General features: G+C 44.5%; 1 protein-coding gene across 1 annotated transcript in view; it reads left to right on the top strand.

Annotated features, from left to right (window-relative positions):
• The first annotated feature begins 70,005 nt into the window (after positions 1-70,005).
• The window catches only part of SFRP2 (secreted frizzled related protein 2), a 3,735-nt gene continuing 1,651 nt past the window's right edge, over positions 70,006-72,089 (top strand). Inside the window, exons 1-2 of the mRNA XM_068403909.1 lie at positions 70,006-70,598; positions 71,247-71,327. Of these exons, the coding sequence (XP_068260010.1) occupies positions 70,106-70,598; positions 71,247-71,327 (574 nt within the window). The 5' untranslated portion in view covers positions 70,006-70,105. The remainder of the gene's footprint in view (positions 70,599-71,246; positions 71,328-72,089) is intronic.

Below are 72,089 nucleotides of genomic sequence, written 5' to 3' on the forward strand. Positions count from 1 at the left end.
GTCAATGCAATGGGAGATGAGATTTAAATAATCTGCATCAGGAATACTGCTTACAAATTTCAGCTTGTAATAAATGATCAATGTGCAGGCTAAAATATTCACACTCTGAGGATTTTTTTTTAAAGATTGAAATTTTTCTTTCTTCTGTAAATGCCACCCAGTCATTCGTAGCCTGGGAATCAGCACTTTCTGATATTTCTCTATGCCTTTTCAGGCTGCATGTTACTGTACTCTGTCCTTTCTTCCACACTCCTCACACTTTTTGGCACTGACATCTCAAAATAATTCTTCCTGCTACACAGGGTCTCACCTCTGCACAATGAAATAGTAGCACAAAGCAATTGGCAATGTGCATTCTGCACACTTTTCGCTAAAAAATACCCCAAACACCCAGCCCTCGGCCCCTCTGCCACCACCGGGCAGAGCAGCATCAGCCTCAAGGGCAGGCGTGGAGAAGCCATGCAAGGGGGGCTGACTGCCCCTTGCAGCAAAGACCACAGGTCGCACGATCCCAGATGGGGCAAACGGCCCCCAGCAGCAGAGGGAGACAGTGAGGAAAGCAGCCAAGAGTCTTGGGAGCGCACTGGGGAGCGGGAGCAGCTGTGGGCAGGGACGAAGAGAGGCAGCCACAGCTCTGGGGATGGCAATCCTTCCTTCTCCAGGCCTGGGGAAGAACCCACAGGAGGGCAGCCCGGCGTGGGGACGGGGACAGCGGGAAGGCAAAACGTTATCCTGAGGATATGGTGGCTCCTCGCAGGCAGAACATCCGAACGGAGCATATAAACATCCCATGCTTCCCAGCATGTCTTTAAATTAAAATAAACCCATTCTGTAACACTGCCAGAGAATGGCTGACTGAGAAATTTATAGTCTGAAGTATCCAGGAATTCACTCTCTATTACTCTGTGAACATTTATTAAAAATATAAAAATGAAATTAAAATGGCCTTATTAGGAAGATTTGATACCCTTTATGGACACATATCTTTTATTTTCAGGACAAAGTTGCTTTTCTTCCAAGAAGTCTGATGAATTCAGAGATGGGAACTTGCTAAAATCATCCACAACGGTATTGTATAGCACTGCCTTTGCTCGCTGTTAAGTGATAATCTGTAGCTCCTCTGTTACCTGGAAAGGCTGAGTTGACTGGCCTGGGTTAAGCCAAAAAGCCAAAAATAGAAATAGAAACCCACAAAATATTGTAACAGATATTCAAAATCATAAATCTGTAATCAGCAAAGCAGAGAACCTCTGTTAACATCTTCACGTAAAACAAGCATTTGTTGAGGCATGCAAATAAAAAGAGCTAATGAGACCAATTTAAAAAGTAGCTTTTGCAAGCCCAAGAGTTTTGGATTACCTGTATAAATATCCAGATTGCTGAAAGCTGGACTGTGCTCAGGAATCCCTTAACCTTTTGACGTCTCTATGCCACGCATTTACATCCCTATGAGCTGCGTTGGTCCTGCCTGGGAGAGGCAGCCTTCCCGAGGGACCGGTCATGCATTTTCCATGAGTGAGCCCCTGGAAAAAAAGCAGTGCTAATCCCAGAATGGGGCACCGCAGGCCGCCAAACACGGAGCCGGTCTGGGAGCCGGCTGTGCCATGCCAGGCTGGTGAGGACCCACACCCGAGGTGGGCAGCACACCCAGAAAATGCTGGGGAGCAGGGAGCTCCCCTCCAGCGCAGGGAGAGGGCACAGGTGCTACAGCTGCCACGGAGACTCGGACACATGTGCCTTGTCCTGTCTTTCTGGCAAGCAGCAAAGCAGCTGAAAGGGGCACTGGGATTCACTTCGGCCACGGGGTTGTAGCACAGTTTTGCACTGCGCTTGTAACCAGATCAATAAAATAAATTGGCTGCACTGATGTCAAAAACTTCGTGTGCTTCTTTTTTTCTGAGAAATTCAACTGCTCGCTAAAAACGGATGACAGGAGAAAAGCTTTACCATGTGCATTGCCTTGTATGAAAAACCATCCATGTTTGGTCTTGGTTTAGATTGTTTCTTAATACTGCCCACAAGATGTTATCACCTTGATTTTTTTTTTTTTTATTATTACTACTTTCATTTCTAAGCTGGTGTATCTTTCAGCTACTCCTAGGCATGTCCTGTGCTCTTGCCCTAGGGTACAAGATGTCACCTCTTTCCTGGTCTTTTAGGGACTCTCAATGAATATATAGTAACTATGAAATAATTAACCTGTAGATCAATCTCTTCTTGCAAATGTGTGACCAAGTAAGCTGGTAAACTCAGAAAGATAAATAAAAAAATCTCAAAAGATAAATGTCTTTCTGTGTGACATATATTGACAAATACCCAGCACGTCTGAAAAAAATGACTTTCTAGATGCTTCTGTACGAATCCAAATGTTTACCTTTAGACTCCAGTTTTTCAGTTTGCTGCAACACATACATTCACCTTGAGAGTTACACACCACCTAACACCACCACAGTCTTGGCAGAAAAATCCATGTTGATACTTACATTGTAAAATCCACTCACGCTGAGTGAATTAATTACTTACTAAGCTGACAGTTTTTAAGACAGCACAAGATAAAATCAACAAAAAAAGCCAAACATAAAAATCCAAATATAATCACAATGTCTGTTGAAATGTTAAAATAAGAATGGGATAATGTTTGCAGTGTTGAACCTTGGCCCTTGCATGAGTTTCTTACTATCAGATTTCAAAACGCATTGGCTCCTACAGACTCATACAGGTTTCTTGCAGTGCTTTTCAACATGCATATCAGCCAGTCCCAATAGTCTAAAACCTCTCAGACCAACTCTGGAAACTATTTAGCACCTGAATCTCATTTATTTCCACATAAATGTCTGTTCCTTAACTATAATTGGGAAAACTGTACTTCTCTGCCTCTCAGGAATTATCTGATAAATTCTACATAAGACTTCTAAGTCCTTTAGATATGATGGCAAGGGGAGAGCCCAGAGATATCCTGGACAGATCAAAGTGAAACGAGGAATTAAGTGAGGAAGATTGTCAGTGACAAGATGAGCTTTGCTTTGGCTCCTGGAGATAGATAGACAGACAGACAGGCAGACAGACAGCAAGCATGTAAACACACTATTAAAAGCCTCGAATTACAATCCGTAATTTGTAAAACCCAGCTAACAGCATTTTCAGTATGCATACTGAAACAGACTTGAAATTATTCCTAATTCATGACACTGAAATTTTCCTCAGTGCCACTTATGAGATATCGAGTTATTTCCTTTATTCACTGGAACAGATAAATAGGAAAACTCATAAATTCATACCAGAAGTTATATTTATGGAAATACTGTACAATTTTTGGAGAAAACACTTTGTATCAGGTCATCAGTTCAAGACAGACGGCCTCATAAACCTCTCAGCAATGTATAAAACCCAAGGTTATATTTGACGGGTTCCAGGAACTGCATTTCACACAGATGACTGAGTGCTGCAGCAGAGAAGCAGAGGCCATTTACTGCCTCATAACGGGATGTGAGCCGAATACATCCATCACCTGCACACGATGCAGGGTGAGAGCGAAACGGAGAGTGACCGAGAGCTGCTGTCCCCACCGGTGTGCCACACCATGGCACGCTGCCAATGATGACCTGCAGATCTGTGAACTCCTAGACTTCTTAAATAATTTTTCTGCCATTTGCTCATCTACAAGGACTGAGTGGTGATGCTGAAACGAAAGCCCAGGGAAGCAGCATGCTTCATGGCACACTATGCAGCAGAGCCTGAATTTATATACCTGGCCCTGTCTGGCTCTTCGAACATTTGTAGGCATCCCTTCTCTATTATTAACGTACACGGTAAGAGCATCACACTTCACATGACATATACGCATTTACTGGCATTTTACAAGGGAACGCTGTTTACTTAAGTTGACATATCTACAGCTGAAATATTCATTCATATCTAAGAGATAGATGAGCTACACAATATTAAAAGTTTATCAGTCTTTTCCAGCTTCATACTATTCTGGACATATCAATAAACAAGCGACCACCCCTGGTGCCTCCACTCATAAAAGTGTAGCAGAAGGCATGGTACAAATACATACGGCTACCATATGGCACGTCGCTTTTACCATTGCGAAGCAGGCACCGATTTGGAAACCTCTCCATTATTTAACAACGCCTGGTGTGCACTGGTTTTGCACATAAAAAATAATCTCACATTATGAGACACCACTCTAAATTTTAAAAAAGAAAGTGCATATATATGTGAGAGGGAGGGAGAGAGATCTTTCCACATGTGAACAAATTACCGCAAACAGGGCTATGAGGGGTACACTGTAATTTGGGACTGGGAAGTGTGTGAGGGTTTTGCTAATATTTCACTCGTGTAAGTGATTCTACTGTTTTAAAGGACAAAAATTATGTAGCTGGAGTTCACAACTCGTTTACTTATCGGTTTAGAAATTTCCTGGTGTTGATATAGATCAGCTGCCACTGGAAAGCATTGATGATGTTACTCTTTCCTTCTTTAAATAAACATAAAACTAGTTTGTACACCTGTCCAACTGGTACTGCTCAACCACTTTTTTTCCCCTTTTTTTAAATATATACAACTTGAATCCAGCGATCTTTCTAATGATCTCTCCATTTAGCTATAGAATAATTCTTTAAAGTAACTTTTTTGCTGAAAATGTTTCTCAACATTCAGTTACAGCTTCACCAATACTAAGTCCCACCTATAGGTGGGATTGGTGGCACTGCCCATTACTGACTTCATTTGACTCTTCCTCGTATTCCCTGCCTTTAGACATTTAGAACTGCCCGGGCTGAAATCTCCCATGTTACAAATCCACCTGAGGTTTAATTACTCAAAAAATGCCTGGAAAACCTCTGAAAAAGCACAGCCTGCAGATGCTGTGGGATGTCCTGCCCCAGGTTCACCTTGTGCTTGCTCAGCGATGCTTCCTACGCTGGGCATAGTCAGCACTCAACAAGACCATGCACCTGTGCTGGCACCCAGAAGCCTGGTCTCCTTTGCCCTTCTGGTGCTTCTTGCTGGATTCCAGTACTGAGGAGGAGAAATCCACCAGGCTCCAAAGCAGAGGGGCACAGCTAGAAGGGGTAAGTCCAGGAGCAAACCTTTCTGGACAAGTAGCCTGCGGGAAGAGGGTAGCAGGGAAGTAAAGACAGGAAATTAAGCACAGAAGTCTCTGTTCAAAACACATTACCAAGGTTTTCCCCAAAACACTGCTGAGGAAACCCAGAATTAAAATCATCCATGCTATTTAATTTTAGCCTTTGCAAGTAAATCTTCCAGGGACATGGGGGCCCTGAATGCCATTACCACACAGTACATTTTTCTCTGTCTCAATGCACAGGGCTCTTGGCACTACCTAATGAGCAGCGATAGCAAAATGTCTTGATCTTCACTGTCTACAGCACTGCCAGGCTCCTGTACCTGAGCAAGGAGAAGCAAGCAGAGGTCTGACCAGGCTGACAGAGCTCTCCGGGGACAGGCTAATTGCCAGTGATCTCCCCCAGCATTTGTTGGCAGCAGAGAAATAGTGAACTCAGAAATCTCAATGTTTTGCAGATCCTCAGGGCAGTTATGGGCCTTTCTCCCAGCCCTGACTCAATCCACTGTTCTTCAGCTCATTTTCATCCAGGTCTGCCTCTTCCACCTCCTGGGCCAGGCCCCTCAGGCCACCCCAAGCCAGCAGTGCCCACCTGCTGGGTGCAGACCTAAGGGTCCTGGGGGGGCATGGGCATGGCTCCCAACCCAGCCTGAGCTGGACACCCAATCCACCCTCCCGCATCTGCTCCCTGTCCAGCCTACCCTTCCTCACACCCTCTCTGCCAAAGCACTCCTGGTCTCACCCACCTCCGGTTTAGTCCTTGTTCTCCTGGGTCACCTCCTCACACAAGAGTTTCCAGCTCCCACATACACCAGTGGTGGGTGGGTGCCTGTCTGCAGAACACAGAAAGGAGAAGAAACATCAGGACATGTATTTCTATCAAAGTAATGAGTATATGAGATACATAGAGACTATGTTTTGCTATTGCTTTGGTGGCCGTAGGATATACATGCCAAGTTTTGCTCTTCCAGATGGTCCCCAAGTACATTTTTCTTCATCTGGGAGATGCTGTCTTATTGATGGCCACATGAAAGATGGCAGACAACTAGACAACTGGGTGGAAATCCAGTGTGGGATCCCAGGGACACTCCAGATGGCTTTGTGAGTTCAGAGTTGTCAATGCCATAAATGCTAACACAAGTGGTCCACCAACATGTATTCAAAGTAGTCACAAAAATGATTTCCCCACGGTGCCTTGTGATTCGTTCCCTAGCCATAGCCATGCGAGGCAGAAGAGTGCTCTTGCAAGGCTGTACAAGCCTTGGTAGGAGTGTCATTTTTTGGATGAAATTGCCAGGAGTCCCTAGCTTAAAAGGGTACCACCATCCTTCGCCTTTTTTTACCTATTATTTTCCCCATTGCCTGTTTCTTTGTGCACTGGACACTGTCACATGCATACACTTCCATCTGCTGATTTTTAAGCGCTCTTGGCTTTGAGACATCTTTTTTCTGTTTTAAGCAGTAGACACTTTACCAGATATAATTATCACCTGAAACCGCTATGTGCCTGCTAACATAGTTTGAAAAGGAACTTGAGTATCTGTAGTGTGGGGGGGTTTGGTTTTAGCTCACTCTCCTCTCAGTGATTATCAGGCTATTTCACATTTGTGCACAATTCCACAAAAATACTTGTAAATGCCCCTCCTCATCCATGAACTGCTTTGCCTTGCCTAGTTTTAACTCATCATGGCTTTTAACTCTCATTTTTTCCTGCTAGCAGTAACTTAGAGAATGTTCTTGCGTAGCTGCCACCTCTGTTTTCCATTTCCAGAACAGTTCGTTTGTTAACCTCAGATTTTTTGAGCAGTCCCTTGTGAAGCCACATTGGCTTTTTTACTTCTTTGCATATCTTCTTTTTTTCAGAGGAATTTTAATCTGTTGCACCCTAAATTCAGATTTCTTATTAGAATTCTCCAGCTTGTTTTCACACCCTTGGATCTGAGGTACTTCTTCTCATTGTATCCAGCCCACGAAGTCCCTGATTTAACTAAGCAGTTAAGGATGTGCTTAATTTAAAGAATGTGTATAATCCTATCCCTGTTCAACAGAACACATATATCAACGGCTGTTCCAATGGGATAAAAACACATGCTGAAAGTTACTGTAAATTTGTAAAAACTTCTATTCTTGAAATCTAATCCTCCAGTACTACTGCAGCACCTTATGGCTTCCAAACAGTTTTTCTCAATTAAACAAAAGGACATTTGCAATACTCCATTGTTTTCATCCTCTCATTTTCATAGTACTTGTTACCTTCTGGGTTTTTAGGTCACTGCAGTGACCTTTTTACATCCTCTAGAGAGAAGTAAGAGCATGTTTTACCATATTGGGATGACAAGCCATCACGCTCTTAACAAGCAAAAGACTCCTTATTCAGAGTAATCAAAATAAAGCAGACTTTTTAGACCTCCAATTTCTGACTGGTAGGATTTGCATTTGTGGAGGAATCTGCAGAAACCAGCTGTGAAGGCTCAAACTTACATATCTCCTTCCAGGGCTCAGGCTGAGAAGCTGCACAGAGCCCATATGCTCTCAGGCCAGGCTTTAGATCATCTCTCTAGTTAGGGGACTTTTTACCTTCTTGCAGAAGGCAACACCTACCATGCACGCAGAAGCATGTTTCCATAAGACAAAGGAGTGGGGAGAAGCCACACATGCCACAAAGCCAAGGTTTCCCACTTCCATGCTCCCTGGGGAAATTTGTCCCTTTCTCGTCCTGAGAGTCAAATCAACCACCCTGGAAGAGCAACGTTGTGATTCAGTAGTATAGTACTGTCCTGGTAAACTTTTGTTTTCACCCCAAGCTTCTAAAAATAGTCATTTTTGCTCTAGTAGCCAAATGTAAATTGAAAAGAAATGGAAAGGAAGTGACATGACCGAGAAGCAAATCTTTTTACCAGTCAGCTTTGCATTATAAATTAAAGCTGACAAAGTAAAGATAATGCTTAAAAACTTTGCACCTTGAGGCAATCAAGTAACTCAGCATCCCCACAGTCAATTAGATGCAGTACTTACAGCTTCACTCACTGTCTCCTAGGAAATATGTTGTTTTGCTTCTTGGCTAAACTGTTGACTTGGGGTGGAACATGATTTGCAGGCAAAAGGCAGAACTGAGCACAGACCTGTTTGATTCCTGGCTTGGTGTCCTATCATTGGCTTAAACAAAGTTTCAGTTTAAATTATTTTGGATTGTCTTTTTTTTTTTCTATTTTTTTTTTTCTATTTTTTTTTTTTTGGTAGGTTTGCCTTATGTTTCAGTATTATCTGTTAAAAATACTGTGCAGCTTGATGCTATCACCCACACCCCAACAGCACTTTATTAGTGCTAACACTTTATCACTTACTCCTTTTCAAGCAGAAGAGGAATTTTTCTTGGTGTTAATGGAAGTGCAGTCAAGGGCTGTGCGGGAACCATCTGAGAAGAGAAGCACATATCATGCACTGAGGTTAGTTTAAATCAGGTTTAGGGCCTTTTTTTAAACACAAGAATAAAAGAATTTATTAACATAGGAAATTATTCAGAAGAATCTGCAGGCTACAAAGCAGGGTAATATCCCTCAGATAGAACAATTACCCAGACAACTGGAAAAACCTGCAATTATACAAATAAGGTATAGCATTGCAAAGCTGATAGCAATGTAGGAAGTTATAGAAAGGTATTGCTCTTCTAGGGAATAAAGGGGGAGCACGTTGCAATCAGCACTCAGACTTGGATAACATGATATCTAACATATTAAATAAAGATGTTTAAGGTTTTTTCATAACAAAGTAGAGGAGTCATAAATCACAAAGTACTGATTCCTTTGGGTACCACAATTCTACAAGTTTGAAGACAAAGACTATATCAAGTTTCATTCTCATTCTCATTATAATCTCCACATAGTAACCTTGAGGTCGGAGAGAGAGGCAAGGGCCTACGGAGGTATGCCTTCAATGAGGGAGAAGTGATTTTGCTTTGGATTGCTTGGATTTCTTAAAAGAAGAATTTGCTGCCTGAGTAATTGGGAGCGTTTTGCCTCATAGGGCTGAAATAACAGAAAAATTGGTAATACATTAAGTAATCTGGAGATTATTTTGTAACCGAGACTGCCCTTTAAATTTATCCACTTTCCCTATCAAATGCTCCCTTCCAAGAACTAATTACTGAGTCATTGTCTTCCGTGTCATGTAAGTACTGTTTCTTTCCATTTTAAGGGGTTTCGTGTTTGCACAAACTATTCCTGTTTCTCCACGCTAGCACACTTCAGCTACTAAAAAAAACCCCAAAACATAGAAGGGACAATTGAAAGTGACCAGACATCTTGCATCAAAACAGAATGAGCAAACTCTAATAACAGTCTGGGCATTTATTTGCTATCATTTACCTGATCATTTCAAAGTACTTTTAAGCCATTAAAGCTTTACAACATCCCATGAGGTTGGTGATTTTAACCTTCTTTCACAGACAGTAAAAATGATACAGAAATAACTTAGCCCCTGTGCTGTAAGTCATATGGGCAGTAATAGAGAGGGGCCATAAACAAGCTGACAAGGCTATAATGTTCCAGCCATTAGACAACACCACCTCCTTCTGGAATGAAAAGTCAGTAACACGGCTGTCTGATGCAGGGGAGGGAAAAAAAATCACTGCAACTTCTTGAAAATTATTACAAGGCAGCCTTCCCTAAAAACTGGAGAGCAAAAGGTAAATTATTAAATTCACCTTATGAATCACAGTGTCTATTTCTGCAATAAAATAAAAACAATCAGGTGTTCAGATAGTGTTCTAAACAATAGAGAGGGACACATGAAAGAAGTGCCTGAGCCTTGGTATCTGCATCTCCCAGGAACCGTGCGGGTACAAAGAGCCCATGTTTGCAGCAGGATCAGTGGGAGCACCAAGGCACTGGGTGGGAAGGCTGCATTGTGTAGGCACATGAGCAAGCTTCCACGGGCTGCTCCTTATCGGGTCCACAGAGAAGCTGTGTGCAGCACTGGCTCGTTTACCTGCTTGCTGGTTGGGTTTTGCAGCCCGCAAGGCTGCCTCCAGTAGCCAGGCTGGGCAGTTCAGGGGTAGGTATGCTGCTGTACATATGCTATAGGTACAGCCACCCCGTCCATGTGGTCAAGTGCCATGCAGGGTGTTTTCTGACCATACAACTCAGAGACTGCTTCTGAAGTTTCAGCCCTATGGGGAGAAATCTATCTGACCAGATTGCATCCAGCACCCGGGATGTATGGAGCTGAGATCATTACAGTGCCGTTACGACCACAGCAAATGCTGAAAGGAGTCCAGGCTGTCATTGCATAAGACTTGAGCGCTTTCCTGGCAGTGACTGTGAAGAATATGAAAATGTTGAAACTGAATTTATTCTCAGTTTCAACATCATCTCTCAGAAAGAGTCAACTGGCAATGGAATTTCAAGGGGGAAAAGCTCCTATAAAACTAATGGCTTTTTACTCTCTCTCTGTCAGCAGATGATTAATTCCTGGTGCCGGAGGTGCAACTAAGCGACTGAGAACAGAGTTCTGGAAGTCATGAAGAAGCAAGAGAGGTTTCGACCATGGCTTAATCATTTTATTCTCAGCCCTTGCTCTGTCAAAAGCTCCACTGATTAGAAGCCAGCAAGAATTTTTCCTTGAAAAAGGCAAAGGAAAATGTCAAGATAATCTTGGTTTGCAACTTGGGATCTCACATTAACAAGAAACTAAAGCAAGACAGATTAAAAGTAATATTAATTTTTTTCAAAGTCAGATGCCTGACGTTCAGCACCTAAATCTGTTTTTTGAAACTTGTGTATCTACTCCCAAAGCTGGGGCCTCTGAAATGTATGCCGCATAGGCTGACACATTAATTTGGAATCGTAAGTTTAATTAGAGTGATCCAAGTTTTAAAACTTTCTCTAAGTGACTCACCAGTGATTACAGAAAAAACAAGTCCTACATCTCCTCTCTCCCTGTTGCTATGTTCTGAACACAAGAACATGCAAACCTATACCCCCCCCAACCTCTCAAGTCACAGCAAACGCCACAATTTCTGGAAAGACATTCCTCAGCCTAACACTAACTTGTGGTAGTCACTGCAAAATAGCTCTTGACAATCTAAAGCAGAACAACAGAAAAAGAAGCTGATTTGAAAATACTTCCTGAGCAACCATTTATAACAAGTACCTTCTAAAAACCTCCTGTGCTAGAGCTGAGAATACAGAGGTGAAAACATATAATACTTTATTATCATTCTCTATAGCTTTAAAAAGTGTTAAGTACACAATATAGATCCAGCATGTATGCATATAGATTAGATTTTTGTATTTTTTTATATTTAAATATTTTTACTATTTTTTATTAAGCTCCCCTCCAAACATCTGGAAATTTTAATTTAAAAAAAAAAATCAGTCTTTTTAGCAAGTGGTAGAACAGCCAAAGGTTTCTTGCCAATCAAAACATTCCCAAATACTGATTTCATTTTTTCCAAAATTTCATAAATATTTTTGAAAAATCCTCATGATCTTTTCTTTTTCTTCCCCCTGAAATGGAAGAGTTTGGTTCAAGCAGCACTGCCATTACAGACAGAGAATGAAAGTCCTGTCCCTGAGGGAGATATCCAACGGTCTTCATATGCATTAACCATTCTCCTTCTGCATTGCCCTTCATCCAGTCCATATTTTTGACTTCTGCAGTAGAAAAAGCAGGTGTCCCCCAGAACAAATTGCCTGATTCACCTCTGGAGAAGCTCTAGCTAACATAAAGCCTTTACATGGAACTTGGTTGACATGCTATGGAAAAAATAGCTTGGGATCACCTAATTAAAGACCATTTAATAATGCAAGCAACCTCTACTCAGCGTAGGAGGTTACATTAGGATGGGTCATCAAAGAAATTTGTACTGAAGTCTTCATTTCTTTCACCTTGCCCTTTGTGTTGCTATATTTTGTCCCATCTCTGCCACACCATCCAGAAGGTCCATCCGTTTTCCCCAGGATGATATTTCAGTCCTTCCCTAGGCAGACAACGACTCCCAGCTGGTTTCCTCAACCTATGCTTTCAGCATGCTGTGACTTCTGGTGACAAAGTTATCAATGGAACGATTAAATGGGAACACTTTCCAGATGGCGCAGGAGGAATGCTATGGCTCTCTTCCTCCAGCTCAACCCTTGCCCTTTCAGGCAGCAGCTCTGTGGCCTCTTCTTTAACCTGTTCCTTACCATTTGACAGTCTGCCTACAGATCCCCATCTCCCTCAGGTTATTTCAGTCTCCCTCACAGCTCTGTGGCACTGAAGCCCTGCTAGATTAAATTGCTACATTTCACTTCCTTTGAAGAGGAATGATCTTGTCAAAGAGAAATATCAGTTAACCTGGTACAATTCACCTTTTAAAAACTGCTGTTGCTTTTATTTTTCCCATTTTCTACTTGCTTTTCTATCTCTGTTCTCTATTGTTTCAAATCCTTCCATGCTACTGAGGTGACACTAATGAGCTGCCCAGATTATTTTTCCCTTCATTCAACAGAGGGTGTAACAGGCATTATACCCCAAATCATACAGTGCTACCTTTGAGTTCATAGATTATTAAAAATCCTTTCTATCAGACTTGCAATTTCCTCTCCCACATCTTGGACTATTATGAGACGGACATTATCCAGCTACTCTTCCATTGCAAACGCATTCATTTGCACTGCTACAGTTACTCCTGAATACCTGTGTCCCCATAGTCTACCTTACAAAATATAGCCTCATTATAAAACAAAACCAAACCGTTCTTTGGTTTGAGGTCATACTTGGACTATCTTTATCTTTATTCCCTCTTTATTTGACTGAGGGGAAGAGGGGATTCTTTTTGACCCTGCTTCTAACCAGGGTGAAAATTATATTAATTTTGGAAATGGTCTTGTCTCCAGTGACAGATCTCAACATATGCCTTTAAAGGGTTCAGATAAGCTATTGATGGCATTGTGTTATCTGGCAGGAAGGCCCTAACACTTACAAATACTCAAATTTGAAGCTGCTTTGCCCTGGAATTGCACTGGCCAATATAGCGATAATAATCTAAAAACAACATTTGGTCCAAAAGAGAAAGGAAAACCATTCCAACATTGATTTCAGCTTCCAATATACTTGTCATTTTGAGTACTTCTGTCAGCAAAGACTGACCAGAAACTGTGTTAATGACTACCTTACCTTATGTGCTGCAGTGTCCCCAGCAGATCTCCATCCAAATAGAATAGCCTCATCTGGGACTGATGTGCCTGGGCCAAACCTGGTGTTTCTGCAGAGCATTCCCTCGCCTTCCAGCTCACCTGGAACACACCCTACGCTTTCTGCAACCAATATAGTCCAAGTCCACCCATCACCCAAAACAAGTGGACACAGCAAATATACGAAAAGTAGCGAGAGTTTAATGATTATTTTATGTTCCTCACAGGGAGAGCCACAGGCGGCTATTCATTAAATCCCCAAAACCCTCTTCCAAGTCCTTCTGACATGAATGTATAAGGAAGATCCTCCCTTCTCTGTCTCAAGCTCCTTCCATCTTCACCATGCCAAAACCCCAGATCAAGCCTCATATAAGCAATATGGAAGGAGCTATTTCAATCCACTTAATATGTGTAATCAAATAGCTCACCGCTCAATATATTCCACAGTTTGGGAATGCTTATGAAGCTGCCACAAAGCTTTCAGTGCACTGCAGAGCTCTGCTTTGAACTGCCAAACAAACTGGAGGTTCTTGCCATAAAATTGAGGTCCAGTGTGTTACAGAGAGCACATTGTTTTGTCTAATTTGAACCTGGAAACAATTTCTATGCTTTTTTCACAACTGGTGAGTAACCACTGAGCGACCAGATTAATGTCTCCATGTTAGTACTGAAAGAGATTTTCACAGTGGGTTTGGCCTTCTAAGAACCATCCGCCCATGATGCCATCTCCTCTCCTAATTTCCACGTATTAAATTTCATTAAAGAACAGCTGAAATGCACGATGCTTTTTCCTCACATCACCTCTCTAAGGAAACCATTGTTTTTAGCTTCCATAAGGATTATATGAAAGACTGAGACAGCAAGATGTCCCCATGACAACCTCTGTAATACATTGGTCAAAATGATATCTTTTAGCCAGTGTCCACAATGTTGTATATTTAAACTAAACAGTATGTCTGTGAACTACACTCCCAGAAGAGCTGCCTAACCTGGCAGTGGCATGATGGTGTTCCCAGGTGCTACACTCTGGAGCAGAGCTGGCAGCAGACCTTTGCATCAAGGGATGTACTTGGCACAAGGCATGCAGGAGGGCTCCTGGGCTTCTGAGGGCTTTAACAACATACGGACGTGAGAAATGCCCTCTGGGGCCAGACCAGCCCTCACCTAGTCCTATAATCTGTCTCTGACAGTGGCTTGTTGTAAATAAGTGTGCACAAATATGAATGCGCTAATACATCTGGCAGAGCTTACTCAATTCCTGTTGTTGCAACCATTGCAACAGAGCACTCTTTTTGGATTGGTAACGTACACCTTTATATCATGATCTGTACAATCCTAATGATCAAACAAACTAAACTTGGCCAGTTTAACCCCTTGAGCTATCCTCAGAGAGTCTTTCTGATTACAAACAACGAGCAAGCAGCACCTCTTCACTAGGAAAAAGAGAGAGAAGTAATAAATGAGCATACAAAACCCATGGGCTAAACTGGCTTAATAAAATGTATTAAGCCTGGCTAGCGTATGTTATTGCATAGAGCCAAGAAAATGCCTCTAAGTGGGCAGGGAGGGAGTCTCCTATTTTGCTAGTCATCTCTGAAACAGAGAGAAACCCACTGGTGTAAACTGCATGGAAAGGAAGAGGTAGGTCCCCATGCACCTCTGGAAATCCCCTGAGGCTGCATGGCAAGGCTCCAGCCAGCCTGAGGCCTCCTGGAGGAAGGATGCCCAGCAGACTTCTCCTGTGGTGCATCCCATCTCCTCTCACCGACACCTCTCTTGGGGGTGCAGGCAGGACTGTAGTACAGGCAGAGGTACAGCCCCAGCTGTCAGTCAGAGACATCAACAGAGTTGTGAGGCAACTGAACTACAACAGCCACCAGACAACACACAGTATACACAAATCAAAACTTTTTCCTTTCTTTTTTTTTCCATCAGTCCATTTTTTTTTGTGAAATACTGATAATTTCCAGAGAAAGCAGACAGTTTTCTTGAAGGTAGGTGTTTGGTTGAAAATGCAGTACTTGGTCAAAAAGCACGTTTAGTGGAGAATACCTGACCAGACCTTCTTCCAATTTCCTGCTCAGAAAAGCCTGTACTGGCCTGTGGTCCCTCTCTCCTTGACCCTGGACTTGCACATGCCACCAGTAACTTGTGGCTTGGAGGGAGCTACTCTCACCTGCTTTCTAGCTTTGGTCTTGTCACCAGAGAGGAAAAGAGAGATGGAAAGAGAGATAGTACTCGAGGAAGGCAGAATCCTTAGAAACAATAAATAATGAATACAGACAGGCAACTTAGAAGTGAAATACTATAAAGTGATATTGTCAGATGTTCTCAAAAATGGCCCACAGTGGAGAACTGGCTGATCACACAGAGCGGGCTCTCCCTAGTCCCAGCTATTAAACTGTTACGAAGCTAAATTTCCATTAAATAGTTTCCTAACTTTACTTTTCCATGTATATAATAACTATCCACATCACAAGGGTGTTTCACAACTGCAAAATGGCAAGAGGAGATATACACAAGACACTCTGTATTAAAATGTGATCCATGCTATGAAAAACAAATGAGAACCCTGGATCTGACCTAACTGTGAAGTAATTTCAAGTGATAATAAGATAGCAGTGATGAATTTGTTAAATCTGGAGTACATGTGGAACTCATCTGAAGCACACAGCTGAAAAATAAATACACTCATTTCGAAAGTGATGCAACGTGACATTTTGTCCATAGGCAACCAGCTGAGGACAGTCTAGCATGCAATTATATTTTTGTAGACATAAATTTGGTAAATTTTGTAATGCATGTTAATATTTCTTGTTTACATAATAGTTCAGTGAGACAGCATTCTCCTCCTCAATTTAGAGACACCAAAAGTCACACTGCCTGGTACAGCAAAGGGTCTACCAGCCCTAGAAGATACATACACACAGTGCACTAGTCTTTTAGCTCAGGAGGAAAACCAAATACCAAAGTCTGGTTTCATATACATCACAATCCTTTTGAATTGATCATGCATTTCTAATATCAGTGTGTTCAGAAAATGGGTAGATCTAATCCTTACTGTAACCATGCTGTCAATACGTCCATAGCAGGACCAAAGAAGTTAATCTTCTGAAATATTTTCCAGCATGACATTTCTATGATTTCACCCCATCAAGTATGTGCTGCCTTGTTCTGAAGCAAGCTCCAATGTGCCCAGACTGTCCTTCCTAGATTCTGCCTAATTTCTTCTTGAAAGACCTCAGTGACAGCGATTCGGCTACCTCCCAACAAAGTCTGTTCCAAAATCTAAGCCTTCTGGATACGTCTCCAGAGTACCTCTGTTTTCTATTTACTACGTATTTTGTATTTACAGTTCTTTATATTTCTTTGCAATTTTTCACTACTGGCATTTATGGACAAGATTTTGCAATAATTTATCCCATTCTTATACACTGATTTCTGCTTATTCATTGGATAAGGAACTAATGTCTCTAAGATGGATTTCTTTTTTCTGTTCCCACCACTAGGAGCTTACAATTCTGGTGTAGAGATGCTGAGCACTGAGGCACTGATGGATCTAGGTGTAAGTACCTCTAGTTAGTGAGACTCATCTACATACAAACCTGTTTCAGAAGAAGGTACAGTTTGAAATTAAATAGGAATAATTCTATGATAACTCTATGGTTAGACAAGCCTTTAGTGGCCAAAATAGCATATCACTTTGTATTGGTTAGCTTTCAGAGAAGGAAGAAGTGTGAACAGCAGGTCAAGGGAGGTGATTCTCCCCCTCTACTCTGCTTTCGTGAGACCCCACCTGGAGTACTGCATCCAGCTCTGGGTCCCCCAGCATAAGAAGGAATGGAGCTGTTGAAGCGAGTCCAGAGGAGGGCCATGAAGATGATCAGAGGGCTGGAGCACCTCTCCTATGAAGACAGGCTGAGAGAGTTGGGGCTGTTCAGCCTGGAGAAGGCTCCATGGAGACCTTATAGCAGCCTTCCAGTACCTGAAGGGGGCCTACAGGAAAGTGGGAGAGGGACTTTTTACAAGGGCATGTAGTGATAGGATGAGAGGGAATGGTTTTAAACTGAAAGAGGGTAGGTTTAGTTAGATCTTAGGAAGAAATTCTTTACTGTGAGTGTGGTGAGACACTGGAACAGGTTCCCCAGAGAAGCTGTGGATGCCCCCTCCCTGGAAGTGTTCAAGGCCAGGCTGGATGGGGCTTTGAGAAACCTGGTCTAGTGGAAGGTGTCCCTGCCCATGGCAGGGGGGCTGGAACTAGATGATCTTTAAGGTCCCTTCCAACCCAAACCATTCTATGATTCTATGAAAACTAGATGCAACCTCCTCATCATCAACAGTATAATTTACTGTCAGGCTGCTTGCTGCCAGGTTTGTTTCTAACAGATTGGGACTTTACATAACTCAAGAACATTTGCCCACTTAAGTAAACAGAGACTACTTTTTCACTGTACAGCAAACAGTTGAAATATGAGAATATTGCCATGTAATATAGATGTCAAAAGTCAAACCATTTTCTATTCCTTATGTTTTGCTCCATCTGCTGAGCATTACTCCTTTTCTTTCCCATAGCCTAATACAAAAGTCTAAAGTCCAAATAACAGTTAAGCCGTACTTTTATGCCAAGCACTGATAATTTATCCATAAAGGGGGAGGGACAGACATTTACCAAGGAGACAGATGATTAGTGACTCCAACATACTGTGGCAATGAAAAGGGAGGATTTTAAATTTTCAAGGACTGTTTGGAAAAGCTATTTTAGGTGGCCCTATGCAAGGAGAAATCAGGAAGCAGGAGGCATGTATTACACTGCCATCTTTCACAACACAACAGCCTAAGGGCAATGAGAAGATTTTCATACTGCTGAGGGTAAGCGGTCCATGAGTCCTACAGTAAAATATTCTGTGTCAGGAAAACGACCTTGATCTTTGACCTCTGCATGATTCATATTCTTTCAAGTTAATACTGAAGACAAAACATATGAAAATAAAGTTATGATGGATGTTTAGCTGTAAACACAGGACTGTCTTGTCAAAAAAACCCATGTAATTTTTACTCCCTTTCATCTACCTTTGTCTTCCTGTATGTAGTGTTACTGCTGGATAGGTTTTCAGGCTAAATTCAGTTTATTGAGTATTCAAATGGATATATAATGAACATGGGACCCACCCTATAACTCTCAGGAAAATTATCCTTTTAATCTTAAGTATTTAAATTATAGAAATAATTTTCTTAAGTGTGCTTTTGAAAATGGAAAACTTGACCAAAAAAAACATTTCAATTGATTTCACAACTCAGGAGACATGTTAAGTTTTTTTAACATCATCTTTAAAGACTTGCCATGCCTGTATGGCAGCCATCTAGGCAAAAATTTCCCCACCAATAGATATTTGATAAGCACAGCCACTGTAAATGTCTGGTTGCACATTTATAAAGGATTTATAAAGAACATTTCATTTCATCTATAAAGAACAGCCCTATGTATGAGTACAAGTTGAGGACAGACCTGTTGGAGAGCAGCGTAGGAGAAAGGGACCTGGGGGTCCTAGTGGACAACAGGATGACCATGAGCCAGCAATGTGCCCTTGTGGCCAAGAAGGCCAATGGCATCCTGGGGTGTATTAGAAGGGGTGTGGTTAGCAGGTCAAGAGAGGTTCTCCTCCCCCTCTACTCTGCCCTGGTGAGGCCGCATCTGGAATATTGTGTCCAGTTCTGGGCCCCTCAGTTCAAGAAGGACAGGGAACTACTAGAGATTGTCCAGCGCAGAGCCACCAAGATGATTAAGGGAGTGGAACATCTCCCTTATGAGGAGAGGCTGAGGGAGCTGGGTCTCTTTAGCTTGGAGAAGAGGAGACTGAGGGGTGACCTCATTAATGTTTATAAATATGTAAAGAGCAAGTGTCATGAGGATGGAGCCAGGCTCTTCTCAGTGACATCCATTGACAGGACAAGGGGCAACAGGTGCAAGCTGGAACACAGGAGGTTCCACATAAATATGAGGAAAAACTTCTTTATGGTGAGGGTGACCGAACACTGGAACAGGCTGCTCAGAGAGGTTGTGGAGTCTCCTTCTCTGAAGACATTCAAAACCCACCTGGACGCGTACCTGTGTGATATGATCTAGGTAATCCTGCTCCGGCAGGAGGGATTGGACTAGATGATCTTTCGAGGTCCCTTCCAATCCCTAACATTCTGTGATTCTGTGATTTCATACAAGACAAGTGCTATGTTGCTCCACCACACTCTGAAAATCTCTGTTTTGGAAAAGTTAGCAATTCCTTCCAAAAAAGAACAGTCCAAAACAAATTATAATTCCAGTCTATATGCTGATAAAGTTTCAGAACAAGCTGATTTAGCACTGATGAGAAAAGGCTAAGGAAAGTCAAACAGTAAGTCTGACCCTCATCTACACCAAGCCTCTTTTACGCTAATTTGGCATTGTAAAAAAAGCCTTTTCCAATATGCAAATTGTATTTCTACCCATACAAAGACCACTTTACCTTTTCAGAAAAATATAAAGAAGCCCCGGTAAATGAAAAGTCCGGCATTTGTATAAGAAGAAGTGTCCCCTCTCTTCTCAGTCAATGGGATGAAGTTTACAAATAATACCTATTTTCGTAACAGGAAGGCCACATGCACATTCATCTTTACATAATTGATTGCATTTCTATTATTATGTCATATATAGCGGTAGGACTCAACATCCCACATGCAAACACCAACTTTGCATCTTCAGTTACAGCAACTGCATGTTAAAAACCAGGCCGGGGCTCAGTATTACCCCTGGCTCTCTATGATCAAAGCATCAGAACTGCAAGTCTGGTCTAGAGTGTCATCACTCTAAAATGCTTCATGGCATAACATCCCCACAACTACCAAAAGCAATATGCACGCACCAAAGACTCCACCAAGAGAGTGTGAAGATGCTCACTTTTGTTTAAATTTCACAAGCATTTTCTTAGTGCCCTCGGGTCTGCAAGATCTGTACACTCCTCATGGAGTTCAGCAAGTACAGAGTGCCTTGGATCAGGACATTTACCCAGCAAAATGCACCATCCTCCCCAAGAGGTGGGATTAGCCCCTGCAGACACTACCTCTTGGAGGAGGCCCGCTGCAGGGAGACTTGAGCTGCTCCATACACATTGCGGGTCCTTACACTTACAGCGCTGCCTTCTGCCACACAGGCACAGCCACAGTGAGGTGGACAGGCTTTGCACGTGTCTAATAAGTCAACATTACAATGGGAAAAATTCACCCAATGCCAAGAGCTCCAGCAAGACCATATAACACTTCATTTGTGTGCTAAAAACTCAATAGGGATTTAAATGAATTAGATCCTTGTGCACAAGAGAAAGTTAACCCTTGCTGAATAAACATTTTTTGTTAGTGGATCAGAATTAGCTAGGTTATATTTCTTACGAAGCAGTTTCATTTGAATGAGAATTAAATGACTGACATACTGTGCCTTCAAATGTTTCTTTTTCATAATTTGTTTCTTCTTTTTGTTTTATGAGTGCAGTGTCCCACCAGGGTCTTCTTTTTCCTCTGTGCAACAAAAACAAAGATAATTTCTAAAACCAGAAGAAATAAAACATCTTTCAAAACACTCAAAGTCAAGGTTCTCGCTCTGGTTTGACTTGAAACAGAGAAAACACATTACAAAGTACTGCAAAAGTTTGCCAAGTGTCTTTAATGACCCAGAAACTGATTATGATGTACTGATTTCTGCAAGTTAGTAAATCTGCCCACATACATGATAGCAAAACAAAACATTGGGACTCTGTCACCAACAAGATTTTCTGTTCAGAATTACATGGATCCAATAGCATAGTGATTCCCAGGGAAATCTCTTGGTGTTTAACTGTATGAAACCAACCGGCACGTGAAGATATTATCCACAGACACCAGCAGAGGTGTCCACAGTCACCCGTGGCCCTCAGAAAGCCTCAGTGAGACTGAAGGGCTAAAGCCAAGCCTCCATCCTGGTGTTCGTGCCTGCTTCCTCCTCTTGCCTGTGTACTCTCGTCAGCATCCTTGCATGTGAAAAAAATTGCACTGTGTTTCATGCTCCTTTATGAAGCAGTGGAGGACAAAGCCACGAAAGTTGCTCTCAGATGTATCATCCCTTTTTTTCATTAGCACAAGGCATAATTAGGACCTGACCCAAAGCCATCTCAGACTGGCTTATGTCTATCCATTCACTCCCCTGGCCTTTTGACAAGCCCAGGTCCCAGTGTAGCATGAAACACAGCACAATTATTTTCACACACAAGTACACTGACAAGAGGTCACCATCATTTTAAAGAAGGTACATGCTGTGCCTATCAAAGCTAAGGGGTCTTGATCATAAGAAATGACTGAATTTGTATACACAAGGAGGGTGGAAAATGAAATTACATTTGCTACAGAAAATCCATCTTTGTTTTCCAAGTTGTTCTTGCTTTCATACTCAAGTGTTTTGTGTTTTCCTCATCAGTAAGCACCACCACTTGGGAATGGCTGTATCCTTGGGTAGACACACGATTCATGGTGTTATTGCTGTAGCCGCTATGTGTCTTCCTGGCAAATTTCTGTCTTAATTGTACTTCTTTCCTAAAGAAATGTGCTTTTAGGGGCTTACAAATATCTCACCAAGTGAAATCCAAGCAGGTGAAAGGCAGTTTTATTTTCCTGTTACAAATTTTCCAATCTCACCTATTTTTATGTTAACAGGGGAAACCTCCATGATTTAATAACTACAAGCCATTTAACAAACATGAACTCAAACAAGCACTTGTAAAGAACAAAAACAAATGCTTCACTCTGAAAGGTATGTTTTCCTTTTAAACACTTCTTTCGTTAGAATAGAAACATAAATTTAACTGATTTTTACATTATTTTATTTTTTTTTAACAAAAAGTTATTCCCCCCCCTCCCCGCCTCCATCCCAGATGGCTAGATGTTGACTCAGTGCAAGGAACTTGGGAGGTTATACAAACAAAAACCTAGTTTGACAATCCATTATAACTTGGCTAATGCCCCTCCGCCACCAATAATCAAGGCTCTGCTAACACTTTCATTCCTTTCTTTCTTGATTTTGCTGAGTACATTGCACTCTGCTCAGCTGAATCACCAGGATTTTTTCTTTTCATTCAAGAGGGCCCTTTCTTTTAAAGCCTCTTAAGGGAAAAATATTTATTTCTCAAATGAAGCCCTTGAAGGGGTTTGCTTCTTGCAGGTGAATTTGCAGAAATGTTCATTTTCAGAGTGGTGTCAGGCATGGTTTTCTCTCCGCTTCCCCCCTTTCAAATGGCAGCACTGTGCAGGGAAATGGTGCGCAGCTGCAGCACCTAACCCTGTATGTCTGCCCCCCGCACTACTCGACTGAAAATCCAAAACTGAGATTTGATCTTAACAGAGATGCCGAAGTCCTGAGTCTGCCCCACACAAAGTTCCTCGAACCTAGTGGAAAACCTCCAAGCAAAACAATACTGCTAATTCAGACTTCCTTAAAAGCTTCTTTATGGGGGGGCTGAAATACCAGTTTTAAAGGGGTATTGGGGTTTTTTTTGGTTGGTGGGGGGCATAGTGACAGCCTGTGGGTTCAGCTTCTCCAACCATCTGAATTCAGGCTCTACGGGGGGAAGCCTGGGGATACCACCCAGACGCGCGGTGGCACAGCAAAGCAACAGCCCAGCCATTGACTCATGAGCTTGTGTGGAGCCCTGCGGAGAAAACATAACTCCACCTTGGCTTGTCAGTACAGGTGCCTCCAGAGAGGTTTTGGCCTCAGTCCCTACTCTTGCCCTGCTCCCGTTCAGGACAGGCTCCCAGGGACAGGCACACCAGCATCTATCTTGGCAAAGGAGCCCGCCGGGGTGCTGGTCGGGCACACAAATCACACATGGTGCAGAGCTGGAGGTGGTACACGTGTCCTGCTTCTGCCAGGCAATACGTCTTCCCTGGCCAGTCTCCAAAGTGTGTCAGACCCTGCATCTATCAGTGTGCTGCACCACATGCTGGGCTGAGGTAAGTAAAGCTTGGCAAGTTTGCATTTCCCTGCAGAGCATTGCTACTGCAGGCAGGAGTAGCTCTTGGGCTGGGCAAAACATAACGAATGGGGCCCTCTGACTTCTCCCGGTTGGGGTCTCTTCGATGAAGCAAAGCAGGACTGAATAAATAAACTTGTCTTACCCAGCCTCTGTGGGAATCCAAACATTTCTGAAGATTTTGTCATCTGAAGTTGAATACAGAAGTGAGGGTAACATATTGAAAAGATCCTGAGGGAGTAAAGCTTTATTTAAAAGAGAAGTGATTCAGGAGCTCTGGAACTTACTCCTGCCAAAGCCCTCAGTTGTATAGTCTTAAATCACTTACACGCTCTCGAAGACTGGGAATTTGGGAGTTTAAAAGGACTGTCTAAGGTCTTCAGCCAGCCAGTAACCTTTAAAATCATCATATTTGCAAAGGCTTTGAAACCTCATTCCTGCACCCTCATGGGAAAGACAACACAACCAAATGCAATAACATTAAGGCAAAAATGTCTTTAAAACACAACCACTTAAGTGCAGCCTTTTTCCATCCCCTTTGTCACTGTCACCAAAAGGAGGCACAGCCCTGTGGAGGACCCTCTATGGTGTGAGGTTGCTCTGGGCGGGGGGTGACAGCACTGGAGTGGAGCTGACTGGATGGGTGGTCTCCTCCCAAAGACCAGTGCCACTGGCAGGCAGAGAGCAGCAGGCCGGCAGGGCTGGGGACCATGGTCTACGGGGCTGTTAGCAGGACAGGACAATGTGGTGTGGCACCGCATGCCACAGCGTGCTCCTACCTGCTGGGATGAGCGTGGGGACAGCGAGCTCATCTTCCACTGCAAAATAACAGAGAAAAGACCTACCTGCTGAGGCAAAGCTAGCATGCCTGCCTCACCTCTGATGCCACAAAGAAGGAGAGGGCCACAGCTTTCGACGGCGGGAGCATCCTAAAGCACTTGCAGAGCCAAACAGTCAGGGAGCCAGGAGAATTGCAGAGGGAGCCAGCGGGGAGCGCAGCATCCAATTCAGCAAATCTCTTAAGCATGTGTTTAAGTGGTTTCCTACAGCAGGACCACAGGGCATCTGCACAGATGGCACTCACCCATCCTGGGATACCTGCTAGTATCCCATGGAGGGGTGAGGAGGCAGCTCAGTCCCCTGTCAAAACAGGCGACAGCATGTAAAGGCAATGCAGGAACGTGGGCAGAGCCTGCAGCCCTCTGTAGCAGAGATGACCTGCATCCAGAGGGATGGTCCTCAGAGCAGGTATCTTCTCCAGGCAGTCACACTGAGTTATTATCGTACAGTATATTTTCTGTTTTGCTATGGGGTTTTCCTTCTTTTTTGTTTCTTTTTTTTTTTTTCTCTTTTTTTTTTCCCCCACTAATGTTGTTTATTTCAAGTTTCTCATCTCCACTCTTAACAGTGGAAAAGCTGTATCCTACATATGTTTTGCAGATTATTGGACCCACCTCCCCCTCTGAGTGTTTCAACAACAATCAGTTGTTTTCTGTGCAACGAGAAGGATTACAGCCCTGTGGTATCTTTCCACATTCTTTAAAATCTTTTCTCCTGTCTGGGGAAGAATCTGTTTCTGATGTTAATGTGGTGCTACGTGTTTGTAAAGTGTTCTGATCCTGCCTGCTGTCACCACAACATGGTGATAAATTAAGATTTTAAATTCAGTTTAATTTGCACATGCAGATGAACAAAGGCAGAGGACAGGGCATGGAAGGACAAGAGCAACTCTCATATCCCTGCCCCACTCACCTCACTCATGTGCATCTCTGGGGACTGTAACTGCTTCGTCCTAGTGTTGATACACGAAAAGCAAGAAACTTGAAGGTTTAATAGAGTCAATATTATTTTGACTCAGATATTATGGAAGGAAAGAGTTTAAGAAAGACTCCTTGGCAACAGGGTTAACACAAATCCTTCTCATTTGTTTTAAGTTTCTCCTCTTCATTCTTAGTAGTGCAAGAAGGCACAATGATGTGCTGCATTTTTGAAGTATGACCTTAACCCCGCTGAGCTGGTGGTGGATAAACAACTACTCCAGCACTTCAAGTGGACTGAAACAGAGACGTTAGCAGGCTCTCACAGTGAAGGCACGAACCCTCCCAAGGCACTTTGAAAGAGATGATCCCATCACCGCCGAAGGCATGATGGTCTTCAGCCCCACCGCCCACAGGGGAGCTGTGCAGGATGCAGTACCTCCAGCTGTGGTCATGACCACCCTTGCCGTATGGACAGCTGACCTTACAGACCTTTGCAGAGGCTCTGAGTCATTATGGGGACTGTGCACCTCCAAGGCGCCCCATTTCTCAGCCCCTTAGAAGAAACAGATGCGGTTAGAAAATGTTATAAAGAAAAGGACTGGAGCAGAGACCCCTCAGATCTTGGCAAGACAGTTTAAATTGATTGAAGTGTTAAAAATGGACGACCCACATTTTGGCTGTAATATATACAAATTGTGCTAGGCATCAGGAACTTTTCAAAGAGTGCTAATTTATAGATGTTTTCTAAGGAGGACAAGTGAGTATATTACTTTTCCTTTAAAGTGCAGCTGCAACAGCAAACTACACGCACTCTGTAGGTTTTATAACCTTGCTAATTTTCCTTAAGTCTTGGGAGCTATTGGTGGTAAGTATAAAGGTATTTTGTTTCAACTTAAGAAGAAAAAGAGAAATGAAAACAAAAGAATTTGTTGTCAGAATACAGCTAACAGCTAAAGAGATATAGACTCTGATTTCCACAGAACAGCCAGCGATGCCAGGGAGATTGGTTTTTACCACCTACTGTTAATGCAACTAAAGGAATTTGATATTTTATTTTTATTTCTATTCATATCAATGGGAAAACTGGATGCATAAAGTAGACAGGGACAAAATGACAACCTAAAGGAAATGCCGGATGATTCAGTAACCCTTTTGGCTGTATGCAGAAAATCTGCAGCCATGAGAAGAGAGATCTTGGGAGTATTGCACTGGATGAGGTACTTGGATGAAGAGGAATGAACTCCCAGTTCTGCAACGCATTTTCTTGCTTTCACGTTCCCATTTGTAAAAGAGGCAGCTATAAAACCAGTTCATTGGGATGTGCAAGAAGCTCAGATACTGTAAGAATGAGGAGCGTGTAAGCACTGAGATTGAAAACCTCATCTTCTGATCCCATCACCATCCAAAGCACCAACCAGGCATTTTATTTTACGCCAGCTCTTAGGGCTTTAAATGTTGCTTTTGTCCCATAGAAGAAGGAAACCAAGTTTTTTGTGACATCATGTCAGAATAGCTCGGCATTGGAGTGGAGCATCAGCCTATAGCAGAGAAGACTTGAGTTCATCTTCCCATTTTACCACCTTTAGGGGAAAACTTTTGATCCAAGTCAGGGAGAACAGAGGTTGGACTGTAGGTTTGCCTAACTGCCTACGCAGAAGGGGTGGAAGAAACTTTCTCTGAAACTAAAACATTTTTTGGGGACAGAAAATGAAGATCATCTGCCCAAACTCTAACCACAGTCCAAATTTTTAAACAAAATATTTTAGCCATGCCTTAATATGAGGGGGGAGGGGGCAGGCTGCTCAGAAAGGTTATTTGCCTGTAACTGCCCAAAAATGGAACTGAAGATTTTTCTCTCTCTCAGTTGTCTGGACTTGCATCTTTACTTGATGGTCTACAGGAAAAAATTCACTGTCAAACCACTATGGAGGTCCAAAATGCTGCTCATGTTCCAAAATCACTGGGAGAGCTCACATAATAAAATATTTGTTGGAAAGGCACCAGGGCATATTAAGTATAGAGAGTCAGCCTTAACTCTCACTTTTCATACTCTCATGAGCCTGAGCCAGAACCGTAATGTTATTTGAACTATACCTATATTTTGGATTTAACTTAAAGCATTTCTTCACCCATCCAACACCTTTTTATTTACTCCCATATGTTATCCCATATTATCTCATTAGTTACGCTATTTTAGCTGTACTTAGCATGCAGGTGATATTGCCAATTCGCTACCTAGTCATAAAACTATGTATCCTTTTATTGTCATTAGAGTTGTCCAAAAATGCGCTAATTCTACCATCTCAAGATATATTTCACCAGCTGAAGAGTACATTATTAAGCATTTCACTACCATAATAAAAATGAAAGTGTATGAACAGAAAATAATATTTTTTTACATCCTATTCTCATTACTCTAATTTTCATTTGCTTCTGATTCTATATATACCCTGATTAACAAATGTCACATGAGAGACTTAAAACTACACGGTCTAGAAATGGGAAAAGGCGTTAAGTTCATAATGGCACCCAGAGATCTGCCAAAGTAGTTTTTAAACTGTTCCCAACCAAGCTATAAAAGTACATGGCCAGATATACTCATCAGCACAAAGGCAATGATATCATAAGCTTACTAATATATCTTCCATTTTAAGGCTACCAGCGGTCAAGCAGAAGATCCAGCCTGTTGGGTTTGTTCCACTAGTTATTAGCCACAGCACCGAGCAGAGTGAGGAAAGAATGTTAATGTCCAGGAACGAGTTTGTGCTTCAATGAAGGAGCAGCAACAGAAATTAAGGCTATACACTGTTTTGTCCTTACACTGAGAGATCATCCTCTGGCTCACAGGGAAAACACAGCTGAGACCCAGTAAAGTTCTCAAGACTCTTCTGCTTTCTACCTTGCCTCATTGCTCTGAGCCCAAGACTTTTCAGGTGTCTTTAGCATAAGAATTCAGCATACCAAAAAAAAAGGAAGTTAAAAACATGCATGATGAAAGTTGAAAGAGCTGTCTGGAAGCTATATAGTCATTTACTAACTCACAGAAATGTTTGCAAATAAAAATATATTTTGGAGTTAGTCAGCACAGCCCATGATTCATGGTGGCTACTTCCTTCCCTAGACACCGAACATGAAAGGCTTTCTGAACTTTTGTATCCTCCCTCCTTATGAACTGAGTGCTGCTGTAGCACACGTGAAATAGGTCTCCTAATCTACAGCATTCATGTTATATTCAAAAAAGACTAGTTGATAAAGGAGGACCACATCATGTTGGGTGAGATGGAAAGTAATGAATTTGCTAAATTATTTCACAGAGAATAAGATTTTCTATGTATGTGTCTCAATGCTGAATTTTCAATCACAATTAACTTATTTAATAGAACTGGTGAAATAATAGGCAAAAGTAAACCACATCAGCTCCTTTGATTCATTATAGGCTGTATACAAAAATTACACTTTGCCCCAGCCCTATGAAAAGTGACAGTGAGACTAAGCTGCAGTGGCTGAATTCACCAAAGATCAAAGCAAAAGAAGAAACAAGCATCTTGCAGTGTTAAAGAGTTTAAAGTGTGGGGTTTTTCAAAATAATTTGCAAAGAGGCCAAATGTTACTGGTCTTAAAAGAATGTACATCCAGTCTGCCAGCTCAGTTCTGCTGAGCAGACACAGATAGGACAGGATCTTCAAGCTCACAGCAGCTAACTTCAAGAGCTTATTTTAGCTCTAATGAACCTTTCTGAGTACGTACTGTTCACTGGAGTACATATTAGCGAAACCATCCACAGCTGTACACAGCACCCCTACTTCCAAACAAGGAAATAAAAAGGACAACCAGTGGGGCTTATCTTCTCCTTCAACCAGAGACACAAACCTTACAATTAGCATGTATACGGTTCACAGGGGGAGGAAAAATAACAAAACACAACAAACATAATTCTGTTCTCAAAAGAGTGCTGCTCCAGCAGCACCATCATCTCCAGGCTCCAGCAGGTCCATTGCCAAAGGCAGACCAAAATCTTGCCCCCCAATCTGTCACCTAGGCACAGTTTTGTGAAACCACACATGCCAAAGCCTAAGAAAGATTGTGCAGAAAGTCAAACTGCGTCTTTTCTGAGGGAGAGTTCCTGGCACACTCGGTATGAATACACAGCAGTAACACAGAAATCTATCCATGTACCTTTTATATGCAAACAAAACTGGTACAGAGCTTTGTTACCAGTCCAAACCTGCACCCTTTTATGTACATCATCTTTAGCCATGCAGAGAAAGTTCAGCAATTATCCTTGAGTGAGGGAAAACATACGGTTCACACGCATTCCTTAAACCCAATGAGAAACAGCACTCTGCAGTGGTTACTGCACTAGGACTCAGCTGAATCAAAATCTGTATTTGACTTTCCTACGGAGAGATTGCGGGATCTTGCCTACCCAGTTCCTCCCTAATTTCTGAAAACAGAGGGTATTCATGCCAACTATACACTGAAATGTGTGAGAACTGAGTGTTACAGCTATTTGTGTGTGGAATGCAAACCTTAAATACTATTAATTCCATAACTCTAACCACATAACTCCATGAACACTGACTTTCATTAACACAGTGTGGAATTATATTCAGTGTCAGTGTGTGAAAATCTCGCAAGAACCCTAAATTGCTGTAACTTGTAGGTCATGCCAAAAGAGAAGAATGTGTTGGTGATGCCTTCTAAATGACAATTCTTCAATTCTTCTTGCTGCAGCTAATATCCAGCATCACTTGCTAGTCGTTTCAGAGTGCTACATTTCTCAAAATGAAACCTACATCATAAAAGTCTGGTCAGGTGAAGCTTGTTGGTGTAAAGTATCCTGTATTGTCTGTCAGAGAATTACCTATTAGATCTTGCAATGTATTTGATTATAGAGTATTTAACTCTATACTAATGTATTTAATGAATAAGCAAAAAATTAAGATATTGCATAGTATTTTAGTGTCAGCTGTCACATAAATTGTGATTGTTCTGCTCCACAAACACAAATAATCCAGAGCTGCATGTTTCTTCAAGACAAGGTCAGCAGAAGAAATACCTCCTTTAGGAAGAAAGGGGATAATGCTCTCTTTCATCTGCTTCTGAAACTCCAGTCATCTTCTAGCTTGCATGGCATGAAAAAATACTTTTGAGAAAGGTTGATGTAATATAAAAAAATGAATGCTGGGAGTCTTGGAATTGTTTAAAAGTGAAATAAAAATGTAGATATCAAATTCCTCAAAGTCACAGGCCTCAGCTGGGGGCTGGTCAAAAGCCCACTAAAATTAATATGAATTTACTGATTTGCTTTAAGATCTGCCTTCCATAACCATTGTGCATGTAATATGAGCACACCACATTTTGGCTTCAGTGGGATATACCCCATTTCTCTTACCAGTTCCAGAAAAGGATCAGAGAGATTACATGACAAATATGCTGCACTTAGCTGTGATTTTATTGTCCCTCCATTTCTGCTGCCTTGTGGAATGCACCGAGAAGCTGGTTTTCATGATGAGGAGAACAATCCAAAATGAGCAGGGAACAGAAGTTAAACAACTATTATTAAATGCAATAGATATTCATAGGGCTATTGATTCTATCTAGTCCCTTGAATATTCTGGTTCAGCGGACACCCGTAACACGTCATCAGTCTGCTTTTTCAGCAATCCAAACAGAGGACATCACCGCTGATGTAACTGGGTATACATCACATAATTGTTCTGGGACAGTGTGCTCTGCAGATTTAATATATGACTCTGTACGTGTTACTGGGTTATTACCAAAAAAGACATTAATCACTGTGACAGACCCAAAGTGGCACTATTCACACTCTCTGAACTGGGACATCAAATAGACCCATTGCTAATTAGGGTGATGACAGCCAGGAATTAAATTTAAAAGCCTCTGCTTATTCCCCACTTTTAAAATTATCCCTCTCTGTCCCATCCTTTTCCTTCTCACAAATCTGGTAGTAAAACATTAGGCAGCCTCTTCTGCAATTCTGCTAAACAGTTTCTTGTCAACAGACAGATAATAACGATGAAAAACAAGAGAGAAGAAAGCGGTCATTAAGCTAGTAGAAGCTGAATGCACACCGTTCAAGCACACCCAGCATTTATCTAGCTTTATCTTGCTTTCCTAAGCCAGGAATACAAAATGATACAGAGCAGAAAATGTAAATCATCAATGATGTAACAGTGACCTGTGTGATACCTTGGAAGGGCTTAAGCATACATTAACATTTTCTTCACAAAAAAAAACATTGTCCTATCCTGACATATGAATGCCTGCTTACTTTCTTCATGGCTTTCCAGAACACATTAACCCCCTGTATTAGGTAGCACTACATAGGCCCTCATGTCTTCAGACAGACTCTGCCTGAAAAGATGCAGTGATATTTTCCTGAATGTGGCTGTGCAGCCAGCAGGTTTTGACTCGTGGAAGATGGGACTGAATACTAAGAAATGTGGGGGGTTTTAAGTTCTAGTTTTTAAATAACTTGTAAGAAAAACTCAGCTATACTACCAGTGAATTCTTGCTGCTGGTGGTAGAAGGAAAATGTAAAAAAGGAAAAAGGCAAAAAAAAAAAAAAAGTGCTTCCAGAGTGATTTGTCATGGGAACCTGGTAAAATCTTGTGTAAGAAACGTGCCTAGCAGCGTATAAAATTACTCCGGATGATTTATATTTAGCTTGTCAAAAGAGGCATGAAGATGACGAGGAACTTGACACATCTGTACCTGGAAGCTGCAGATGCGGAGACCGAGCATCACGGGAGAGCTTGCTGAGAGATCTGAAAGCCCGAGAAGAGCAGACGTGGGCAGAGCTGCCCTCAAAACCAGATGTTGTCAAGAGGCAATGAGCGAATCCAGAGAAACAGCTGAGGTGAACCTCTTTCCAGAGATAAGCCTTTGCCTGTCTCATTGAGTAGATGAATGAGCTGATAGGTGGTGATGATTAATTTTTTTAAAAGGCTTTATTGGCGAACATTTGGAATGTTAATTTATTTCCTGTTTTCTGAAGTTTGAGGGTTTGTGTGTTTGTCAAGACACGTCTTTGAAATGATCTTTTATCAAAAGTGGTTATGGTTGGGTTTTTTAGACAAAACATTTTGATAACATGCTTTGAATATGTTTCAATAACCATTTCAGAACACACTATCATTGACATTTTCAGGAGGTGAAGTGTTGGAAAAGCCCAGCTTTTCCCACAAGTATTGTTTTGCTCTGAAAGAAGCCCATGCTGGAATGAAAACATATTTCTTATGAAGCTTCAAAACACTCATCTGATAATTCTGGGGGTTCACTACTATTTGAGATGGTGATTCATTAGTAGAAGAAAGATCTACTCAAACAGAAAGGGTATCCCACAGAAAAAAAAGTTCGTGAGTGTTAGAGACAATTTGCAGCAGTGACTTTTTTACCTTTAATTCTTGGTTAAACATCCACAGGAGGAAGTCAGAGCAGAAAAGTCATCTCTTCAGTCTTTTTGACCAAAGACAGCACCTGTGTAGAAATAAATGGCTTGTTAGCACATCTTCTTCTTAGAAAAGGTAGCTTTCTTTCCTCATTTCTCCTCATGTTGAAACTGGCCTTTTTGACCTGCCTACTTTTTGCACCTTTGTTTTACTTTCTTTCAGTGGCTAGGTATGAAAAGAGTTACAACCTAGCTGCATCTATAATTTCACTGATGTTATTTTTACAAGTCAATATTGAATTAACTGCAGGCTGACAAAAAGACATAACAGAAGAAAAATAATTTCTCTGCCTTAAGTTAACTTAATATACAATTACAACAATACAGTGAGAAAGAAACGGTGCTTTACAATGAAAACATTCAAATAGTTAAAATAATAACGCACGAATTTCTGCATGAAGAAACTAAAACCTTTCACAGGTAATCTTGGATCCAAGCTATGAGTACAGGGCAGATCAGTGAGCATATCCACCGCCGGGACATTAATAACAAGGGAAGTTCAGTTTTAAAAGAGCCACAAGAAGAAAAACATTAATAGCTCTTAATGCTTCTCATAGCAATGAAACAGCCACTTAAATGGAAAATGAAAATTTAAAAAACAAATGGAGTGTAACTTTGATTAAGGATTTGTTTTGCAAAGGCATTCATCTATGTTATACGACTGGTAGACTTCAGTCCCTGTAGTGCAACATGTTCATATTCAAGCTCAGATTTTAGGGAGTACATGATGTTTTGATTGGAAACTGGATATAAGGAGACTCTTCAAACAATAACCAAAATAAAGACATTGACATGAGGAATTCGGCTGTGGTTTCACATGCAGCCCAGGCAGTCTGGCAGCTTGGTGACCAAGGCAGGGCTGCTGCCTCCTCCCCACCACATTTCTCTGCTGCTGCCCCAGCCCCAGCCCCAGCCTTGCCCCCACCCCAGGCTGCTCTGCTGCTCCTTCCCTCCACTGCCATGACTCACTAGAAGGCAGAAACCAAAACAAGATTTCTGCTTTGTTTTTTTTTTTTTAAACTTTTGCCTATTTTTTGGCCATTTTAGTGAGTTAAATCAGCTGACAGAGAGGGCCAGCAAGCATCAGAGGCAGCACAAGGGGAGCACTGGGAGCACGTGGCACAGTGGAGATGCTGGGGAAGGGTCCCTGCTCCTGCTCCCTGGGTCGACACCGAGCTCTGTCCACTGAGATCAACACGGACAGAGTCCCACTGACTCCAACAGGCATTTGATTGGTCCCACATTTGGAGAGAGGAAGACAGATTCACACATGAAGCCCATCTTCGTTCTACGTGTGCTAGTGCACACCTATGTAGGTAACTGTACCTGGCAGCCACTGTCCTCTTCGGTGGTACACTGTATGCCTCCGTTAGGGAGCAATGGAGCTTGTACCGAAGTTGTCATAAGGAATAATCTATGGAAAGTCACAACAGGTCTCATATCCTCCTCTTGCCCACAATGTTCTTTAACTAGAAGACCAATCCTATGAGTCTGTTGGCTCATTCCCTGGTTGTCCACACGGCCAGGTAAGGACTTCGAGATGCAGTAGGAGTTCGGTTGCTTTAATTCAGGCCAGAGCAGCCTTGCCAAAACCAGAGCCCATCCTTCATTTAATGGCAAATTTAAAGCTGCAGAAGGTTAATTACAGACAGCAGCAAGGTGAGAATGAGCAGCAGTGGCACCCGTCAAACCATGAGCTGTGCTGGATTTATAAACAGGTTCTGTACTCAATTAATGCTCTCGCCTTTGGCATGCAGAACAAGTTTGCTCAAGAGCAGAAACAGACTGAGTAATACAAAGCTGCACACTGCAGCGCTTTATTCGTTTTTTCACATTGCACTGAGGACCTAATTAGTTATGTTAGCATAGAACTAATAGCACATTTGTTATAACGGCTGTTTCTTTCCTAAACATTTTACATAAAGCTCACAAGTTTGATATCATGTATGCTGAAAAAAGTAAGAAATGCTTTCCCTGCTCTTGAGAAATCTTGGTCAATTTACACTTGTTTTTCTGCCTACGTGCTGAACTGGTTAGAATAAAAGATACCAGAGGTATCCATTCTTCTGGGTTTGAAAGTGCTCACGAACAAATCTGTTCTAACCACTGATTTGTAACATTAAAGTAGCAGTGACTGTATTTCGGTTAGATGTCCCATAGTTATTCGTAAAGCTGAGGATACTAACCAAGATACAAATACACCCATTGGTTTAAAGAAATCATGAGGCTGGTGGGGGGGGGGGAAGGGAACTGTACCAAAACAGTGATGTACATTAATTACATCAGTAATTACACAGTATAGATCTCAATGTTCAAGGCTTCTTTTCCTTATTTTGCTTTGTATGGTATTTACACCACCAAGATGGTAACTAACAAAACCAGCTTCCATTCCCACTTGCTATTTCAAAGATTTATACGAATATTTTCTGCTTATAAGAACATGCCTGCCTGTGGCAGCCCTTTTATCCCAGCCTCCACAGCTCCCTGCAGTCAGGGAAGGCAAAGATATGACAATGAACACATAGCATATGCCTAGCCCAAAGCTTCTGTATGGCCACATTTACTAACTGCAATGGTCAACTCTAATAAGATATTTGTCCAACGACTTCCAGTGACGCGCTGGTGTTATTACAGCAAGAGGACACACTGCTGTAGATCACACAACACTTGACAAATATTAATGCAAACCTCACCCACCGCCCCACGAGCCCGTCTTTGCATATGACTATGAAAAGCCTCGAGGGGATGAAGCGCTTCAGGCACAGAAAGAGCCTGGCTGTGCCTAGAAGAGAGTCTACACGCTAGCTACCACTTGATTACTCGACATCCCAAGCTCTTTTTTTAAATTCACATTGCTGATGTTATCTGAGAATACCTGGGCTGCAAGCAGCAGGCACGGGTCCTGCATCCCACACAAATTTACATCTGAAAGGTCAAAAACCAACTAAAGGAAAATTAATGGTCGGTAACTTTTAAGAAGTGAGTTACAGGCTCTTTGAGAAAGAGAAAGGAGGTACAAACATCCACCACAGTGACTGAAGCCAGGGAAGAGAAAGAAGCCTGGAGCTGAGTCTCTATGGTCTGCTTAGGTGTCCTAACAAATGGCTGCCTTAATGTAAAACACATAAGCCCTCCTTCACATATAGACTGCCACCCAGAACTGTCCCCCCATGTGTGCCCATATTTTCCCAGCTGAATGCCCTAGACACTCCATATCAAGTCACACACACTTGTGACAGAACCACCCCACCCCGCCTTCAATGCAATGTGATTTATTTTAGGTGACAAGGCACAGCTCCAGGAGAAGGGGGCCACGACTCACCTTCCCCACGCTGCGCCCCGGCATCACCTTCCCGCTGTGGTTACAGCTTCGTTCAGCTTCAAGGCACACAGTTTCCTTTCCTGAAATCAAAATGCTCCTGCAAACACGCAGCATGATAGGCATGCTTAAAAACACCTCCTACACTGAGTGCTGCAGGGAAAAACGCCTTGTCTGAACATGGTACGGGACAAGGCATGAAGAGGTGCTAAACTGCTCACTCAGTGCTGCAGGGCAGAAGAGCTCTGTGGCTCAGCACCATACCACAGAGATGCGGGAACCTGAGCAGGCATCTGAGTCCCCAGCTTCGGCCTCAAGCACTGACATTAGGTTCTGGGCCTTTAAAAACAGTATTTTGGAACATAAGTATACAGATAGATTTTTTTTTTTAATCAAGATATAAATTTTCCTTAGAAAGGTTACTTTGTTCTTTTATTATCTGTACATGAACTATACAGGGCATTTGTTTAGGATCTGTAAAAATCTGTTTCCCATAAGCAGCTTGGCATTCTGTCTTTATTAGCTACAACGCTCATAGAGAAAACATTGTGCTATCAAAAAGAATCATTATTACTTTAACTTTATCACACCAGGTGATTACAACTGAGATAATTAGAGGCTAATTTGAGAGGAACCAAAGGGGAAGTGGAAGAAGAGCTACAAGTTAATCAGAGTGTGCCCTTATTTAAATCAGGAGATCATGGAGATTATTTCTAGCAGATATTGTGACTCAGGCAGCTCTCCTTTAAGGACAAAAAAAAAAGAAAAAAAAATATGGAAAGAGATGGAGGAGAGAGGACCAGCAGTGCAGCATGGGTAAGAGCACGGTTGATCTGTTGGGCTGGAGTTACCTTCCACATGTGCAAGACTACCAGCTCAGACCACTTGCCGCTGCTCTCTCCCTCCCAAAAGCTGAGCGTGAGCCCAGCCCTGGGACAAGCAGCCCCCAGAATAGCTCCATGCAGTGTGTCAAAACAGGCTTTGCCCACCAGCGCTTTCAGGTGGGAGCCGGTGGTGGAGCTCTCCGAGGAGGAGCGAGAGGAGAGACCCTGCCCTTTGGCTGCGAGGAAGAGTTGGAGGCAAAGCAGCAGGGCATGTAGATGATACTCCTGCCAGTGGGAAAGTTTAAGAAAAAAAGAAAAAAAGAAAATACAGCTCTGGCTCTGATACTAGGTAAGACTAACTCTGGGGCACAGATAGAGTCATCTGGACCAGAGCAATGGCTGCTGGAGGGCAGATTATGTCCTGCAAGCTCTTTCCAGAGTTGGCAGCTCTGAGGACAGCACAGGCAGGAACAGGGGCAACCTTTTCCAAACTCCCTCAACCAAGTATATCCAGAGAGCAGGCTGCCTTATCAAGATCCTGAAGCAGACTCTCACCACCACCACCACTCTGGGAGAAATAGGGAGACATCAGCCCATGCCACACTAGTCAAGCTGCACTGCTTCCAGCATCCTTGCCGGCTCAAGCATCTCATAGCTCTGTGTTACAGCACACACACGTATCCCTTTGCTTGGCCCAGCATAACCCACCACAAATATCCAGCCATGGCAGCTCCTGTGCCACCAGAGAAGCTCATCTGTCCCCTCATGAGACATGGCAGGGACTAACCCCTGGCTTTCTTGCCTGCTATTGAACAGACCCCTTAGAAAAGCTTGTTGCTGATCTTTGCAGAGGAGTCCCTCTGCCTCTGCAGGGACTTTCTGAGCCTGTGGAGGAGATGAGGGCTCTGGCACAGCAGAAAAGTGGCACAGGCTGAGCCGGGCTTCACAGGGAACGGGGGATGAGGGACCATTTCTTCTGCCTGACTGTGCATTAGGAAATGTTTGGTAGTATATTTTTTTCCAACACGGCCCTCTCAGAAAATCCTCCTAATGGGTTGTCTGCTTTGCCAGAATACCGTATAATGGGTCAGCGTGTGAAATAAGCTATTACCGATAAAAGCACTCTTACAACAGGATAAGGGAAATTTATGGTAGGGCTTTGGCTTGTATGGCAGTGCAGCTAAGAGAAAAACTACAATGGAAAAAACAGTGTTTGCTACACCTAACAAGTGAATAAGGCAGCTCTTGGCTCCTGTCTGCTTCCTCTGATAATATTTCAAAGGGTTTGGGTTTGTAGGAGCACTGGTGTCCCAATTAAAGGAGGGTGATACCCACCTTGCTGCCTGTCATCCCAGACTCTGCCATGGGAGCAGCATTCCCACCACAGACATTTCAGGTATTCTCCCAGTTACTGACCAAAGCTCACTGAAAGACAGGATGTCCTTGTTTCCATTGCGAGGAGATTCAGCAGACAGACTTCAACAACACAGGAACCAGGGACTCTTTCCTTCCAAACCCAAGCCCCAGGAATCTCCTTTCTCCAGAAGAAAGCCTTCCCATGCATGCCTGCTGTCTACAGGTGACGCGGGATTTTGCTGACTGCTTTGCTTGTCTAAAGACAAAAATAGTGAGGGCACAAACTGACACACAAGCGCTAGACATAGTAACATCTGGCAACTGTCCCATCTCTGTTTTCTTGCTTCCTGTTTAATAGAGCCTTTAGGGAAGTTTATTGCTGGTCTGTGCTAGAAAATTACTCATATAATTGAAACATCAGTGTAATATCGTTTGCCCAGTATAACTTTTTCTTCATGAATGACAGGATGCAATTATCCCTTGTGACTAATAAAAACAACCACTTAATTGCAAATATATTGTTAGAAATGTCATTTTATGTTTAAACATAAAATGCTTGTTGTCTCAGTGTTTCAGATCAAATGGACTGTCCTTCCTGGGAGCAACCAAGTGAATTCAAGGAGCAGAAACAGGGCAGGAATGACAGGAGCTAATTAGCCTTTCCTTGGGAATTTTGCTGAGTAAGTGTTTCAGACCCAACTTACCATTACAGTCCTGAGATGCTCCTAAGAGAGTCTCGAATTCATCCGATCCCCAAGGCACCTTTAAACCCACCAGCAATGCAAGCGATGAGCCTCCGCCAGATACAGATCTAATGGCACCTCTGCCCCGCTGCCATCCCCATCCCCAGTCCCCGCTCTGCCTGAGCAGGAGCATGGCCACAGCATGACCACTGGAGCTGCTCAGCATTTGTCCCCTGGTTTCCAGCAGGGAATGACTGTTCACAGAAAAACTATCCTGTAAGGGCTTGGTTGGGCCATTTTTATTTTGCAAATTTTTGGATGAAATCCATTTGATTTTATATATCTCTATGTGTGTTATCCAAAAATTCTATGTACACAGAGAGGTAAAGACAAGAAGGAAGAGGAGAGTGAATATTGGGATTTGAATCCCCATAAAATCCCCAAATTGCTCCTTTTTAAATACTTGTATTATACTAAAAAGAAGAAAACTGTTTTACAGTCCCATGTTCTGAGAAATAAGAGCTACTGGCAAAACATGGATGAGGCTCAATAGTTTTCAAACCTGGTAAAATCTGCACAACTTCACTAGAAACCAACCATAAGGTGTTAATAATTACTTTTCAAAATAACGTTAAACAACTAGCACTCAAACAATCCCAGGAAGTAGCCTAAAAATGGAAAGGTCGGGTACTCAGCCATTAGCACTAAACATGAGAGTCCTGAGCTCATAAAGTGAACAAATAATATCCTTCTGTCCCCCTCCACATGAAAGAGGATTCAATATAAATAACAGAACATTGTCCACATTCACTGAAATGGAAGAGAATTCCCACATTATGTCATCAAATTTTTTATTTTTATTAGAGAAATACCGTTCACTAATATTAAGATACAAAAAATTAAATGAGAAAAAACCCCAGATCTCTAAATAAAATAGCTGTTTTAAAGTCCCGCTGGTCTATGAGATCACTGGAGCCTACACCTGAAGTGCAGGGATGTTCTTTCCTTACAACAAGCCAAGGCAAAACTGCACGACTCAGGAACCAGAAGAAAACTTGGATCCCGGTTCTCATGCCCACTCACAAATGGTTCCTGTCTTTCAACAGAGGAAAGAAGCCTCCTAGCTCCGAACACCACAAACCCAGGGGAAGCCCAGATACACCCTGAAACTTTGCAGCTGATGCTTTCCTTTAATTTATCACGCAGTGCACTCACTTTGGGTTTTGAGTGATTTACTACCAATACAGGTTAACTGTACTAAAGTTGAAATCAACATATTACCATGTATTGAAACAGTTTTGGCCTTTCGTTAGTCTTCAGACAATATCACTGTAAGCACTGGCACCAGCTTCAGCATCAGCAGAATGCACATTTTGACGTGTACTCTAAATTAAATATGTATGAGAGCCTGAGAACCACAATGACAATTACTGCACCTTGGAATGAGACTTGGAATATTTTGTCTGGCAGAGTTCAAAAGACTTTTCAGCTGGAAGCAGCTGCAGCTTGGTTAGTGCAAGAATGGATTGATTGCAATTCATAACTTGGAATATGGATTAATGCAATATTCATGGAAAACTGCGTGTGTTGTGCTCCTTATGGCCAGTGGAACTCTGAAAGCATTTCGCTTCAGGGAAGAATCATGTCACCGGAATGCATTTGCCTTTATTGTGTCCAAGTTAGGAAGGAAGAAAGCTATTTTTCTTGCTTAGCTGGTATGCAGGTTGGGGAGTCTAAAACTCCCTTCACTCCTACCCAAGGAGGCTTGAACAGCCCTGCTGGTTCCCAAAGCAGGGTCCAGGGTTTGACTGCCTCCTTATTTGTGCCCTGCAGACTGCACAATGCATCAGCTTTATCTAGAACATCCTCACAAATCCTCTGAGGATGCTCTCGAGATCAGACTTGCTGTCCATACAGACAACAATCGGGACCTACCGACAGTTCAGGTGGACTCTCAATAGTAAAAGGGCCACCACACATCAAACACACACGGCAGCTTTGTACAGTATTAATAGACACTTTGGTGATTGAATAAGCCATCAGACACACTCAGACAGGCTCAGGCAGATGAGATGAGTGCAAAGAGTGCATGCAGACTGCAGGACTCGCAGTTTTCTGTCAAAGGCTGAATAGAGCATTGCAACCTCCCTTATGCTGAGTACCAGGGGGAGGCCAGCCAAACTCCCATACTTGGTTATTTGGCACCTGCTTTCTTGTTGCTCTGGTGCTATTGAACATCTTAAAATCAAGGCTGAACAGTATATCTGGCAGATCTCAGCTGGGGAAAAAAAAAAGTGAGGACAAAAAAGATTTGATGCCAAATTGCACTCCTAGCTAGGTCCCCATTCTTCACATGGCTTTGTTTCAAAGCACTTCAGGAAAATATTAAAAAAGAGGATTTATGCTAGATCACAGAATGGTTGAGGTTGGAAGAGACCTCTGGAGGTCAACTGGTCCAGCCTCCCTGCTCAAGCAGGACCACCTAGAGTCGCTCAGGACCATGTCCAGTCAAGTTTTGAATATCTCCAAGGATGGAGACTTCACAACCTCTCCGGGCAACCTCTGCCACTGCTTGGTTGCCCTCAGAGTATAAGAGTTTCTTTTTATGTTCAGACTGCACCTCCTGTGTTTCAGTTTGTACCCATTGCCTCTGGTCCTGTCACTTGGCACCACTGGAAAGAGCCTGGCTCCGTCCTCTATGCACCCTCCCTTCAGGTATTTGTACACATTGATGAGATCCCCCCAAGCCTCCTCTTCTCCAGGCTGAGCAGTGCCAGCTCTCTCAGCCTTTCCTCACAAGAGAAATGTGCCACTCCATCATCTTTGTGGCCCTTCGCTGGACTCTCTTCAGCGTGTCCATGCTTCTCGTGTACTAGGGAGCCCAGAACTGGACACAGCACTCCAGGTGTGGCCTCACCAGTGCTAGTAGAGGGGAAGGAACACCTTCTTCAACCTGCTGGCAATACCTCTCAGTGCAGCCCAGGGTACCATTCGTCTCCTTTGCCACAAGCGTGCTTCCCAGGCACATATTTGTGGGGAAATAGTTAAGCAAACCACAGCCTGTTTGAAAATGTGGCCTAGTTCCCATAATTTCATTTCTGTCAGGAGGTTGTGCTAAACACACTTTCAAAGACTTATTATAGGCATTATACCACCCAACATGCAACGCCTTTTAATGACTTCACTTCCTTTTCACTACTGAGCCTGTTGTCTCTTCCCTGGATTGGGTTTACTGGGTGCATGGTGCACCTTCGCACCTTTCCCTGATATCACTTAATCTCTTCCTACTTTTCTTTCATTTCTGTATTTTCTGATGAAGTGCTAGCACACTGGGAGCATTCACTTGGTTCAGAAGGGGCTGTGATCTCACATACAAATTTCCAGTGAAGCCACAGTGTAGCTCAAGGAAACAGGCGCATGCTTAAAGCAACTTGTGCAACTCGCAGGAAATCACACCAGCTATTACATGGAGGAAGGTGCGATTATTGCATGTTGTTATCTGACTTCTGAGAATTTAGAGGAGCGTTGCTCAAAGTGAAATAAAATCAGTGAAAGAACCCCCGCCGATTTTGGAGGGTCAACAATCCAGCTCTAGGTGTTCAGTGCTCAAGGTTGATACTTCCTTGAAGATCTTTTCCAGAGGTTCAAAGTGGTCTGTGGGAAAATAAATCTCAAATTCTAGGACTCCTGTCTCTCCTCAGTGTTTAAGAGCTGTACATTTGCAGCCTTCAAAGAAGAGCAAACCTTCAGACAATTTTCACATGATGCTCCTGAAAACACACTTCTTAATGATTTGTTTTTCAGCAACATCCCTGGCTGGTAGAGGTTGTGATAACTTGCTACAGCACTTTATCGTGCTCTTTAAGTTGGTTGTTTTCCTTGCATCATGTCCTCTAAGGCATACTGAAGTGATCTACAATCTGGCAGATCTGATTTGGGGAGACAAAATGACCAAACTTGAAAGTGCATTCCTGTTTGTGTGTCTTCTCATTCTTTGCATGGCATTGTCTCAAATCATTTTTAAAAACTAACGTCTCTCCTAAATCCATGGATTAAAAAAGTGTCATGCCTCATTTTCTCAGGACTACTCTACAATTACAAGCATTGCTTCATGTGGGAATATTTCACAAATATACAATCAAGCTTTCTAGCAGGCAAAGTCAAAGCTGTCCTCCCCACCACCACTTTTTTAACAGTATGTTAGAGACTGTGTGTGTTGTCCTCTTGAAGTAGTTTTCCCTGCACTCAGGTAATTCTTCCTCCAGGAGATCCCGTGGCTTTCTGCACACCACGCCTCCCACCTCCTTCCCTTTCCTAACAGCTTGAGAGCTCTTCAGGTGGGTCAGGGCTGTGTGAAGTTGTGACAGAAGACCCAAAGTTGGTAGGAAAAGAGCTAGAGGCTGCTGGGAGCTACGGAGTGAGAGCATCTGTCTGATCACCACCTGCAGCCATGCAGTGGGGAAAACCTTCACACTTGTCTTCAAGTGCCTAAGCCTCTGTTTCACAGTCTCTTACAAAAGCATATGAAGAGCCTGCCTCTGTAGTACTGACATCCAACGCAGAAAGCAAAAGGTCACCAAAAAGCACCAGTATCACCCTCACACATGGCAAAGATCGATAGAGCCTGAAGCACACTCTCTCTCTCTCTCTACCACCCAGAAATTCAGCCAAATGAAAAGCAAAGCCTTCCCTCCAGGAAAACCAAACAAAAGCCATGTGTCTTGAACCCTCATTGTGTCCAGACAGGCACAGGGAGTTTGCCAGAGCAAACAAGTTCCAGAGTCAAAGGATTTCCGCTGAGAGCTCTCTGCAACCCGTCCTCCTCAGCCCGGCCCCACGCTCCCCAGCCAGTTCTCACTGCTCAAACCGCGGCAAAGAGGCCTCCCATTACAATGACACATTTGACAGCTTTGCCAAGAGCGCTTGGTGAGGTGCCAAAGAAAGAAGCAGTGCGCTTTCCTGAAAAAAGCAGACATGCTGAGGAGGAATACTTGAAATACTCCTAGTAAACCTGAATGGCCGAGCTCCCACGCAGAGAAGCGCTTGGGTTGTTATCCTACGGAAGAGCGGAGAACGGGCTCCATGTGGCTTCTCCCTCTCCAGAGCTGGCGCACCCATTCTCAATGGCATTGAAGGCATCTGCACTGAAGAGCAACCATCTCTTTCTGCACTTGGGTTTGCTTTAAAGACATTCTCACCCGCTGAATTTCAAGCTAACTCATGCCCTGCATTTGCCTTGCCTCAATTAGCAGTGCTTCAGAGCCTCAGTGCTCAACACAGGGCTTTCACCACATCTCCTCATTACCCAAGCGAAAGCCTCAAGCCTGGCCCCAGCTGCTTCCATGCTGAGGAGTGCCACAGCCATCAAGATGTTGCAGTCCAGGTGGAAAAGCACCGTGAGAAAACCAGAGAAGCTCTTGAGAGGATACATGGTATTTGGCAGTGTGATCAGGAAGACTTCCATTATGCTGAATAACACAAAGATAGCCATCTGACTCCAAAGCAAGTGTCACCCCGAAGCACCAACCCTGAGTGAGGGGACAAGGATTCAAAATAATTATACTCTTATGTGTCTAGACAGACAGAGAAGCCACAGCCCTGTCCAAGTTTTCTTGCTGTAGGGAAAACCCCGAGGAGGAGCAAATCCCCTTAACAGCCACTACAGCACTTCCCACACCCCACAGTGAAAGGGTGCTTCCCAGAGGCAGAGTTTTAAGGGACTTATGGAACGAACTGGAACAAACACCCATACACATGCGTATGGGTGTGTGGAATAAGTGTATGAAATGTGTACATTATAAGATCTCCGGTATATTTATCTGAGGCATCGCTCTACTTCTAAACTTGTATCTTGCAGGAAGGTTTTAATAGCATGACATAATCTGAGGCATGTATTGATTCCATTTTTAAGACAGTTGACTTCTGTCTGGTTTACACAACTCCCTCTGATTTTACACAAAGTCAAGCATAATGGAAGGCTCTTCTTCCATTGCTTTTATGTGCCATATCCTTTCTTTCTGTTTCTTCTTTAAAACACATTGTTTTTTTTTATTTAATGCAGGATTGTGCATCCAGAGCCTTGCAGATGGAATGTGTAATTGAACATTATATTCCACTCTTGAGAGACACACCATAAAATTAATATTTGAACCATATTCTTGCTGATCCAGGGGAAGAGAGCAAAATAACACAAAGAAAATACTCTTAAGCAATTTGTGGCCTATCTATAGAATACTTTCCAGACATTAGCATAGTAAGAGAAAGACTTAACATTAATAAATCGTAGTTTTTAATTCACAAGCAGCATTATACTGTGCTGGATTGCTTTGGGTAATTTTGCAGTTAAGGAGTCAGAGTGAACAGGGTTTGACGTGATGGGGAGAAAAGAGAGAGTGAGAAAAGACCAGATTTCAATCAATGGTCTCTATCCCCCCTCTCACCCTCCAACACACACACACACACAACTGTGCAGTGGGGAAACACAGAGCAAGAAACTGTTAGAGATCAAACCCTATTGCAGATGGGACCACAGTGGGGTCAGCATTTCACAGCATGGAGGTCCTGGCTTCAGGAAAGGCATTTGAAATGCTTAGGACAAAAGATTACTGGTAACATTTGATGGAGTACTACTCTAAAGCCAAACGGAAAGAAAAAAAAAAGAAGAAAAAAAAGATATAAACTGTATTCAAGAGACAATCAGGGTCAGGGGAAGCAGAAAGGGGATGGTCATTATTGATCAGCTACTTCAGTCATTACCATAGCCATGAAACTAAGATATGAATTTGGAGTAAAAATTGCCTCATATGGGGCTGTTTTGCCCTGGGATATTGGTGTGAACAAAGAGACGTCAAGTCATTAAAGTTTTAGCTGATGCCAGATAGTCTCAGATTTCAGAGTTACGATCCAGAGTTTCTATTTGTGTCCAAAACCGTTTCTAGAAGTACAAATAATGAATTTGAACTTTATCATAGGAGCGCTGATGCCTGATCTTGATACCTACTGGCATCCAAAAACATCTGAGTTCTGTATAAGCTGTGTTTTTGTGCATCGCTGGGGCTCCATTTTTCATTTTCACCGGAAGTTAAGGTTCTCCTTAGTTAAAATGTTGAATTCTGGTATTTATGGCTGAAGAAACACATCTTTAAACGCATACAATAGGCAAATGACATTGTTCTGCAGTTGTAAACACACAGCTTAAAATGGTGGCCTAAATGGAAATTTGTTTTTTTAACTGACATCTCTGCACTCCATAAATGGACAAGAAACAAAGAGAAGATGCATTATTTTATCCTCAGAAATAGCTAGGGTGCATAACCATGACCAGCAATTGCCAGAGTAATTAATGCTAGAAAAGGTCCAGGCAACAGGTACACCTACATTACCACATCTGCAGTTCAGATGTTTATTAGTCACAACTTGACAATAAAAGGGCTTCTAATTGGCAAGGATTTGTTCCCTCTGATCTCAGGAAGTTTATAATTGTGAGGGCCATAGACACAACACAAATGATGTCTAAGTCTCCCACCCTTCCAGAATGCCAGTAGGTATGACAGAAAGCATGCACTGCAGGGCAGAAAGCAGGGTGGCAGTGAATAAAAAGCAGGTGAGCTCCCCTCTCTGGTCTACAGGAAAAAGAAGGAACCCCTCCAATGCCCAGATTAGGTGTAAAAACCTAATTTCTCACATATAGCCTTGATTACCTCCCTAACTTTGTGGTTCTCTCTGGTGACCAGCAGCCAGGTCCAGAAAGCATTTCTGCAACACACCTGACACCCTCCCGCAACTTCACCCCGTGCGGGAGCCAGCCGGCACCCCAGCGGTCCTCGGGCCGGGGTGCAGGGGCTGCCCCCCGGCCAGCGGGATGGGGCTGCAGTGGCGGGTCAGGGCACAGGTGCCCCAGTAACGCGTTGCTGGGCCACTCTGTGCACACGTGCAGCTGGTGAGCACGCTCACAGTGCTGCCCACACACAGAGCCGTGACGGGAACGCCGTGACAGGGACGGCGCGTCCCCACCAGATTGTCACCACCACCCTGTCATCTCCCACCCTCACCCTGGTGCGCCGGGCCCAGCCACTGCTGCCCGGGGAGGAAGCACCGTCTGTTGCAATGCCAGGGATGTTCTGGCAAATAAAAAAAACATTTCCAGAGAGCTGCACATTTGAGGAGGCACTTAAAAAGCCCAGACCTCTTTGTTTAAACTCCGATTGAAGACAGACCCTTACGCTCTGTATATTATTTATTAGTTATTGTCTTATTTAATCCCCTTTGGAAAAACAACAATAGAGGAGCTATAGTTCTCCATTTTTTTTCCAAGCTAGTGATGTTATTCCTTCACTTAGGAACAGAAAGCAGAGTGTACCATACATTTAACTACCAGCACGGACGGGTTACCGTGCCCCACCACATTTGCCCCATTCCTGACTCGCTACCAGTCACCGTTAGTGTTTCATCGGTCACTAATACATCGCTTGGGAACATGGGTCTTTGCCCAACTACCTGAGCTCAGCGGGTCATCTCTGTCCTCAAGGAAAAGTGCACCTTTCCTGATCGCTCCTAAAGAACATGAGTGGTTTGGTGCTGGGATACAAGCCTCTGGGAGACTGCAGGTATCTCACCCGATGTGTACCGCCACACCAGTTTGAAATTCTCACCTCCAGGCCAGCCTACAAATGAAAACCAGGAGCAGGAAGGGGCACTTGCAAAAGGCAAGGAAAATATTATCACCAACCTAAGCATGATCCGATCACACTCTCACTGAGAAGCACCACAACTCCCACCAACTTCAGAGACACATGACAGGGTTATCAGTGATGAACAGGAGGAGGCCTCTGTTTTTCACTATCAGATTTCTTAAAAAAAAAAACAAACCAACAACCAAAACCCACACACAACCCAAAGAAACCTCCACACCACCACTACACTCTCATGCTAGATACAAGCCTCTTGAAGAAGAAGGAAGATCAGCAGATTTCCACTCTCCCTTCCACACTGAAGCAAACTGCCCTCAGACACAGGGTTAGTTTAGGCACATCTGCTGAGATTTTTGTTCAGAAGAGACATTTGTTTTCAGGGAAGACATGCATAAGACTCAGACTGCACCCTGAAATCAGATTTTACTCCCTTAATGGTGGGCTTGGGCATCTGGAGTGTGTATGTGCAACAGCTAGCCCCCAATTCAGCTTGTAAAAACCTTTTTGTGGGGGGTAGTGACTTTCCCAGTATTTTTCATGTTAGAATAAATTAACTTTAGTGTGCATGGAAGGTAGGAATACATATGACTGAAATGAAAAGTTGGGCTAAAAATAGCACTAAACCAATTGCATTGTTCATAGTGAGGGAAAGGAAATCTGGGGGGAAAAAAGAAATACATTTAACAGCTGTCTCAACATAATGTCAGATTTATTCAAGATTTCTAAAATGGTCTTTGACAAGCCTTGACTCATTGTGTAGGGCTGGAAAGGGTATTGAGGGTAGACTATTTCTTGTGATTTATAAGAGACCACTGTGACTAGTTTGAAAAACCTGCATACAAGTGCAGTAAATTAAAACAGAAGCCTACGTAAGACGTGTACCTTACAGACAAATGGCTTAAAGCATTCTTCAGTCTGAATCACCATAGTGTGGTTTGCAAAGGGAAATCAGTTTCAAGAATTTCTGCTAGCCAAAGATGTATTCTCCAATACTTAGAAGAACTAATTTCTTCCATTAGCACATTTTGGAAATTAAAACTAAACTCATGCAGCTATATCATGCTTCCAAAGGCACAGCACTTGGACTCTGTATCAAAAGTTGCAGAGGTTTTCAGTGGCTCATTAACACTGGATCATGTACTAGTCTCATTTATCGAAAAGCTTGCATGGCACAAACAGCAACTTCTATGTGAGTACAACTTAAAAAGCACTGAAGTCTGCATGTGCAGAAGAGTGGAAAACGAAACCATGTGCATTTCATCAAAGATGGACGTGTTGGTCTTCCCTTTAGCTCTGAGAGATAACTGCACAAATTTTCATATAAAATTCGTACATTACCTAATTCATCAACAGAACCTTGTACAGACTGTACCATAAAGAAAACACTCCAGACAACTTCATGAGAAGCAAGGGGGAAGTGAAAACCCCACAGCTAGAGGTGCTCTGTGTAAGAAGTGTATTAGTTTCACAGACTGAAGAGAAGTCAGATTGTGATCTTCCTTAAAAACCTGGTTTTCCCTCTCCCTCCAGACAGCTACTCGCTCACATTCTCCTACAAAGTCCAAGAAATTACTGAGCACAGTGGGAGTTCACTGCAACTCCCACAGCACTCTTCAAGCCCCATGAGTAAATCAATACAGGCAGCCCCTTTGGCTTCTACCAAATGTCTGCAGAGGTACGTGATCTACACCGAATAGTTTGAGAAAGGCATAATATCTTTCCTATGAAGCTCCGGCACCGATTTCAATGGCCAGCAAGACCAGACAAGCAGAAGGGCCATTTCTCCTTGGAAGTGCAACACAGAGCTCGAGATCAGGCCTGAAATCCTTAATTTTACATCATCTAGGGTATGCTAGAGTAATAGCTGGTGACATCCTACTGGAGAACAGATTGGGGAAAAATGGCATCATATGAATATGCTTTGCTTCCCATTACCTTTTCATGATGCCAGCTAGTGATTTATGGAACATCAACCTCAAATCACATATGGGAATTCAGGAGTCAAACCCTCCCAAGAGAGTTACTGCCCAGACTACACGATGGCCCTGCAGCCTCTGGGTCACCATGCATATTTGGGGGACCAAAACCAAGCAAGCCTCCCAGAAACTTCTACGGAGTCATAACGCCCCTTTTCAGTGATGCGGCTTTATTAGCTGGTGCCTATGGAGGAATGACCAGGAATAGACTAGCTAATACTCTTAATGAAGGCTTGACAGCTCTTCTTTGTATAATACAGCCAGGAAGGCAAAGACAAAGGGCTGGAGGAAAGGGAAGTCACTCCAAAAGAAAAAGAAGAAATTCACAAACAAGAAAGGGAGCTGAGACTTCCAGCCCCTTCATCATCTCCTGTTATATAGCTCACAACCAGAAAATCATATCTGGGCCACTTCTTGCCCGATGTGACTATTGCTATAGGAATTAAATATTTTCTTAAGTGCACCTCCTCCCATTTGCCTTGCACAACTACAGTCAAAAAGATTTCTGTATTAAACTTTGGGGCAAAAGGTCCCCGCCCAGTATTAAGTCATTCATGGCTCCTCCCTTATTTCACAGAAACTATCATAGAATAGTTTGGGTTGGAAGGGACCTTTAAAGGTCATATAGTCCAGCCCCCCTGCCATGAACAGGGACATCTTCAACTAGATCAGGTTGCTCAGGGCCCCGTCCAACCTGACCTTGAACGTTTCCGGGGATGGGGCATCTACCACCTCTCTGGGCAACCTGTTTCATTGTTTCACCACCCTTATGGTAAAAATTTCTTCCTTAGATCTAGTCTAAATCTACCCTCTTTTAGTTTAAAACCATTACCCCTCGTCCTATTGTAACAGGACCTACTAAAAAGTTTGTCCTCATCTTTCTTGTAAGTCCCCTTTAAGTACTGAAAGACCACAATAAGGTCTCTCTGGAGCCTTCTCTTCTCCAAGCTGAACAAACCCAATATCACTTCCAAAGCTGAAGAGTTATTATTGTCTATAGAAACTTCTCCCCAGTTTTTGTGTCAGCTAAAATAAAGGATCCTGATTTTGAGTTCATACACGTACCCACATAAACCCAGCTTCAAGACAGTGCAGCTCCACCAGAGAAGAATTGCTGTAAGAGATTATAATCAGATGCAAAGTGCCTTTAACTGCCAGACTTCCTACATGTTGCTCTGAAATGATGGGTCAATTATCCCAATGCTATGTTCTTCCTGGGCTGAATGAGGATAGTACGTTGAGATCTCATCAATCACTCCAGCTCCTATTGCTCCTGCAGAGAGAATTGTTATGGCAACAGGAGGGTGAAACCCAGGTTTACAGTAACTGAACAGATGGATTCCGAAAGTCTGGGACATTCTTTCAATGGAAAAGCTGATGAATTACAGAAGAAAAACATATGCCACTTATTTAACCTTCTGATTTTCTTTGATTCATTGCTAGGACAAGCAAACAAATCTTAAGAGGAAAAAAAAAGGAAAGTGAAAAAAAATGTAAAGAGTAATGCAACTATTGTTTCTGTATTTCACACAGTAGTGATTCCTTCTCTGCAAGCACACCTACTGCCCCTTGACACCTCAAAACCCTAGATTTAACCCTCATTTCTGAAAAGGATGGGGCTTACGTAGCAGCAGAGCCGGTGTCTCCACTTTCTCCCCCTAATTTTTTTTCCCCATTGGCCAACTGCATTAACATTTGATAGAAGGGTAGCAGCCCAAGAGACTACATTTTTATATGAAGACTGTCAGCTAAGCAGGGGACAGAAACCCTAAGCAGTGCTCCCATGGCTAATGGTGGCTGTTGGAGCCTCCACACCCGGTCTCTTCCTCCCTGGGCAGAGGGAAAGCAGGGGAGGCAGTGGAGTTTGGAGGTGATGTGTAACTGAAGGACCTGGGAATACTGCAGGGGATGTAGGACACTCGGTAGAAAAGCTGGTTACACCTCGCAGGAATAGATGTCCGTGCATGTTTGCACTAAAAATTAAAATGGGTTCCCCACCCCCCCTAAAAAGAAGAGAAACAATTGTGGAGCTGCACTGTGATGAAGATGAGTATGCACTCCCTTTTGGCTGTGTAAAATGGGAAGAAAACAACTTTTGCATTCAACCTTTCCTCTGTGCGTGCACACAGCCAGAATACATATACATCAGCACGACCAGAATATGTGTGTGTGTGTGTATATATATATATATATATATACACAGAGCACGCCCATACACACATATGTTCACACACACACAGGGGAACAGTTAAACACAGGAATTATTGCAAGTATATCCATGCACAGGCACAGACACAAAACCCGAGATTTCCAGCAAAGCTTGAGTGATTCAGTGTAATAAAAAAGGGCTCCTTGCAGCAAAGTGCTTAACGAATGGCAGACCGTGACCTAATGGTGCCATTACCCAGGGGAGCCGGGGGATTTGGCTGGAGCGCACAGTATGAACAAATGGCCTGAAGATTTGCTAGGGTAAGGACTGGATTCAGCACAATCAGAAGGCTCCAACTCCTCTGAAGCCCTATATATTTCATCCCCTGGGCAGATGAAAATGCAGTATTTTTCCATACTTTAAAAGTAATTTTTTGTGAGAGGAATCTAATTTCTGAAAACTGTTGTACACTCCCAGTATTACACAGAATCACAGAATGTTAGGGATTGGAAGGGACCTCGAAAGATCATCTAGTCCAATCCCCCTGCTGGAGCAGGATTGCCTAGACCATATCACACAGGAACGCGTCCAGGCGGGTTTTGAATGTCTCCAGAGGAGGAGACTCCACAGCCTCTCTGGGCAGCCTGTTCCAGTGTTCAGTCACCCTCACCATAAAGAAGTTTTTCCTCATATTTATGTGGAACCTCCTGTGTTCCAGCTTGCACCCATTGCCCCTTGTCCTGTCAAGGGATGTCACTGAGAAGAGCCTGGCTCCATCCTCATGACACTTGCTCTTTACATATTTATAAACATTAATGAGGTCACCCCTCAGTCTCCTCTTCTCCAAGCTAAAGAGACCCAGCTCCCTCAGCCTCTCCTCAGAAGGGAGATGTTCCACTCCCTTAATCATCTTCGTGGCTCTGCGCTGGACTCTCTCTAGCAGTTCCCTGCCCTTCTTGAACTGAGGGGCCCAGAACTGGACACAATACTCCAGATGCGGCCTCACCAGGGCAGAGTAGAGGGGGAGGAGAACCTCTCTCGACCTGCTAACCACACCCCTTCTAATACACCCCAGGATGCCATTGGCCTTCTTGGCCACAAGGGCACACTGCTGGCTCATGGTCATCCTGCTGTCCACTAGGACCCCCAGGTCCCTTTCCCCTACGCTGCTCTCCAACAGGTCTTCCCCCAACTTGTACTGGTACATGGGGTTATTCTTGCCCAGATGCAGGACTCTACACTTGCCCTTGTTATATTTCATTAAGTTTCTCCCCGCCCAACTCTCCAGCCTGTCCAGGTCTCTCTGAATGGCTGCGCAGCCTTCCGGCGCGTCAGCCACTCCTCCCAGTTTTGTGTCATCAGCGAACTTGCTGACAGTGCACTCTAATCCCTCATCCAAGTCATTAATGAATATATTGACTAGTACTGGTCCCAGTACTGACCCTTGAGGGACTCCGCTAGACACAGGCCTCCAACTGGACTCTGTCCCATTGACCACCACTCTCTGGCTTCTTTCCTTCAGCCACTTCACAATCCACCTCACTACCCAATCATCCAGACCACACTTCCCCAGTTTAGCTGCGAGGATGCTGTGGGAGACCGTGTCAAACGCTTTACTGAAATCGAGATAGACCACATCCACAGCTTTACCATCATCTATCCACCGGGTTACATCCTCATAAAAGGCTATCAAGTTGGTTGAGCATGACTTCCCCTTGGTGAAGCCATGCTGAGTGCCCCTAATGATCCACCTATCCTTGATGTGCCTAGAGCCAGCATCAAGAACAAGTTGTTCCATCACCTTTCCGGGGATGGAGGTGAGGCTGACCGGTCTATAGTTACCCGGGTTCTCCTTCTTGCCTTTTTTGAAGACTGTCTGTATTTTCAGAGTCAAGTTCTCCTCTCAGGCCCACTAGCAAAAAAACCTGAACTAACACCTGTTATTTTAATTTATTTTCAATATTAATTAACTTCTTGTATACCGACCAGGGAAAACTGAAAAAACCTAACAACAGACCACGACAACTTGCTGTTCTAAACAGCCAGTAGAGATAAATGATGGCTCTGACACTGGCTATCTTCTAGAAATCATCTTTTCTACTTTCCCCTATAACCCATAATTTGAAGTATTTGCAACTCCTCTTGCTTTGAAGAAAATATAATATTTACAGCATGTTTTCTATTCTGGGAGCTCAGAATTCCTCCTTGTCTCCAGCTCATACATCACTTTCGTGTCAAACTCTGACCTCATCTCTATTTGCATTCCCTACTCTGATGAAGCAGATATTTCTGATTACAGACTGGCAAAATAAATCATAGAAAATTGGAATTCCAAGGAAAAGAACATTTCATGTTTAGTCATGTTGTTGTTATGAGACAGGCAGCCTTTTAGCTTGATTGTTTTATTTTTACCAGGGGATGCTCAGCGCTACGTTTTATGTGCTCTCAGAATACAAGCCCATGTACTCATGGTGTTCCAAAACCTCAAAACCCACAGTCAATTATACTGCTCAAGAATGGTGACTCTAGATTTCTGACAATCAGTTTCTCCTGAGGTACTGCTGGCTCCATCTGCCCCGTGCAGCCATACTCCTTGTGGCTTTAAAAACTCACTGACTCACAGAATGGTTGAGGTTGGAAGAGACCTCTGGAAGTCATCTGGTCCAATCTCCCTGCTCAAGCAGGGCCACCTAGAGTCAGTTGCCCAGGACCATGTCCAGTCAGGTTTTTAATATCTCCAAGGATGGAGATTCCACAGCCTCTCTGGACAACCTCTGCCAGTGCTTGTTTGCCCTCATAGTAAAAAAAAATTTCTTCTTATCTTCAGACAGTGCTTCCTGTGTTTCACTGGTGTCCACCGCCTCAGGTTCTGTCACTGGGCACTGCTGGAAAGAGCCTGGCTCCGTCCTCTATGCACCCTCCCTTCAGGTATTTGTACACAAATTGATGAGAGCCCCCCTAGCCTTCTCTTCTCCAGGCTGAGCAGTGCCAGCTCTCTCAGTTCTTCCTCACAGGAGAGATGCTCCAGTCCTTTCATCATCTTTGTGGCCTATCCATGTCTCTCTTGTACCGGGGAGCCCAGAACTGGACACAACACTTCAGGTATGTCCTCACCAGTGCTGAGTAGAGGGGAAGGATCACCTCCCTCGACCTGCTGGCAACACTCCTCCTAATGCAGCCCAGGGTACTTCCTTGCCACAAGGGTGCATTGCTGGCTCATAGTCAGCTTTGCATCTGCCAGGACCCCCAGGTCCTTCTCTACCAAACTGCTTTCAAGATGGTCAGTCCCCAGTATGCGCTGATGCCTACGGTTATTCCTCCCCAGGTGCAAGACTTTGCATTTTGCTTTCCTGAACTTTATCAGATTCTTATGGCCCATTTCTTCAGCTTATCGAAGTCCCTTTGAATGGCAGCACAATCATCTGGCCTATCAACCACTCCTCACAGTTTTGTATCACTGAGGTGATGATACACTTTATTTCAAACTTGCTGAGGGTGCACTCTGTCTCCGTGTCCAGATCATTGATGAAGAGATTAAACAGAACTGGCCTCAGTGAAGTAGCATTGAGTACCTCAGCCATTTCTGTGTCCTTTGTCACCAAGTCCTCTGCCCCATTCAGCAGCAGAGCCACTTTTTCTCTTGTCTTCCTTCTACTGTCAAGGCACCTGTAGAAGCCCTTCCTGTTACCCTTCATGTCCCTTGTCAGATTCAACTCCAGGTGGGCTTTGGATTTCCTAACCCCATCCCTGCATGATTGGACAGCATCTCTATGTGCCTCCTGGGTCTCCTGCCCCTGTTTCTACCACCTCTATGCTGCCTTTCATGTTTGAGTTTAATCAGAAGCTCCTTGTTCTTCTATGCATGCCTGTTGCTGCCTTTGCTTGATTTTCTGCTCATTGGGATGGACTGTTCTTGAGACTGGAGGACATGATCCTGGAAAAAAACTACCAGCTCTCCTGGGTCCCCCTTGTCTCCAGGGTCATATCCCATGGGATTCTTCCAAGCAAGTCCCTGAACAGGCACAGTTTTCTCTCCTGAAGTCCAGGGCTGTGGTCCTGCTATTTGTCTTGTTCCCTCCTCTCAGGATCCTGAACTCCATCATCTCATGGTGACCAGAGCCAAAGCTGCCCCCGACCTAAACCTCCCCAGCCAGCCCTTCCTTCTTTACAAGTATGAGGTCCAGCAGACCATCTTCCCTCATTGGCTCCTCAGTCACCTGCATCAGGATATTACCATCAGTGAACTCCAGAAACCTCCTGCATTGCTTGTGCCCTGCTGTGTTGTCCTTTCAGCGGATATTAGGGTGGTTGAAGCCTCCCATGAGGACCAGGGCTTGCGAACATGAGGCTCCTTCCAGCTGTCTGAGCGCCTCATCTACTTCTTCCTGATCAGGGGGTCACAGTTAAAAATATTATTTACTTCATACTCGTCTGTAGCTTGTAACATTTCCACAAGTGTTTCTGTGCAAGGGTTCTTCACCGTAATATGAGAGGAAATAAAACATAAAGCAGGAAATACCTTATCTCTGTGTAGTCAAGCTCATCCTCTTTTTTCCAATCACTTCATCTGTGGGACTAGCAACTTGCAAAGGACAGCCAATAATTAAGAACACGTGCTGAAATCAATATATAGTAAGTCACAACTTGGGATATCCAGACTTATACCTTCAAAAGCAGTGCTTGATTTATGGATGCCTGGCTTGAAGATGTTTTGCAGCCACCACATGAGGACTGCAGTGCATAAGGTCCCCTCCTCCAAAGGAATGTGTTTGTAAATACTGAATGGCATCACCCACGATGAACTGCCAATTTAGGGAAGGGAATAACTTTTAAAAAACAGCCCTGATTTGGTGCCCACAGATGGGAAAAAGCTGTACCTTGTTAATGCCATTACAAGAAGTCAGGCCCTTTTTTGATTTATGTAAATCTAACCCAAAAAGTAACACATGGCTACACACTTCTGTCACCTCCAATTTAAGCACGAACAAAAGAGTAAAGTAACTGATGAGTGTCAAGGAAGTAACTGATACACTGCCTCTTCTCACCATGTGCAATACCAACAGCATGATGTTACCAGTGAGTGACCCAGGTTCAAATACACATTATGGTGTAAATGTTCCTAAAATAGTTCCTAAAAATAGAGCAGTGTAAAGTAGTCAGAATTTGTCCCCTCCTTATGAAATATGTTCTTCCTATGCAAAAGGCTGAGTATGTTTAAAAGTAATGAACTGCGAGCAGCAAGGTGCCAACTTTCCTCATAGGCAGAAGACATATTGTCCTAAAAGGGCACGACTGAGGGTTTTTGCTTTATTTGTGAACATTTGTACAGCCAATCCCAAGCCTTGTTCAGACTGGTAACAGGGCTAAGCATCCTGTGTTCTGGGCTAAATAATAGCGTTAGCTCCAGAGCTCAGTGCTGAGGCCTTGGGGTGCCATAGGGGGTATTAGTGAATTGAGTCTAACAATGTCATAACCCCCTTTACTAGAAAACAAAACATACACAGAGAGATGCAACAATTTGTTCAAAATCACAAATTTTGTGTTTCAATTAAGCCAAGTTGAAAATAGAAGCCAGTTTTTTTCCCAACCCTGTGTCTCTTTCATAGAGTCACCCGTCTGCTTTCCGAGAACAAGGCAGGTTAAAGAGGGAGCTGTTGTTACACATCACTGTAAAGCAGAGAAAAGTAGCTGGGAATTGACACCATTAAATCAGTGTCATCTCATCTGCTTAATGTATGAGGCAACATACAAAGGGAAACCTCAAGAAACTGCTCAATAGTCATCATTCTCCGCAATCAAATAGTCAAAGGAAAATCTTCTGCTCAAGCATAAGATAAGTATTCATGGACATATTGCAGATACAGTTAATAATGCTAATAGGTCTTCTACAACTATAAATAGGTCAGAGATGTCAGATGCTTTTCTCTCTTCTTCACAAAATCAAGAGGTCTAGAAAAAAAAAAAACAAAATTCAAGAGACATATCCCAAAAATAACAGCAGGCATTTCAAATATGTTGCTAGCTCCTATGGCTATAGGCACAGCTGCGCATTGCATAGAATTACAGAATTAAAGCTCTTACCTGCACACATTCTAAATGCACAGCCAGCATTAATGACACAGGCCATCGAGGAAGGATTAAGGATTAGTTATCATTTCAACCCAATGAAAGAAGATCTATATTTCTCTTTTAGACACGTAATTCACAGGAGAATAGTGCTTGCCAACACGCTGAAAAAATAATCTTTCAGAATTCTTGCAAACCCACTGTGTTATGATTTCATCTCATGAAATACAACACCTTTACATTAAACCTCATAAAACTAAATCCTGCTGGATCTCTTCCAGGCTCGGAGAATAAACAGCTATATCAGTGATGCCTAGAACAGTAAAATCTGGCCCACTGTCATATGGTATGTTCCCATTTACAGAGGGGAGCAGGTCTGCAAACAGCTAATTCACTTTGCTATTACAAAATCCTCACATATAATGAATTTCTCACATAATTGGTCTAAGAAATACTTCAAGGGAAAAAAAGAATGCTTTGAACACCATAATACATATTTATTTTTACTAAGGGTTTTTTTTTTTTTTTACCTATTCCCTGCCTTCCCCTTAATGAAATATGTGCTGCAGAGCTGCTCCGGTTTTTAGCGAGCAGGAACGAGTTTATTTGCGCCTGGAACTCTGGTAGATAGCAAAGGGGGGAAATTCATTGTCAAAACAGTTCAAAAGCACAGATGGTTATATCCGATGAGATTACTTTTTAAAGCCCTATTATTTTCCCTTTGCAGTTGGAAGAGCTACACAGATTCCCTTCAGCCTTGCCGGTCCCACCCAGAGCATGAGTAAGGAAGATATTAAAATAGCCAGTACAAGTACAATTACACCAGGCAACACAGATCTAATGCAAAAGCCCTCCTCACACACTCAGGGCAAACGTTCTCCATAGCCAGGGTAAACAGCGTATGGCCAAAGAACAAAAGCCATTTTCAATGGGAATTAGACTCTTCCCTGTCCCCCATGTACAGCTATGCCTTAATCCCCAAAACTGGGCAGAGGCTGGCATGTCTTTACATGGGAACTGCAGTTACAGACCCTGATACACAGATGTCACACATTCCTGCCGTCTTTCTGATCACTTAGCGGGCTAATTACATCTCAGGCAAACTGCAACCAGGTCACCTTCAGTGCCAAGGCACACTCGGCGCAAGCGCAGGAGCCAAGGCTGATATTATCCGATACCACCCTCTCCAGGGCCCAAATTCCCTTAGGGTTCCCCTCCTCATTTTCTCTATTTTGACCACAGCACTCCAGATTTTAGTAGCCACGGCTGGAAGATGATATTTCCATAGTAAAAGGGGAAGGTTAACAGCACCGTAAACCACCCATGGCCAGTGACACAAAGCAGAGGGAGGAAGCCCAAATCATGCAGGGAGGCAGGATGCTGAGCCCCTCGGTGGGCAGGAGCCACCAAGGAAGGGACAAAGGTTCCCTGGGAACTGTCAGGAAGTCCTTTTGGAACTAGGCAGAAGAGAAATGTCCCTGTTAAGATAGTCAATTAGATGATATAATGGCAGGGCAAGGTCGCTGACCCCATCACTGGAAATAATTAGGAGGAGATGTGCACTTGGAGAGGGGTAGATTGCGCCTGCAAGCTCCCCATCAAGCAGAGGACTGTGCAGGCACCTTCATCACCCCGGGGACATCAAGCGCCCTGTCCTTCCCTGGGGTGGAGAAGGCTCTCTGTAGATCTGGGGCTATGCCAACCAGCAAGTGACTTTTGTCAGAAAACTGCTGTACACATAAGGTCTCAGCGTGTACAAAAGCTCAGGGCTGGGAGGAGGGAATGGCAGCTGTTTGCACACTTGACCACATAAGACGCTCTAACTCTCAAGCTGGCTAATAACCCCACCCCAGAATTAACCCCTCTTGTTAAGGGCACACCCCAGCTGACTGTGCAACACAGCACCAGCTGAAATCCACGTCTGTAGATGCCTATCACCCTTGGGGAAAGAGAGAAAAAAAGAACAAAACACAGGTGACAGAGTACCAAGCTAAAGTGAAACTCTGATCTGACCTAATATTACCATTATTATGGTTTTATTCTGATATTTGAAGCATCATTTTCAATACCACTTATGCTGAACCAGATTTAAGATAACACAATTTAGTTTCAGCTGTGTTCATCTTTTCCAGTGTGTACACTTTCAAGCTCCAAATGTGTAACTCTATATGTTATTAAGGAGCAAATAATACATGTCTGTAAACCACAGCACCTTTATTTTCAATGTTTATAGAACTACTCAAAACAAGATAATTTCACCATTTACTCACAGATGTAAGTATTCATTCTAACCTGACCCTAATACACTCTCTGCTACAACTTTATTTCCAAGGACTAAACCAATCTTATTTACCCTGAAACCTTATGGGGAAAAGAAGATACACAAGTAAAACAGAATTACATTCTCACTTTTTTTCCAAACATGAATCTAAATTTTCCCTGCAGAGGGTCAATCAAGCCCACTATGTATCAGCTGGGAACATGGGTTGCAAACACTCAATTCCCTCAAAACTAGCAGAGCTTCATCCAGGCCAGAAGACCAAGCATCAACTCAGATCCCAAGGTCAGATCTATTTGCTGGGCTTAATTCACTGTCATGTTTCAGCCTGCAGCACTTTTGTATCCCATAAAAACAGTACAAGAGTATCTGAATAAAGGTCTGCAATAAAACAGGCAAGAAAGCTTTCTGTCTAGCAAAGCTGCTGCTCTGGCATGTCACAATCTCTCAAGAAGGAAATTAAGATAAGGAGGTAGGAGAAAAGCACAACATTTGTATCTTTTTTTTATGCGAAGCACTTGGGAAACACATGGGTCATCAAAGGAAACTTGGACCAAGCAGCCCAGCACATGCAATTGAGGGTGCATCCCTCATTCTCAGAGAGCAGAGATGAAACATCTCAGCTGGCTGGCCATGTCAGAAGGCACCTGGGTAAAGCACAACAGGGAAAGTGTACAGATACCATGTCAGCAAAGTCCAAGGCTGAAGCTGCCTCAGCTCACGAAGAAAATTTCAACATGGGGAATCCAGCTCCTCCCATTCTTATCCTACCTCTAAAAGCTGATCCCAGACAACGTAAGCGTTTAGGAGGGACGGCAGAATCGCTGAGGGTGGACACACAGCCTGCCCGTGTCTCCCCGAGGGAGGCACAGCAGCCTCCTCAGGCAGTCTTTCATTAGCTTTACCGGTAGGGAGCACAGGGTTTGGAGGGGTTCCCCCCTGCCAATATCTATGTCCCAGCTCCCTTGCTGCAGTGCAAATACCACGTGTGAACAACCCCACTAACTCATGCAGAAGCGCGCCTTTGGTTAGGAGCAGGATTTCTACCTCTGCAAAGTCATGATGAGCTTGGGTGGGACAGAGAAATCAAGTTGGTGCATGGCAAGGAATTGCCCCCTTCCTCAGCATGCCATTTTACCCTGCCTTACCCACACCCCTTCCTGGCTACTGCCTCAGCCACAGCGCTTCATGGTTTAGCTCACAAACTATCAGGGCAGAGTCCTCATGGCTAGTAGAGTGCTGAGCCCTAGGGCTCTCACCCAGGTGGCCTGCAGAATATAAATGTTAACTACTAGACCGAGAACTACTACGTAGGGTTGAAACTTGGTCGAACCAAGTCTTGGGGTGGAAAAATGTTGTGAGGAAATCTGCATTTGGGCAGAGGGAGGCTGAGATGGATTATTCACACAGAGAATGGCAAGCTGAGACTATTGAAATTAATAGAAACAAAATAATAAGTAAAAGTATGTACAAAGCCAAGGGAATAAATAAACGTACCAAGTGGTTCTGAAACTTACCTGTGCCTATGCTACATGTATGCATTTGCATGTACTGAGAAAGAAACAGTACACGTCAGGAAGAAGACAGTGTTTAAAATGCATTTCAGACAGGAGTTCTTTATGAGCCTCTTCAGGTTTACTTCTCTGTGTCAAGTTTGGGAAGGTAAAACTATAACTTTCTAGTTTGAAAGCATAAGAATAGTATATGAAAGAAGAAACTGGAGATGATGATGACCAAGAGTTTGAATATATTTCTGTCTCCACTTAGCCCGCACCCAGGGCTAAACAATAGCCAGCTGTTCTATCACCCAAGACCCCTCCCCAGTTGAGAAAGGGAACTGAGAAAAGGAGGGAGACTCATGGGTTGAAATTTAAACAGATTTCATAAAATAATAAAACCAATATCAATGCTAATACAAAAGACACAAAGTTATACTCAGCCCATAGAGTGGTGGTAAGTCCCTCAAGGGATCACAACCCTGGAGAAGGAGGTAGAGGACAGCAGAGCAAAGAAGCCCCCCCCAGCAGCTTTCCCATTCATAGTGAACCTGACGTTAATGTTACAGAATACACCTGTGGGGCAGCCTGGGTCAGCTGCCCTGGCTTTCACTGCTAATGGCCTTGATCACCATACTACAGCAGGCCACAAATTGAAACAAAATGTAACAGAAAAGTGATTCTATAAATTGTACCCCCATGAATCCAGGACAATTCCTTGCTGAATACATGTTAAGTGATGGTTGTTGCCACTTTTTTCAATCATTTCTGAACTTTGTGAAAACTGCAGACATAATACCATCATAGGCCATGTCACCCAAACTGCTTCTGGGTCAGCTTCTTCAAACATCTGGATTTTATAAATATTTGGAAATACCAACTTTATAGTCTGCAAATATATTTTAATTACTGATTATGTGCCTACTAGTTTGATTATTTAAATCACTTTGTAATACAATCCAATACAGAGACTAATTTGCTGATTAGATCAATCTGACATCATGATCGGATTGTTTCAATGCTTTATTTTAAATCAGGCTTAATAACATTTTAAGTAGTATAGCTTTGGGCAATGAGTTCTCTTGATTTTACTTTCTAAAAATGTTTTACTACAAATTATTATTTTAAAATAATTTCTCTCAACAAGTAACATGTGTCCAAACCTTGAGGCCATTAGACTAGATATCTACCTGCAAACCTGAGCATTTCCCTACAAGTAGCAATTAGTTCTGAACCTGAGTTTCTCTACCTGCCTCTCTCACACACTCATTTAGAGTCATTTTCTCTGTTAAGCACTGCAGAAGCAGAGAGGTGGCTATGAGTGCCCATGCATCTGCAGAACTACGTGACCTTACAACATGTAGACCCACACCAAAGCTCACCACATGTCTGCGGCTTTGGCCACTCGTCAGGGAACATACTACCTTGGACACACATGACCAAAAACCTGCCTAAGTCCTGATTTGGGGAGTAAAATCTGGAGCTAGACCCCTCATGACTGGCAACAAACGCAAATCTTTCGCCGTGGCCAGTGATGGCAGTACTCCTGCCCCACGCCGCCCTGCCCAGGCAGAGGCAGCAAGTCTCCTTTCTTCCATTCTGCAGCATCGGTGCCCTACCCAGAGCCCAAACCCCTTGGCATAAGCACCCTGTGTTTCTGTATGGCTCACACAGCACGGCCCTGCTCTCTGCTCAAGGTGCTAAATACTACCAGGCTGCAAATAACAGCTGGGGAAAGAGAGAGAGATAGACATATATAAAGGAAAGATATACTACATTACAGCTTTTTAAATAAAATACACTAGGAACACCAGGTACCATGCCACTGTAGTCCTCTAGGGCATGGTCTCTGCTAGCTTTAATTGTCATCCAGCACTTAGATTAGATAGATAATAAAGGGAGTGGTAATAGCAAACAGACATTCTGCATGAGCAAAAAATGCTCACCATGACAAAAACCATAGCCAGATGTAGAAGTATGTCAGATAAATTTGAAGGATCGTAACTTGCTAAAGCACTCGCATGCAAATAAATCTAGATTTGTGTATATATATATATATGTGTTTGTGTGTGTGTGTGTAATGCAGCATCCAAGTACCTATATTTGCCATTTTATATAAACTAAGGAAAGTACAATGCAACATTAAAAAATGGAGGCTTGGAATAATATTTAATAATATTCCTATGGAAAATATTCCAAATAGGAAAAACTTGCCTGAAAATTTTAAGATACTAAATGCAGGGAAACTATTGAGGGAATGATCACTAAAATAAAAATAAAAAACTCTAGAAAACTCCTTGTGACTTAGTTTTGTTTCCATTTGAAAGTAATCAGCCCCAGTTTGATCTTTCCCCTTCAGGACATCAAACCCTGATTAAAGGTGGACTAGAGTTTCAGTCCCCGCGTTTCTGGAGAAGAACAGCAGCGAGCAGAAATGCAGCACACTGGGACATCCATACCCGTGTCACTGGGAAAGACAAAACCGACGTGATGTGCACAAGCGCCACCAAGAGGTTCTTCTTCCAGAGCCCAAAGATGATTTCTCCCCCCGAGCAGCAGCACCCTGCGAGCGTGAGCCACTCGCTCGCACCAGGCGTTTGCTGCTGCATTTTCAGCGAGTGTTGCAAATGGAAAGGAAAAAAAAAAAAAAGTATAAATTTTTTAGGGTTCCTTTCAGAAGTGGGGTGAGAGATATATCTACAGCAAGTGCAGTTTTTGACAACGGAGCTTTTAAACGTTGTAACAGAAAACAAGAGTGCTGCCCAGTCCCGGATCTGGAAAATGTTAAATTCCACCTTATCAGCCACCGAAACAGAGTCAGGAGGGATCCATTGCTGAGCTGCCTCCAGTCAAAACCTGTACAATCCTACTTTTTTTCCTATCAAATGCAATTGAAAGATTCAAATAGTAATAATATTCTGGTAGCGTGATGCTGGAGCCCATTTGTAAAGGTAAGCAGACAATCATCAGATTTTTTTCATCATGAGGAGAAAGCCAGTTTTGTCCTTACCACTGCCATTTTATGGGCTGAAGAGAATGAGCTAAACAGCCACAGCCTTTTCATTCCTCTACAATGTTACTAACCGAAGAGTAATTCCTCAAGCCCCAAGTTTATGCTGAGAGAGCCCTTGAGGTGAGGATCTCCCTAACCTGCTTGGCCTGGCTACCCCCACTAGTGAGCAGCAGCAGCTGGTGGTGAGGCCAGACACCCTTCAGTGGGGAAAGCAGCACCTAGTCACTTGGTAAAGGTGGGTGCTTCGTGCAGGCTACGGCTTGGCTACCCTCTACAGGTGTGTGCCTCCCCCATCCTGGTCTCCCATCTTCCACCATGGCAAACCAACCTGCAGGCTGCCCAGGGGCTGAAAGCTCAGGGGTTTCTCCAGGAAGCGGAGAGAGGTTGTGACACAGCCTTGAATAGAGCCTCTCAGGTAAGCATGCAGGCATCCCGGTGAGGGCTCAGTTGAGTAAGGCTGCAAGCCACCTACATGAACTCTGAACTTGGAGCAGGGGTTGGACGAGATGGCCTTCTGAGGTCTCCTCTAGCCACAGTTATCCCACGATTCTGCAACCAAAAAGCATGATGCTGCCTGCATGTTGCCAACAAAGAAATATGGGGCTCAGCCTGGGGAAGCCATCAGTGATGGTGGCTTTCACCTCCAGCTCATCGCATCAGCAAAGCGCCTCAATGGGCCATAGGGTCGGGGGGCAGGATGCAAAGAGGCCTCCACATACAGTACATAGCCAGGTAAGGGACTAAGTGATCTCAAGGCAGAGGATTTGGAAAAATATACAACAGGTAGATTTACAAATTGATAGTATTTATTGCTGCCTGCATTGAAGCAAGTCTTGCCTACTCTGTCGCAGACAAGCAACTGTCAGTGTATCTTCCCTTTTCCACTTCTTAGCTTCCAGGACCGGCCAGGGAAAGATACAGAAGATCTGAGTCCACACCAAGTCTTGCGAGCAAGAGGAAGCAGCACCGTGGTTTTAACGTGGATGGCACAGACCAGGCACACTCTTTAGAACGCGATGCTACTTTACCTCCCTGCAAGCACCAAGGACTCGAGTCATTTTCCCCACAATTCATTCATTTTCACCACCATCCACCAGGTAAGTTTAACTGAGGCTTTTTTTTTGGGGAGGGGAAGGGTTGGGGTCTTTTTTCCAAACAGCTCATTCCCTCACCTCACGCCCAAGTTTTAAGGTGATTTAAGCACTTAAGGATTAAAGGCGTTTTAACAGCTTATATTGCTTTAAGCATCTAAGGTGGCTTAAACGCTTATGCTTCTTTCAGGGGTTTAACGCGGCTTAACTGTCCATACCACCTGATAAATTTACGGGAGCTCAAAAGCCTGTGCTCCCTTTAAAACAATAAAAATGTACCTTAAAACACCATTGCATTTTAAGCGCGCCGTCCTGCTTGGCTTCCCCCAGGTCGCTCCAGGCTTTACCCGAGAGGGTGCCCAAACCCTCCGGCCCCCCGCCTTTGCCGGGGGAGATGTCAGCGCCCTTGCCTGGGGACAGCAAGCTCCGGGCAGAGCGGCCCCGGCCCCGGCCCCGGCCCCGCCTGCCCGGGCGGCTTTAGGCCGGAGCGCGGCCCGCTGCGGGCAGCCGCGCCTACGCTTAAGGGGCCGGGGCCGGGGCTGCGGCCGCTGGGGGCTGCCCGCCGGGCAGGGGTCCGAGAGGGTTAAACCGCCAGCGGCCGTAAAGAGCTCGTTAGTTTCATTCCCAATTAAGCGTGAAACAGTGGCTGTTTATTGGCCTGAGCGCGTGCAGGTAGGCACCCCCGCTCCCCCCGGACCAGCTCCGGACGGGGAGCCCCCCCCCAGGGATGCTCCCGGGCCGTGTGGTGCCCCCCCGGCCCCGACGTGTGCTCTGGCAGCCAGGGAAGGCAAGAGCACCCGGGGCAGCCCGAAACACAACCCCGCTACCCAAGGGCTGCCCAGCCCCGCCTCCCAGCGCCAGCCCCATCCCTCCCAACAGGCGCGAGCAAAGCGGGGCCGGCCCGGGAAGTCAAGGCTGCAAGATGCCCCTGCCCTCGGCAGCCACCCAACACCGCAGGGACCCCCGACACCCCTCATGGAGGCAGCCCAACGGTTGTCTCCTCCTCCACCCCCACTACCCCTTGAACACACTGGCATGGACACCCAAAGCTGTTCATCCTGCTTAGGCTTTGCTAAACTTTGAGCATTTAGCATGAAAATCACAGAATCACAGAATCAGTCAGGTTGGAAGAGACCTCTGGGGTCATCGAGTCCAACCATTGCCCTGACACCACCATGTCAACTAGACCATGGCACTAAGTGCCATGTCCAGTCTTTTCTTAAACACATCCAGAGATGGTGACTCCACCACCTCCCTGGGCAGCCCATTCCAATGTCTAATGACCCTTTCTGGGAAGAAATGCTTCCTAATGTCTAACCTGAACCTCCCCTGGCGAAGCTTGAGGCTATGTCCTCTTGTCCTCTCACTAGTTACCTGGGAGAAGAGGCCAACTCCCACTTCACTACAACCTCCCTTCAGGTAGTTGTAGACTGTAATAAGGTCACCTCTGAGCCTCTTAGCCGTTCCTCGTAGGTCAGACCCTCCAGACCCTTCACCAGCTTGGTCGCCCTCCTCTGGACTCGCTCCAACACCTCAACATCTTTCTTGAAGTGCGGGGCCCAGAACTGGACACAGTATTCAAGATGCGGCCTCACCAGTGCCGAGTACAGCGGGACGATCACTTCCCTAGACCAGCTGGCTACACTATTCCTAATAGAGGCCAGGATGCCATTGGCCTTCTTGGCCACCTGGGCACACTGCTGGCTCATGTTTAGCAGGCTGTCGATCAGCACCCCAAGGTCTCTTTCCACCAGGCTGCTATCTAACCACTCTTCCCCCAGCCTGTAGAGCTGCATGGGGTTGTTGTGGCCGAAGTGTAAGACTCGGCACTTGTTTTTGTTGAACCTCATGCCGTTGGTCTCGGCCCATCTATCTAACCTGTCCAGATCCCTCTGTAGGGCCTTCCTACCCTCCAGCAGATCGACACTCCCACCCAGCTTGGTGTCATCTGCAAATTTACTGAGGATGCACTCAATCCCTATGTCTAGATCATCTATAAAGATATCCATCTATAAATCATCCAGACCCTGCGAATGCAGAAGGTTTCTTGGCCGCAGCAGCCAGTCCCTGCAGCTTGCACCCAGCCAGCGCCGGCGTACGGGCCCTGCTAAACCACAGCGACTGCAAACGGCACTCGGGTCCGCAGGCCAGGAAAGCCATACCCCAGTTTGCAGCGAGGAGCACTGACGGCAGCCTCATGCTCCGGCACGTTCCCCAGCAAGGGATTGGAGCGAGGGCAGCAATGATTGCTTGGGTCTGCGGTCTTGGGCTGGTTTTGTTTACGTGATCTCAGATGATTTCAAATTTATAGTAAATGGGTTTGCCAAGGGTGATCAAAAATGGAAATAGTAAGGTCTCATAAAGGCTTGTTTCAAATCAAAGCTTAATCCAGGAAAAACAGTGTGTTTTTCCTCCTTATTTCCTGTGGGCTAGAAACAAACAAGCAAAGAGTTCTGGTGAAAAAAATGAGCAGATTTCTGTCAGAAATGTCTCGTCCTCCACCACAGAAAAGGGTTAGTATCTCTAGTCTAAACAGAGTCTGTTCAGATTTGGGTCCTTGCTTTTACACAGCCCAGCTGGCTGGATCTGTGGAAAGTGGCTACTGGGGCTACCAGGAATTTATGGAGCAGGCAAATTGTCTTCTGATAGTGCTGAGATCCACCTGAAGGGATGACAATCACTCCAAAAAATGAGAAGCAGTGAAAAAAAAAGGAGAAAAACAAAGCACAAACTTGTCCATTTTACAAAGACCTGGTGAATAGCCCAGCCATCCAGGGTAAGAGCAAACATGCTGGTAGGTCCCCTTCCGCTGAAGAGGATTTTGGGGACAGAGGCCAGTGGGACCAGCACTGGGAGCTGGAAGTGACATCTCTTGCAAGTGGCAACAGCTACAGCCTCTGGCAATCCTCGGGACTTGGCAAAACGGGCTTAAAATGGGCACCATAAGTCACCAGTGGGGCTCAGTGCCATGGAAGCTGACTGAGGCCAAGAGCTTACAGATTTATTGTTTAAAGGAATGAGTTGAACACAGATAACAAATGGCAAGAATATGTGGAGCTGTAAGAAACTACTTTTAAACCCTTCCACAAGTGCTATTAGACATTCAGGATATTTGTTTTCCAGTTATGAAACAACTTTAAGGAAGAGAGAAGCTGGCCTACAGGGAGATGACATCCATGAGCATGGCCCGCTAGAAAGGATCTTGAAACCTTCTCTGAAGGAGCTGGCACTGGCTTCAGCGCATGACAACAGCCCGCCCGGGGCAGCACTGCAGCCACTCCAGCACAGCAGGCCCGTGCCTTCCCAGGGGGATGCTGCAGGTCCCATCTCTTTCCTACACCACAAGCAGTGACCCAGACCTCCAGGAAGCCCAGTCTGGACGCTGGATGTACAGGGATCCTACAGTTTACAGAAGTCATCGTGGTTAAGGCTAGCTTCCCATAAAACATCTCTATAAGGAGATACATTCAGTAGCTGATTAATGAATGTGGTTTACCACAATATGATACTGCACAGGCCTGCTCTTTCAATAATAATCCCATAAATAATATTACTAAAAATCCAATAAATATCCAAATTGCAGTGAAGCTGCATTACGATCCCAGTGCCTGGCCTGTTGTCTTCCCCTTTGTGGTAAATCAACACAAATATAATTCTTTAAGGGAGTGTCTAGGTGAAGACAGGAGCGAAGGGGAAGGGACATGCCTACGCTGCGCAGAGCCTGGCCCACGCTTTTAGCCTCAGAAAAACGTGCCAGGTGACGGTATTTCAAAAACACTTGGATGCTCCCGCCCGGGGAAAACCCCCTTTGGCGGTCGGGGGCCATCCAGAGGCTGTACGGCCGGGGTCCACAGCAGCCCCCCGCTCCTTGCAGGGGACAGCCAGGGGCAGCAGGGCCCCGCCGTGCAGTCCCTGGCGGCCGGGCGCTGCTGAGCCGGAGGGGGGGCCGGGAGAGCGGGCAGCCCTCAGCCGCTGCCTGCGGCTCCTGCGCCGGGCCGAGCCCTGACAGCATCGCGGGGAGGGGGCGGAGGTGCCAGACACCCCCCGGGGGCTGAGGGAGCAGACAGCCTCCCCGCCCTGCTCGGGGAACCGGCCCGGCCACATCATGCATCCGCTGGCAGCGAAAGCACCAACCGTGGGCCGGGGGAGAGGGGGGGTCCCGCCGGTCGCAGGAGTTGTGTTAGCGGCAAAGCTCACCTCCAGCTACCCGCGGCCCGAGAGCGGCCCCCCTCCCCCTGCCCGGCCGAGGAGCTGCTCGGGCTTTCGTGGCTCTTTGTTCGCGGGGATCTTTCCCCCCTTCCCCGCGCTCGCACGGTAAGGTTTCTTGCAAGGATTTCCTGCCAAAAGACAATCCCCCTGAGCAAAAGCAGACCGAGAAAGTAGTGACCAATCCTTTCTGGATGGCTGTCACCAGGCTCCTCCCAGCCCCCGCTCCCCCTGCTATTTGCATACAAAAAAATCCAGAAAACTCCCGTTTGCCCCCGCATCTCGCTCAGACCCTCCGTCCCCGTCTGGCAGGCAGGAGCCCGGGCTGGGGGACGCTGCCGGCGGCTGAGGGCAGCGGTGCGCCGCCCGCTCCGCGCCCCGCCACCCCAAGCCTTTCGCCAGCCCCCCCCCTCCTCCTCCGCACCCCAAAATGCAGCGCCGCCTTTGCGCCCTGCTCCTGCTGGCGTCCCAGTGTATGGGCTCGGCCGCCGGGCTCTTCCCCTTCGGAGAGCCCGACTTCTCCTACAAGCGCTCCAACTGCAAACCCATCCCCGCCCCGATGCTGCTGTGCCGGGGCATCGAGTACCAGAGCATGCGGCTGCCCAACCTGCTGGGGCATGAGACGGTGCAGGAGGTGCTGGAGCAGGCCTCCACCTGGATCCCGCTGGTGCAGAAGCAGTGCCACCCCGACACCAGGAAGTTCCTCTGCTCCCTCTTCGCCCCCGTCTGCATCGACGACCTGGACGAGATCATCCAGCCCTGCCACTCGCTCTGCGAGGAGGTGAAGGAGAGCTGCGCCCCGGTGATGTCCGCCTTCGGCTTCCCCTGGCCCGACATGCTGGACTGCAGCCGCTTCCCCAAGGACAACGACCTCTGCATCCCGCTGGCCAGCAGCGACCACATCCTCCCGGTCACCAGGGAAGGTAAGAGGGAGCCGCCGGGCTGCCCCCGGGCCGGCAGCATCTGCCCCGCCATGAGCCGCCGGGACAGCGGGGACCCTCCCCAGCTTTCTGCGGGGGAGCGGAGGCGTCTCCTGCCCGTTACAGCACGCCCCGGTGCTCCGGGACCGGGGGGACCAGGGAGGGGGCCGCAGATCAGGCTCAGGGAGGCTTTCCCGAGGGGACCGGGGAAACAGCGGGTACCGTCGGGCAGCTGACACCGGCCCGCAGCCCCCGGCCTTTGCCCGTCGCCGAAGGAAAGGTCCGGGAGCCCGGACTCGAGCCGCGCTGCTGCCAAAGGGACTCTGCAAAGATGCTCGCTGAAGCGCAGGGTTGGGGTGTTTTGTGTCGTGTCCCCCCCCTCTCTTTACTCCTTCCCCCGTAAAAAAAAACCAACTTGTGGAGTAGGTGTGACCTTAAAAGCACACCGTGCCCCCCTCCAGCGGGTCTGCAGCAAGGTAAGGCGAGTCAAAGTGCTCGGGCAGCGCCGGGGCTGCGGGGGGCGGGGGGGGAAGGCGCAGGGTCGGTCTGTCCATCGAGGGATGGAAAACCGGCGTTTCCCGAAGGGTTCCCAACGCCACCTGCTGTTCCTCTCTCCCCGAGCCTGACGGGGACTGTCCCTTGCATTTCCAGCACCCAAGGTCTGCGACGCCTGCAAAAACAAAAACGAAGACGATAATGACATCGTGGAAAACCTCTGCAAAAACGACTTTGGTAAGTGGAAGCAGAGCCCTCTCGGTTGAAACTTGAGACTTTAGGATCAGGTAAAACTCCCCGTGAAATGAGAGGGAGATGCGCCTGAATAAAGGCAGGGCTTTGTCTTATCTGTAGATGGACCCATCTGACCATTCGGTCGTGAAACACAAACTTGCACCTTGGAATAAAAAGTGGCCTTTTTTATAGTGCTTTTCTGTTTGCTGTTTTGAAGTAGCGCTCTTCTACATGGATGTTGCTGGCAAGCCGAATAGAAAGTAAAATGAAAAAAAAAAAAAAAGAATCTTTTATCTAGACTATTGCCTGGGGAGAAGCAGCGCAAAGCTTCATTTAGACGTATGGGAAAGAGCTGCATGACCAATCTCACGTATCGTAAGAAAGACTCTCCACAGATTAAGAAGGAAGCTCTATATAGCATTTGACAGAGAAGGTAATGCACAGACAATTGGGGATATAAACTTAATGGGAAGATCTGGGGTTAGAAGAGGACAAGAAAGTCCCTTCGACACAGACAACTGAACGGCACATTATCCACATGTTAGCATGTCAAGAGAAAAAGGGAAGAAGGAGGGGAATCCTTTTATAATAGGTCAATGTTTATACCTGGAAACAGAATTGTAGTATAAATATCGACAACAATTCAAAAGTCCTTCTTTAAAAAAAAACCACAACACCCAAAACATGAAACCATGACTGTGGGACATAATTGCTAAAACAACCAATAGCTTTGGCCTGGCAAATTGCACTCAGATAAATCCTCCT

Source organism: Nyctibius grandis, chromosome 6, assembly GCF_013368605.1.
Source record: "Nyctibius grandis isolate bNycGra1 chromosome 6, bNycGra1.pri, whole genome shotgun sequence".
NCBI classification, from domain to species: Eukaryota; Metazoa; Chordata; class Aves; order Nyctibiiformes; family Nyctibiidae; genus Nyctibius; species Nyctibius grandis.